Source organism: Lolium rigidum, chromosome 4 (assembly GCF_022539505.1).
Source record: "Lolium rigidum isolate FL_2022 chromosome 4, APGP_CSIRO_Lrig_0.1, whole genome shotgun sequence".
NCBI classification, from domain to species: domain Eukaryota; kingdom Viridiplantae; phylum Streptophyta; class Magnoliopsida; order Poales; family Poaceae; genus Lolium; species Lolium rigidum.
Genome location: NC_061511.1, coordinates 38,775,263 through 38,847,351, shown reverse-complemented (window position 1 = coordinate 38,847,351; position 72,089 = coordinate 38,775,263). Strand labels below are relative to the sequence as shown.

Sequence of the window (72,089 nt, the reverse complement as noted above, 5' to 3'; positions counted from 1 at the left end):
AGAATCTCCAGTGACACCTGAGCCGCAAACTCGTTCAGATTCTTTTTCGTGGCGCTCCTGTAATGTTTTTCAGAACTCGCTGTGTTGATAATGCGACAATCCTGAAGACTAAAATGAGTAGTAGTAGAAACTTTTATGGGAAATCAACCTCTGTGTGACTTGTTCATCAGACTTATATTCCTGTGTTTGTTTCCGTAGCTTTTAAGGTCTTTGGTTACTTTCTGTTACTGTATATCCCAACGATAAACAGGTTACTTTGAAAAATCAGGTAAATAAATCAACCAGATCCAAAACATAAGCTACATCTAACACCGCTAGTTGCTAAAAAAGCCACATCTAACACCACTGTCGGTGCTTTTACGATGAGGGGTTTTCAAATTATACCTAAATTTTATTGCGAGTGCTCAAATCCATCGAAGAGATCATCTTAAGCCTAAAAGTGTTCAATCCAACGGCATGTGACATGTAGTGTGGACGTAGTGGGCCACAAAATTTTGTTTAAAGTAGTGTGATTTTGTCATTTTTGCTACACTTAAAATATAAATAATTTTGGATTGTAAATTTACAAAGTAGTAGTGTACACCGTTGGCTACATGCTAATATGTTTTCAAATTTTTTTTCAACTTCTTCAAATGTAACTTGTTTTTTATCATCCCAAACGGACAACGGTCCGGTTTTATCCGTGCGGCTACCGCATACGAACCAAAACGGACAGTTTTGATGGCCGAAATGCTCCTCTCCGGTGGAGATGGCTTAAGGGCATGCTTGGAATGACGTTCCGAACCTACACCCTGAAATTTATTGTGACCTCTCTCGATCCGTATTTAGTATGTCTATTTCCGGCCAAGCAGCCCAATGCCCTATTTGTAAGCAAGGTTCACAAGATATTCGACATCTTAGAGCATGTCTAACAGGCCCCGTATTCCTATGCCCCGTATAACGCTCGCATTTCGCCCCGTATCGAAAAATTGCTAACGGAAGAGCCATTCCGTCTAGCAGAGCCAGTATTTCGCCCGTATTTTCAAAAATTAAAACCCCGGGAAGTTCATCTTCATTGATCATACTACGGATCATACATACATTGCGATCATACCTACATCTATTCGTCAAGGATGATGAATGGGACGAACGCGATGGACGCCGCCTCCTCCTGCGCCTCCCGCGCCTCGAATTCCCGGACGGCGGCGATGGCCGCCGCCTCCTCCTCTGCCTCCGCCCGAGCCTTGTCGGCGGCATCCTTCTCGGATGCGGCCACCGCCTGCAGGAAGGCTGCCTCCTCCTCTGCCGCCTCCGCTTCCTCCTCGGCGGCTCGCGGATCTCCTCCGCTTCCTCCGCCGCTGGTGCTGCCGATGCGCGCCGCCCATGCTGCCTTCGACGCGCGGTCACGCTCCCAGTCGGCGCGCCACTTCTCGAAGGCGACGCCGCTCATCGGCCTGAGCGGCGGGTCTTGTCGGTACCACCGCCCACCCGCGGCGAACTCCCGGAGCGAATCCGACACGTACAGCGCGTCGGCGTACCGGCACGCCACACGGCGACTCCCCTGGGTGGAGCGCTTGCACTGGCGCCGCCACGCCTCCTCAACGGTGTCCGGCGAGCCGGTACTGCGGCCGCGAGCGTACATGCCGAACAGCGGTCGAAATGCGGCGGTGGGGTGGGCGGAATTGCTCGCCGGAGCTAACTACGGAGGCGGCGGCGCACGGCGGAGCTAGGGCGCCCGATATAAGTAGGGGGTGGCGGGGCCGATTTCCTGGGCCCCGTATTCCGCCAAAACGGGCCGGCCCGAATACGGGGCCTGCTAGACGGCCCAAATCGCTCCTGCCCCGTATCCCGCCGGAATTTTACGGGGTGGGCGGATTATAAGGGGCCTGTTAGACATGCTCTTAGAGTATCTTCGGTCCCGTCCTTCATATAGCTTAAGACGGTTGGTTCAGGTGTATAAGGGCACCAACATGAACGGTTGTGGATTCGAAATCCACAAAGAAACACAACCAATGTAGAGCGATTCGGTGGGGAACTTGAGTGGGGGTGGGGGAGGGAGGGGGAAGAGGGAGAGAGAGGAGCGACTAGGGACGGAGATACTCCCTCCGTTCCATGAAACATGTTGAAGGTATGTTAAAATCTAAATGTGTATAGACATTAAATAATACTACCTCTGGACCGTTTTAATCGACGCGATCCCTTACCAAATTTCTGAAGGATGGTAGCCTAAAATGATACTCACCCGCGTCCATTTAATCCGAAACAGTGGGAGTAATAGATACATCTAAATCTTGACAAATCTTCGATATGTCTCGTGAGACGGAGGGGTATAGAAAAACGGAAACGACTAGCTTAGCAGTTTACCAAAGAAAGGTTACATGTTTCGTGAGGAAGAAGTGACATGGCAACCAGCTAGGCTAGTCGTTTTAAAAAAGGTGGACAGAAAGAAGAGGTTGTCAAACAAATTGTTAAAAGGTGTAGAAGATGTGACTTAAAAAAAAGTTTCCATCGGAAAAGATGGAGAAGAAGAGAGATCGAAACCTCTCATTCAATGGGAAGCCCACATCACGAGTTTTTGACGAAAGAGACCACCTGCGCGAGTGAATTGTCAAAAAGGACCACTTCCAAAAATTATTGTCAAAAAGGACCACCTGCGTCATGGCGGCACGCGTGCCAGGCGACACGTGTCGCCTGCCGCCACAGCCGGAGGCGGCAGGGCCTGCCGCCACAGCCAACGGCGGCATGTCCACATTGTCCTGATCTATGAATAGTAGCCCGTTTTAATTTTTTAAAAAATATCTCCAAAAATTCAAAAAAAATACCTACATGTAGCTAACTCTATGCACTACAATCGTGCAAAAATTCACTGTAAAATACGTTGTATTTTGGGCTCAGCAAAAAAGACAAATTCAACAAATTTTGTAGCTAATGTGCACTGTTCATCGATCAGGACACTATTCATTGATCATTGTGGACATGCCGCCATGGGCAACGGCGGCAGGCCCTGCCGCCTCCGCCTGTGGCGGCAGGTGACACGTGTCACCTGGCACGCGTGCCGCCACGACGTATGTGATCTTTTTTGACAATAATTTTCGAAGGTGGTCCTTTTTGACAATTCACTAGCGCAGGTGGTCTCTTTTGTCAAAAACTCCCACATCACAGCACGCTGCCAAGAGAATCAAAGCTGAGCACATGGATGAGCATCACTCCACTGGCCCCGAGTAACCCGGTGACAAGAGGCAGAGACCAGAACTACTCTGCTTTTCTGTGCACTGTGCAGAGCCAGAGAGAGAGAGGATGAATGGTGGCCATGAGGTGGTTTCCACACAAACGCTTTCAGCAGGCCTGATCTCTGCTGACCATGAAAGATACTGTAGCACACTCCCTTGCCCACTGTTTCACTCCACAGTCCACAGAAGAATCTGGGAGAAAGAGGGAGCCTGTACGGGTTTCTTGTCTTGACCTCGAACACTGTTGGAAGCCCTCTTCAATACTCAAATTGAATGAACTCATTCTGCACGAGTTCAAGTTTAATCTTGTATGATTCGACATGACTCAATCGTACAAATCAGACAGCACACACAATATATCTTTTAATCTAATAGGCCTGATTCTTTTTTTTTGTCACAAGTCTTTGTCCATTCGTGGCAAGTTCATAGGAAAAAATTCAAACAGAGGCCGAGCTACACGTAGCCTTTTATTTTTAAACAATTAGAATTTATATTCTAAAATTAAAAAATCCAAATCAATTTTTTTTAGACAGTCAATGATGTATACTACAATGGTGTAAATTTCTCAATACAAACAACTTTATATTCTAGACTACACAAAAATAACAAATTCTGACAAATTTTATAGCGAATAGTACACATTTTAAGACTAATTTTTTTTTCCAGATTCTGTCAATTCCGTGTAGCCTAGAATACAAATCAGTTTGCATTGAGATTTTGCACCATTGTAGCATACATCATTGGTTACCTCTAGAATTTAGTTTCAGATTTTTTTTAATTGAGTCTTTAAAAATAAAGAGGTACATGTATCTCAGCTTCCAAAACGCCACACTCCAAATTTGTACTACTACTTACTATCCTGCTAATTAGTTTGCGACATTTCTTTTATTTGATACTACCTTAAAATCACCCTCTCTGTTTGGCTCTGGTAAAAGTTTCTTTCCATCTTGACACTTTGTCTAAATTTATTTCCTTATATGATACTCTAGTTCATTTTGCGGACTATTAGTGTTAAATAAAAGTTGAAAAGACTCTTTTGCCCCTAATAAATAATGTGACACAAAATTTATCTATCAGTGAGCTCAGATATACCCGAAAACAGTATGACAACTCATGTCTTACAATTGAGCTTGCTTTTCATGCCTCCTGCTCACACGTATGTAATACAGGTCCAGCATGAAGCTTTTGGTTATGGAATTATGTTCCATGCCTATGTAATCACATGCAACCACTTCATTCAAAAACTATAACCAGATTTGTATGTTAAAAAATTTAAAAATGGGAAGAACCTCCATGTAATTTGATGCCATATCCCTACACACAGTTCAAATATACATAGAGAGTGCATAACATAGCATCTACAGACTACAGGTGCAATAAGCTGCAGGTTCACACACACACCACATAAAAGTTCACATTCACTACATACATCACTACTAGTCAATATTCAACACATTGAGAACAAGCAAGTGCGAGTATGCTTGCCCCCCTCTAGAGCGCTCCACGATAGCTGATCGGGCGAAGCAAGAAACGCGTCGGGGAAAAAACAAAGGAGAAGAAGTGCGGCGCAGAAGGAGTGACGCGTATGGGAATCTTTCGTCTGGAGCCCCGCGCCGGTGGGGCACGCCAGCCTCGCATGACGCATCCTTCTCTGCTCTCTTTGCACAATAATTGACTCTTCCGCTCGTCCAGTAGGTTCTTGCAATTCATCGGCCTGCTGCGCCGCCGCGCGCGCTCTCTCTCTCTTCGACGATATCACAGCCTCAAACTCGCCACCGCCACTGCCACCATCTTCATCTCTAGGCTTCGTGTGTCGCAATAACCCACCCAAAGGAGACCTAATAGGGGAAAAGGTTGGGAGATTTAGGGATAGTGGCGACGGAATTGGAAAACGGCGGCGACCTGCACCGCGCCCCTCCGGCAATGGTAACCTCCCGCTCACCTCTCTCCTCTGCTGCTCGTTCCCTGTTGGTGCTGCTGCAGTTCAATTGATTGATTTTGGACATTGATTATTGCCCTACCTTTCTTATTGCTTTTCATTTTAAGCAGCGATACCAACATCTTGGGGTTGCATAGTGTGTTGAAGTTAACCACATCTCTCCGGCGACCCTACCTCCTCCTCGCGTTGCTCGACATGACGGCGTCCAGTTGATGAGTTACCGATGGTAGCCCTGAGCTCATCCCCGTCCCGATGCCAGATCCCTCAGATCCCAGGATGTCCTGCTCCTCCTCCCTTGGGGCGGCGGCGATGCTCGGCCGATAGGAGGGGAGAGAAGGCGGTCCATTGTGCCCCTCTTCCCTAGGTTGCGCATGTCCTGTTCGATACTGCTGCCAGCGCGCCGAAGAGGAGAACAGTGGATGGCAGCACCTCGTTTCCTTGTACACCTAGGTAACCTCGCCCGCCTCCATCCTCCCTTGAAATTGGCCTTTTATCCTTACTCTCGTCAATATATCCTAGATCAAGATACTCAGGTCACAGAGATATATATCTTTGTTGAGATGTTGTATAATTATTTCTGAATTCTGAAGGTAATTAATAATGCCCGGCTTGATTCAAGAAATTGTTTAATCCAGGGGTACTTAGCATAAACTGAGCCAGTGGATCTCATTTCTATTTTGACGAGGCCTTTTTTTCTTGCTGTTTTAAGTGAACTGCTTTGATCCAAAGCTTGATTCACATGGCTTGGAAATGTAGTTAAGCTATGTTAATGATAATTTGGTCAAATAGTGGACAACTAGCTTAATTTGCTTCCTACAGTGAAGTAAATTTATGATCTTTGTCTGAGCCTGCAACGCTGAAACTTTTATACTACTAAAAATATCTAACCTGTTGTTCTTTTGCAGGTGACATGAAGTTTACCACCTTTAAGAAATGTCTTCTATAAATCTGTACGTCACCCACAAATATATTAGAGGGTGAAAGATTGATTATTGCTGGATATTATTTACTACATGAGAAAATTGAAGCTCCCATGTTCATCGCAACATACAACATGTCCGTTGCTAAATAATCCAGTTGGCATTGTTAGCTGATGTACCGCCCGTTCATGGCCAGCGGAGTTTCCAGTGCCAGACAGTGGTATCGTGTTGATTTTGAAATGGAATGGTTGGATTGGTTACTCTGCAAAATCTTTGTGGTTTAGTCAACTGAATTGTGGACTCTGGACTGCTCTGGTACTACTAATTAATTTTATGTTTCCCTTTTTACAGTAAATTTATACTGTTCGTTATAGACCTGATGTTGTTTTGGTTTCCATGCTCGGTATGTCCAATGCACTTAATTTTATACTGTTGTCCATTGATCTGGTTGTTGTTCTAGCTTCCATGGTCACTTGGTCTGTTATTCTTTGTAGCATTTCATTGATAACCTTTTTCTAACTATGACAACAAGAGCGGAATTTGTGCAGCTCTTCATCACGGTCAGATAGATTGTGGGTATAAATCATAATTACATGATGCTTTCAGGTTTTTCACCTGATCTTTCTTCATATGATGAACACCAGGTTATGAATGTTAAAATGCCTTTCTTGTTTAGGTTTGCGCACCCTATGTTTGCCCAGCAACAATTCCGATTGGATATGGTATTGCACAGTTAAGTGTACCCCGCTTATATAGGTAAATTCTATTACAAATGTGGCTCGTCAATGTTTTCTCATGCCTGAAAATCTTCCTAAAGAAACTCTTTTGGTGATGCTAGGAGTATCTTTTGCACGTTTGAATCATGGTTATTGCTTCACATATTGCACAGTGTTTGCTATCTGAGGGCCCATCGCAGTTGGACAACGTTACAATAATATCACCTTCGTTTGGAAGTCTTGTCGGTTTAGCAACTAAGGAATGGTGGATGGGGTGGAGTCATCTTTCATCCGGAACAAAGGTAAACATTCTGAAACGGTTTGTTATGTTCATGAATAGAAAGTGCCCACATCTTATACCTTTAAATAACAAGTATTCCGAGTGTTTTTGTTATGCGTCCGTGGATTATATGTGTATTTGTCTTTCCTTCGAGGAATTGTCTTGAAGTTGACGTATTATTATGTTTTTCATCATCTCGGTCTTGGATAGGTTAGACTGTTGCTCGGGTACGGGCAGCAGGGGAGCTTTATTGTTTATAGTCCCATGCATAATAAGTCTTATTTGCGCTTGCTAACTGAGTTTTAACATGGTGCTCTTTTATGTAGGGTTTCCCTTTGATCATTTTCTCACATCAAAGATTAATTCCTGTGCTCTGTGGATATGACAAATGAACGAATTGCTGTGGGTGAACTTACTATATCTCTCTTATCGACATCGGCAGAAACTTCTGTAACGGTGGTAAACTTAGTATTTTTCCTGCTTTCATTGATATGACCTTGATATTCTTCGTGCTATTTTCGTTAGTATTATGCGCGTGGACTTAAAAAGAAGAAGGTTTGATCTTTTCTCCTCCACTTAACAACATGTAATTATTCAAACAGTAGACAGGTACTATGTAACACCTGGACTCATGAAATAATCGTGCTTAATTTGGGAATTTTTTCTATCTGCTTGTTGAACCAGAGTCACAAAAATAGGGAGTGTTTTTGTGAAGTTTGAGCCGGAGCTTCTTTTTTTCGAAATAGAGATTTTCCCTGCCTCTCGCATCAAGTGATGCATGTGGCATTTTATTACCTCAACTGGACCTCCTGAGCTGGGTTATCTTAACTTAGTGCATTAATTCCTTGTTGTGGCATTAGTATTTCTCTAGCCTTACCAAGAGCATGACCTTGTTTTTAGTTGACAAAAGTGGCATGTACACATACAGGTTTGTCACGCTGTCAAGGCTATCACCATCTACCTTTGTAAATGTGCATGCATATTGATCCCGCTCGGACACTTTTATCCTTACTCTCGTCAATATATCCTAGATCAAGATACTCAGGTCACAGAGATATATATCTTTGTTGAGATGTTGTATAATTATTTCTGAATTCTGAAGGTAATTAATAATGCCCGGCTTGATTCAAGAAATTGTTTAATCCAGGGGTACTTAGCATAAACTGAGCCAGTGGATCTCATTTCTATTTTGACGAGGCCTTTTTCTCTCTGCTGTTTTAAGTGAACTGCTTTGATCCAAAGCTTGATTCACATGGCTTGGAAATGTAGTTAAGCTATGTTAATGATAATTTGGTCAAATAGTGGACAACTAGCTTAATTTGCTTCCTACGAGTGAAGTAAATTTATGATCTTTGTCCGAGCCTCGCAACGCTGAAACTTTTATACTACTAAAAATATCTAACTCTGTTGTTCTTTTGCAGGTGACATGAAGTTTACCACCTTTAAGAAATGTCTTCTATAAATCTGTACGTCACCCACAAATATATTAGAGGGTGAAAGATTGATTATTGCTGGATATTATTTACTACATGAGAAAATTGAAGCTCCCATGTTCATCGCAACATACAACATGTACCGTTGCTAAATAATCCGATTGGCATTGTTAGCCGATGTACCGCCCGTTCATGGCCAGCGGAGTTTCCGAGTGCCGGCATGGTGGTATCGTGTTGATTTTGAAATGGAATGGTTGGATTGGTTACTCCGCAAAATCTTTGTGGTTTAGTCAACTCGAATTGTGGACTCGGACTCGCTCCGGTACTACTAATTAATTTTATGTTTCCCTTTTAACAGTAAATTTATACTGTTCGTTATAGACCTGATGTTGTTTTGGTTTCCATGCTCGGTATGTCCAATGCACTGAATTTTATACTGTTGTCCATTGATCTGGTTGTTGTTCTAGCTTCCATGGTCACTTGGTCTGTTATTCTTTGTAGCATTTCATTGATAACCTTTTTCTAACTATGACAACAAGAGCGGAATTTGTGCAGCTCTTCATCACGGTCAGATAGATTGTGGGTATAAATCATAATTACATGATGCTTTCAGGTTTTTCACCTGATCTTTCTTCATATGATGAACACCAGGTTATGAATGTTAAAATGCCTTTCTTGTTTAGGTTTGCGCACCCTATGTTTGCCCAGCAACAATTCCGATTGGATATGGTATTGCACAGTTAAGTGTACCCCGCTTATATAGGTAAATTCTATTACAAATGTGGCTCGTCAATGTTTTCTCATGCCTGAAAATCTTCCTAAAGAAACTCTTTTGGTGATGCTAGGAGTATCTTTTGCACGTTTGAATCATGGTTATTGCTTCACATATTGCACAGTGTTTGCTATCTGAGGGCCCATCAGCAGTTGGACAACGTTACAATAATATCACCTTCGTTTGGAAGTCTTGTCAGTTTAGCAACTAAGGAATGGTGGATGGGGTGGAGTCATCTTTCATCCAGAACAAAGGTAAACATTCTGAAACGGTTTGTTATGTTCATGAATAGAAAGTGCCCACATCTTATACCTTTAAATAACAAGTATTCCAGTTGTTTTTGTTATGCGTCCGTGGATTATATGTGTATTTGTCTTTCCTTCGAGGAATTGTCTTGAAGTTGACGTATTATTATGTTTTTCATCATCTCGGTCTTGGATAGGTTAGACTGTTGCTCGAGTACGAGCAGCGAGGGAGCTTTATTGTTTATAGTCCCATGCATAATAAGTCTTATTTGCGCTTGCTAACTGAGTTTTAACATGGTGCTCTTTTATGTAGGGTTTCCCTTTGATCATTTTCTCACATCAAAGATTAATTCTTGTGCTCTGTGGATATGACAAATGAACGAATTGCTTGTGGGTGAACTTACTATATCTCTCTTATCGACATCGGCAGAAACTTCTGTAACGGTGGTAAACTTAGTATTTTTCCTGCTTTCATTGATATGACCTTGATATTCTTCGTGCTATTTTCGTTAGTATTATGCGCGTGGACTTAAAAAGAAGAAGGTTTGATCTTTTCTCCTCCACTTAACAACATGTAATTATTCAAACAGTAGACAGGTACTATGTAACACCTGGACTCATGAAATAATCGTGCTTAATTTGGGAATTTTTTCTATCTCGCTTGTTGAACCGAGTCACAAAAATAGGGAGTGTTTTTGTGAAGTTTGAGCCGGAGCTTCTTTTTTTCGAAATAGAGATTTTCCCTGCCTCTCGCATCAAGTGATGCATGTGGCATTTTATTACCTCAACTGGACCTCCTGAGCTGGGTTATCTTAACTTAGTGCATTAATTCCTTGTTGTGGCATTAGTATTTCTCTAGCCTTACCAAGAGCATGACCTTGTTTTTAGTTGACAAAAGTGGCATGTACACATACAGGTTTGTCACGCTGTCAAGGCTATCACCATCTACCTTTGTAAATGTGCATGCATATTGATCCTGTCGGACACTTTTATCCTTACTCTCGTCAATATATCCTAGATCAAGATACTCAGGTCACAGAGATATATATCTTTGTTGAGATGTTGTATAATTATTTCTGAATTCTGAAGGTAATTAATAATGCCCGGCTTGATTCAAGAAATTGTTTAATCCAGGGGTACTTAGCATAAACTGAGCCAGTGGATCTCATTTCTATTTTGACGAGGCCTTTTTTCTCTGCTGTTTTAAGTGAACTGCTTTGATCCAAAGCTTGATTCACATGGCTTGGAAATGTAGTTAAGCTATGTTAATGATAATTTGGTCAAATAGTGGACAACTAGCTTAATTTGCTTCCTACAGTGAAGTAAATTTATGATCTTTGTCTGAGCCTGCAACGCTGAAACTTTTATACTACTAAAAATATCTAACCTGTTGTTCTTTTGCAGGTGACATGAAGTTTACCACCTTTAAGAAATGTCTTCTATAAATCTGTACGTCACCCACAAATATATTAGAGGGTGAAAGATTGATTATTGCTGGATATTATTTACTACATGAGAAAATTGAAGCTCCCATGTTCATCGCAACATACAACATGTCTGTTGCTAAATAATCCAGTTGGCATTGTTAGCTGATGTACCGCCCGTTCATGGCCAGCGGAGTTTCCAGTGCCAGACAGTGGTATCGTGTTGATTTTGAAATGGAATGGTTGGATTGGTTACTCTGCAAAATCTTTGTGGTTTAGTCAACTGAATTGTGGACTCTGGACTGCTTCTGGTACTACTAATTAATTTTATGTTTCCCTTTTACGAGTAAATTTATACTGTTCGTTATAGACCTGATGTTGTTTTGGTTTCCATGCTCGGTATGTCCAATGCACTGAATTTTATACTGTTGTCCATTGATCTGGTTGTTGTTCTAGCTTCCATGGTCACTTGGTCTGTTATTCTTTGTAGCATTTCATTGATAACCTTTTTCTAACTATGACAACAAGAGCGGAATTTGTGCAGCTCTTCATCACTGGTCGGATAGATTGTGGGTATAAATCATAATTACATGATGCTTTCGGGTTTTTCACCTGATCTTTCTTCATATGATGAACACCAGGTTATGAATGTTAAAATGCCTTTCTTGTTTAGGTTTGCGCACCCTATGTTTGCCCAGCAACAATTCCGATTGGATATGGTATTGCACAGTTAAGTGTACCCCGCTTATATAGGTAAATTCTATTACAAATGTGGCTCGTCAATGTTTTCTCATGCCTGAAAATCTTCCTAAAGAAACTCTTTTGGTGATGCTAGGAGTATCTTTTGCACGTTTGAATCATGGTTATTGCTTCACATATTGCACAGTGTTTGCTATCTGAGGGCCCATCAGCAGTTGGACAACGTTACAATAATATCACCTTCGTTTGGAAGTCTTGTCAGTTTAGCAACTAAGGAATGGTGGATGGGGTGGAGTCATCTTTCATCCAGAACAAAGGTAAACATTCTGAAACGGTTTGTTATGTTCATGAATAGAAAGTGCCCACATCTTATACCTTTAAATAACAAGTATTCCAGTGTTTTTGTTATGCGTCTGTGGATTATATGTGTATTTGTCTTTCCTTCGAGGAATTGTCTTGAAGTTGACGTATTATTATGTTTTTCATCATCTCGGTCTTGGATAGGTTAGACTGTTGCTCAGGTACAGGCAGCAGGGGAGCTTTATTGTTTATAGTCCCATGCATAATAAGTCTTATTTGCGCTTGCTAACTGAGTTTTAACATGGTGCTCTTTTATGTAGGGTTTCCCTTTGATCATTTTCTCACATCAAAGATTAATTCCTGTGCTCTGTGGATATGACAAATGAACGAATTGCTGTGGGTGAACTTACTATATCTCTCTTATCGACATCGGCAGAAACTTCTGTAACGGTGGTAAACTTAGTATTTTTCCTGCTTTCATTGATATGACCTTGATATTCTTCGTGCTATTTTCGTTAGTATTATGCGCGTGGACTTAAAAAGAATACGCACTTTCATCATTTCTGAATCACCGTAAGTTACTGATACGATCATGTGTCAATCGTATTTTACTATATTTCTTCCATTGTATTCAAGATTATTAATTTCAACTTTTTATGTATGCATTTAGATTTATTGTGGAAAGGACTAGCCACATATTTATGTAAATTTTTACATGTTTTAATTATAAGCTTAGAAAGGCATATCATCAAATGCTGTTGTATTAAACATCACTAGACAAGTTATGGTAATCTGCACAATTGCATCTCTACCGTCATAATTTTTCTGGTATCCGGAGGTGTATGCTAGATTGGTTGCTGCACATCAGTAGGGAAATTCTTACTTATTTCTTATGTGTGTTCTTTGATCCCTACCACTAATATATGCTTTCTAAGATGTTGTATCTTTGAATCAACTCACTGTATAGTATATGTTTCTTCACTACTGTACACAATTATTGTGCTAGATATTGTTGTTCTGTTAGCACTGTAGCAACACTTCACGCCAGTTGTTTTTTGGAGAGAAATCCGTTAAAACGATTAATGATGATGAGACTTGGCATGAGCATTGTCCCGGTCAATACTTACAATTATGGAAATGCATCGGCAAGCATGTGAGTTCTCCCTGCCTGATTGCACTCACATTGTTTCACTTGCTGATTATAGAGCCTGCTACTTACGTATATTTAAGTTCCTTCCAGCTCCAGTTCTCTATCATGAGGTTACTTCACGTAACATAATATTTTTTTTCTACCTCGAGTACTTGTTGGTTAAAATAATAGCGGCTCGTGAAGTTAATTATATTTGTATTTCACGTCGAGGGGGACAGTTAATATAATTTTGTTTTGAGAGTGACAAGAGTTAACGAATCTTCGACACTTGTGGTTGCATTTTGTTGTGATGCAGTGTTGTAGCTAAATGATTTGTGTAGCCGATCTTGGGTTCAGATTTAGAAGAATCTCATTGATGTTGTGCCCTTCTGGTACCAATCCAATGATATGTGTTCACTGGATGATTGTTCTCACACGCTGAGCTATGCAAAACAGGGTCATGCTGCCAGAGACTCGGGTGTCTTTAATTTGTGCACACACATTGTTCAAAAACTTGGAATGAAAGCCAAAACAGGGTCATGCATATATACTATATAGTGAGGCACTAAGCAAAGGCGTTGCTGGCGTTTAATTATCAATACCTTCTGCAAGTCTTCCCTTTTGGTCCACACCCCTCTACGGCTCTACGTGCCAAAATAAGAGATGATCCAAGATTCAGGACTGGAAAGTTTAGCATGTTTTGATTTTCAAGTATTGATTAGTTGCAAATGTTTGGAAGTGATGTAACACACACTAGCTTATTATTGATAGCATGGTTTTAGCTGTATGGATCATTTTGAAATGATCTGGAACAGATGTATCATTTAGGAAGGAGGTTCATATCTTTTGGGAGGATTCATTTTACTTGCACGGTAATTCATGTTGCTGTGAACTTTTGTTTCTGTACATTTATTTAGGCATCTCATGAAGTAAGTATTCTTGCCAATGCATTGAGAGGATACATATTATCCAAGTTTCTCAATAATCAGACACTATATATAGTTAGGCATAGCTCATCCAGTGGGGTGAAGAGGAAGCCTGATATGACCGAGGAAAGTTCAGATTGGATTATAAGGAGTCATATAAGTTTTTGTCTTCCCGCAGCTCAGTGCATTACCCTCTTGCAGTTCAAACTAAAAATAACCCGTGTGGTGTCAGTTAAAGATGTCTCTGAGAGGTATTAATTCTGGATTGATGTGAGATAGTTGTGACGTATAATTGCAAGCTTAGCACGTATCCATCAAGTCTCTTTTAATTAACTCGAATTTAGTATAACTCTGTACTAACTTTGAGTCAATTAAAAAGAACCGGAGGAGGAGGGAGTATAAGTCATGCGCTTCATGGAATTTTATGTCACATCATGTTTCACCTGCTTGCTCTGAAACATCCATGTGTTGTGACCGGAGGAGAAGAGGATGTGGTGGATGCTCAGCAAAACTGAACGATGGAATAGTGTATAGAGGGAGCTAAAGAAGGAATAATGTGGAGACCGGAGAGGGAGGTAAAGGAGCAACAAAAGTGAAGAAAAACCAAGCTTTGGACAAGATTGGGCCGCCACTATACGGTGAGGAGGCGCCCCAAGGGGCGCCCCAACCACTAGTACGGGTTCATATTCATATGGTCAGGTCCACATACATCACATGAACATAGAACAAAAGTATGGGGCATGGTGTTTTGACTCATAGGTCTAAATGCACCTACGAAAAAATATTTTAAGTTTAATCAAATTTAAAAAAATTCTAAAAGAAGTCTTAGGTGTTCATCTGGGTATTCTATGTTCACTCACAAAGGTTTGTGGAAAAAAGACATTTTGGGTGATCTATGTAAAAAAGATAAAAACATGTCGCATGAAAAGCTATTTTAGATCATTGAAAATTGTCTTTTTAACATAGCCCATAGAAAATGTTATTTCTTTGCCAAACTTACTATGCGGACATATAATGTCAAGATGTACACCTATAAAATTTATTCAGAATTTTTGGATATTTTAATTTTTTTTTTAGATAACAGGTCCATCTGCACCTATTAGCCAAAGAGGATTTTCCAAAAGTACATCCAATAGTACCCACGACATGGAGAGAAGGCATGAGATTCACAAGCCGAGCCTTCTTGTGCAGTCATGTTTATTGTAGGGCTAGCATGGCTTTTTTTTTGCTTCTTGTGCCCATTGCTGGGTATTAGTGGCAACATAGGAATCATTTCTTGAACAGTAGAGGGGTCTCGAAGACCCTAGAGGAGTTATATTCGAACACGTGGTGGGTATAAATTTACAAAGAGGCCCTTTACATCATTTGCTCTAATGAACCTAATATTTGAAGATAAGGCCTCTCTTTTTTGTTGTAAAATACACCCTGAAAGAAGATAGGAAAACACAATCAAGGACAGCGGGCGCTCCACCACCAGACCTCCAGGCTTTCCGGCCGAGATCAAATAGGAGGTTTCTCGCATGCTCTTCTCAGGCGAGAGGATCCAGCCGCCGGCTACACCTAGCACACCGGGGACACACCACTTGGCTTCCTGAGTGTGGCGAGCTCCGGCGACGAATCCAAGGGGCCTCCGCATAGGAGGTTGATAACGGGCCGCCATTACGGCCGAAGATCATAGCGACTACGACGGCTGCCGTGTGTTCCGCGCAAGGAAAACTCCAAGGGCGCCACCTCCACATGGCCACCAGACCAGCACACACATGCTCCCATCCCTCGCCACCGGGGCCGGCCGAGAGGAGCAGCGGAGTTGGTTGGCCTCCATTGCAGAAGAGGCAGAGACGCTTATTGAAGGGGGGCCTCGCAGCTGCGGAGATCTTCACCGTCTCCCACCTTAGGAGCACAGGGAAGGTCCCCAGCGATGATTGCCTTGCGCCACGTCGAAGCGCCAGGGCAGAAGATGACACCCATCTGCCTCCAAATTCCGTCGAGCTAGCATCCGCCTCCCTCATCCCCTCGCCTCCATGGCCGGCCAGAGGAGGAAAACAGAGCAGCAGAGCAACTCGAATCTCGAAGCAGCGGGACCTAAGCTGGTGTAAGGGTATATTGCCCCTATGTGTGATTTTGGTAATTAATGACAACCCCTATGGACTAATGTTTTCATTGAGTTTATATGAAGGAATATTCCATAGGTACTACTTGTATTCCATGTGTTGGATTCAAGTATGGATGCCATGTAAATAAAGATACACCTTGTGTATTGGCATCAAGATCATCAATTTGAAGATATGTATGTGATATGATCAAGAAGAAGAAATGAAGATGGAGTTCTTATGTGGAACTCAATATTAGTCATGCTCTATCTTATGTGATAAGCAATGAATGATCAAGATCTTGAGAGCTTGATTTCAAGTGAAGAATTCTTTATACACCACAAGATATTATGATAGAGTATGAGAAGATACAAGGTTGAGTTGGGAAAGTTCAAGATGAGAATCTCAAGTGAATCACATGCTTGAAGCTTGCCATCCATCTGGTGATAATGGACATGTGAAGATGTGCATCAATGGAGCTTTCCCATCGTAGTGTATGGGGGAGCATTTGCTAGTCTTCACGAAGCAACAATGATCAAGTGAGGCATTCCGGCTTGAGTGGAGCTTGAAGAGTTATCATCAAGATCAAGTGATGTCTACGGGTGCTTCTATTCTTGTAGACAGTGTTGGGCCTCCAAGAGCAGAGGTTTGTAGAACAGCAACAAGTTTCCCTTAAGTGGATCACCCAAGGTTTATCGAACTCAGGGAGGAAGAGGTCAAAGATATCCCTCTCAAGCAACCACTGCAACCACAAAGCAAGAAGTCTCTTGTGTCCCCAACACACCTAATAGGTGCACTAGTTCGGCGAAGAGATAGTGAAATACAAGTGGTATGAATGAATATGAGCGGTAGTAACGGCGCCGAGAAAAGTGCTTGCTGGCGTGCGGTTGATGGTAGCAATATTGCAGGCGAGTATAAATGCGGTAAAACGAGTAAACAAGCAGCGATAGCGATATTTAGGAACAAGGCCTAGGGATCATACTTTCACTAGTGGACACTCTCAACATTTATCACATAACAGAATAAATAGATAGATGCTAGACTCTACACCCTCTTGTTGGATGATGAACACCACTAAGCTGTGTAGGATTACACGAACCCTCAATGCCGGAGTTAACAAGCTCCACAATATTCAATGTTCATATTTAAATAACCTTAGAGTGCATAACAGATCAACATAACCAAACCAAGTACTAACATAGCATGCACACTCGTCACCTTCACACTACGAAAGGAGGAATAGATCACATCAATACTATCATAGCAATAGTTAACTTCATAATCTACAAGAGATCACAATCATAGCCTACGCCAAGTACTACACGATGCACACACTTGTCACCATTACACCGTGCGAGGAGGAATAAACTACTTTAATAACATCACTAGAGTAGCACACAGATAAATTGTGATACAAAACACATTGCAATCATAAAGAGATATAAATAAGCACTTCACTATGCTATTCATAACGGTGAATAAGTATTCACGTGAAATATAGCCTAAGAGACCCACACGGTGCACACACTTGTCACCTTTACACACGTGGGACAAGGAGTCTCCGGAGATCACATAAGTAAAACCCACTTGACTAGCATAATGACATCTAGATTACAAGCATCATCATATGAATCTCAATCATGTAAGGCAGCTCATGAGATTATTGTATTGAAGCACATAGGAGAGAGATTAACCACATAGCTACCGGTACGGCCCCGAGCCTCGATGGAGAACTACTCCCTCCTCATGGGAGACAGACGAGCGTTGATGAAGATGGCGGTGATGTTGATGGAGAAGCCTTCCGGGGGCACTTCCCCGTCCCGGCGGCGTGCCGGAACAGAGACTCCTGTCCCCCAGATCTTGGCTTCGCGATGGCGGCGGCTCTGGAAGGTTTCTCGTACCGTGGCTTTTCCGTATCGAGGTTTTAGGTTAGGGACCTTTAAATAGGCGAAGAGGCGGAGTCGGAGGGTCGACGAGGCGGTGTCACAGTAGGGGGCGCGGGCCCAGCCCTGGCCGCGCCGCCCTATCATCTGGGCCCACCAGGGCTCCCCTCTGGTGGCTCTCGGGTGTTCTGGAAGCTTCGTGGAAAAATAGGATGCTTGGGCATTGATTTCGTCCGATTTCGAGAATATTTCCTTACTAGGATTTCTGAAACCAAAAACAGCGAAAACAGACAAGCGGCCCTTCGGCATCTCGTCAATAGGTTAGTTCCGGAAAACACATAAATATGACATAAAGTATGCATAAAACATGTAGATATCATCAATAATGTGGCATGGAACATAAGAAATTATCGATACGTCGTAGACGTATCAGCATCCCCAAGCTTAGTTCCTGCTCGTCCCGAGCAGGTAAACGATAACAAAGATAATTTCTGGAGTGACATGCCATCATAACCTTGATCATACTATTGTAAGCATATGTAATGAATGCAGCGATCAAAACAATGGTAATGACATGAGTAAACAAATGAATCATAAAGCAAAGACTTTTCATGAATAGTACTTCAAGACAAGCATCAATAAGTCTTGCATAAGAGTTAACTCATAAAGCAATAAATCAAAGTAAAGGTATTGAAGCAACACAAAGGAAGATTAAGTTTCAGCGGTTGCTTTCAACTTATAACATGTATATCTCATGGATAGTGTCAATGTAAAGTAATATAACAGGTGCAATATGCAAGTATGTAGAAATCAATGCACAGTTCACACAAGTGTTTGCTTCTTGAGGTGGAGAGAAATAGGTGAACTGACTCAACATAAAAGTAAAAGAAAGGCCCTTCGTAGAGGGAAGCAGGGATTAAATCATGTGCTAGAGCTTTTCAAGTTTTGAAATCATATAGAGAGCATAAAAGTAAAGTTTTGAGAGGTGTTTGTTGTTGTCAACGAATGGTAGCGGGTACTCTAACTACCTTATCAACCAGACTTTCAAGAGCGGCTCCCATGAAGAACGTTATCTCTACCAGCAAGGTAGATCATCCCTCTTCTCTTTTGTTTACACATGTACTTTAGTTTCATTATTTATGGATGACACTCCTCCCAACCTTTTCCTTACACAAGCCATGGCTAACCGAATCCTCGGGTGCCTTCCAACATTCACATACCATGGAGGAGTGTCTATTTGCAAAATTAAGTTGCTTACTGATGAATCGGAGCAAAACATGTGAAGAGAATTATTAATGCAAGTTAATTAATTGGGGCTGGGAACCCCATTGCCAGCTCTTTTTGCAAAATTATTGGATAAGCGGATGAAGCCACTAGTCCATTGTGAAAGTCTGTCAAAAGTAAATGACAAGATCGAAAGATAAACACCACATACTTCCTCATGAGCTATAAAACATTGACACAAATAAGAGATAATAGCTTTTGAATTGTTTAAAGGTAGCACATGAAGTATTTGCTTGGAATGGCGGAGAAATACCATGTAGTAGGTAGGTATGATGGACACAAATGGCATAGTGGTTGGCTCAAGGATTTTGGATGCATGAGAAGTATTCCCTCTCGATACAAGGTTTAGGCTAGCAAGGTTATTTGAAACAAACACAAGGATGAACCGGTGCAGCAAAACTCACATAAAAGACATATTGTAAACATTATAAGACTCTACACCGTCTTCCTTGTTGTTCAAAACTCAATACTAGAAATTATCTAGACTTTAAAGAGACCAAATATGCAAACCAAATTTTAGCAAGCTCTATGTATTTCTTCATTAATGGGTGCAAAGTATATGATGCAAGAGCTTAAACATGAGCACAACAATTGCCAAGTATCAAATTATTCAAGACATTTTATCAATTACTACATGTAGCATTTCCCGATTTCAACCATATAACAATTTAACGAAGCAGTTTCAACCTTCGCCATGAACATTGAAAGCTAAGAACACATGTGTTCATATGAACCAGCGGAGCGTGTCTCTCTCCCACACAAGCATGATGGATCAGATCTTATTCAAACACAAAACAAAAATAAAAGCACACAGACACTCCAAGTAAAGTACATAAGATGTGACTGAATAAAAATATAGTTTCAAGAGAAGAAACCTGATAAGTTATCGATGAAGAAGGGGATGCCTTGGGCATCCCCAAGCTTAGATGCTTGGGTCTTCTTGAAATATGCAGGGATGAACCACGGGGGCATCCCCAAGCTTAGACTTTTCACTCTTCTTGATCATAGTATATCATCCTCCTCTCTTGACCCTTGAAAACTTCCTCCACACCAAACTCGAAACAAACTCATTAGAGGGTTAGTGCATAATCAAAAATTCACATGTTCAGAGGTGAAACAATCATTCTTAACACTTCTGGACATTGCACAAAGCTACTGGAAGTTAATGGAACAAAGAAATCCATCCAACACAGCAAAAGCGGCAATGCGAAATAAAAGGCAGAATCTGTCAAAACAGAACAGTCCGTAAAGACGAATTTTAAAGTGGCACCAGACTTGCTCAGATGAAAATGCCCAAATTTAATGAAAGTTGCGTGCATATCTGAGGATCACGCACGTAAATTGGCAGATTTTTCTGAGTTACCTACAGAGAATTCTGCCCAGATTTGTGACAGACAGAAATCTGTTTCTGCGCAGTAATCCAAATCTAGTATCAACATTACTATCAAAGACTTTACTTGGCACAACAATGCAATAAAATAAAGATAAGGAGAGGTTGCTACAATAGTAACAACTTCCAAGACTCAAATATAAAACAAAGTACTGTAGTAAAAAAAAACACATGGGTTATCTCCCAAGAAGTGCTTTCTTTATAGCCATTAAGATGGGCTCAGCAATTTTAATGATGCACTCGCAAGAAAGAGGAGTTGAAGCAAAAGAGAGCATCAAAAAGAAAATTCAAAATACATTTAAGCCTAACATGCTTCCTATGCATAGGAATCTTGTAAATAAACGAGTTCATGAAGAGCAAAGTAACAAGCATAGAAAGATAAAACCAGTGTAACTTCAAAAATTTCAGCATATAGAGAGGTGTTTTAGTAACATGAAAATTTCTACAACCATATTTTCCTCTCTCATAATAACTTTCAGTAGCATCATGAGCAAACTCAACAATATAAGTATCACATAAAACATCTTTATTCACATGCATAAAAGTATCATTACCCTCCACATAAGCATAGTCAATTTTATTGGTAATAGTGGGAGCAAATTCAACAAAGTAGCTATCATTATTATTCTCATCATCAAATATAGGAGGCATATTGTAATCATAATCAAATTTATCCTCCATAACAGCCGGTACTAAAAGACTACTATCATTATAATCATCATAAATAGGAGGCAAAGTATCATCAAAGTAAATTTTCTCCTCAATGCTTGGGGGACTAAAAATATCATGCTCATCAAAGCCAGCTTCCCCAAGCTTAGAATTTTCCATATCATTAGCAACAATGGTGTTCAAAGCGTTCATACTAATATGTTCCATAGGTTTTTTAATTTTCGCAACAAACCATCCATGTCTTAAATCAGGAAATAGAATAAGAAGCTCATTGTTGTCTGATACGTCTCCGACGTATCGATAATTTCTTATGTTCCATGCCACATTATTGATGATATCTACATGTTTTATGCACACTTTATGTCATATTCGTGCATTTTACGGAACTAACCTATTAACAAGATGCCGAAGGGCCGATTCTTCGTTTTCTGCTGTTTTTGGTTTCAGAAATCCTAGTAAAGAAATATTCTCGGAATCGGACGAAATCAACGCCGAAGATCTTAGAATCCCCGGAAGCATCCGGAACACACGAGAGAGGCCGAGAGGGGGCCACAGGGCCCCGGATGATAGGGTGGCGCGGCCCACCCCACGGCCGCGCGGCCCTATGGTGTCGTCGCCCCTTCGACCTTCGACGCCGCCTCTTCGCCTATATAAAGCCCCTGGACCTAAAACCTCGATACGGAAAAGCCACGGTACGAGAAACCTTCCAGAGCCGCCGTCATCGCGAAGCCAAGATCTGGGGGACAGGAGTCTCTGTTCCGGCACGCCGCTGGGACGGGGAAGTGCCCCCGGAAGGCTTCTCCATCGACACCGCTGCCATCTCCACCGCCATTTTCATCACCGCTGCTGCTCCCATGAGGAGGGAGTAGTTCTCCATCGAGGCTCGGGGCTGTACCGGTAGCTATGTGGTTAATCTCTCTCCTATGTACTTCAATACAATGATCTCATGAGCTGCTTTACATGATTGAGATCCATATGATGAGCTTTGTATCGCTACTAGTTGTGTGCTACTCATGTGATGTTATTAAAGTAGTCTATTCCTCTCGCATGGTGTAAAGGTGACTAGTGTGTGCACCGTGTGGTTCTTGTCGTAGGCTATGATCATGATCTCTTGTAGATTGTGGAGTTAATTATCATTATGATAGTATTGATGTGATCTATTCCTCCTTCATAGTGTAATGTGGGCAGTGTGTGCACTATGTTAGTTCTTGGTTTATTTTGCAATGATCTATTATGCTCTAAGGTTATTTAAATATGAACATTGAATTGTGGAGCTTGTTAACTCCGGCATTGAGGGTTCGTGTAATCCTACGCAATGTGTTCATCATCCAACAAAAGAGTGTATGTAGCACATATGAGAAAGAGTTATTTATTATGCGATCAATGTTGAGAGTGTCCACTAGTGAAAGTGTAATCCCTAGGCCTTGTTCCTAAATATCGCTATCGCTGCTTGTTTACTGTTTCTTGTGTTACTACTGGCTGCGTTACTACTCGCTTGTTTCTTGTCCTGGGCAAAGCACTTTTCAGGTGCCGTTGCTCTTGCTACTATATATTCATACCACCTGTATTTCACTATCTCTTCGCCGAACTAGTGCACCTATTAGGTGTGTTGGGGACACAAGAGACTTCTTGCTTTGTGGTTGCGGGGTTGCATGAGAGGGATATCTTTGACCTCTTCCTCCCTGAGTTCGATAAACCTTGGGTGATCCACTTAAGGGAAAACTTGCTGCTGTTCTACAAACCTCTGCTCTTGGAGGCCCAACACTGTCTACAGGAAAAGGAGGGGGCGTAGACATCATTGTCCATTATGCCAAACTAGTGTAAACAAGAAACAAAAAGATGCAATTGCAGGATCTAAAGGAAATAGCTTCGAGCACACACACAACGGTAACAGAAAAGTACTTAGTTACCTGGGACCGGAGTATGAGTGCCTTTTACCTTTCCTCCCCGGCAACGGCGCCAGAAAAGTGTTTGATGTCTACGGGTGCTTCTATTCTTGTAGACAGTGTTGGGCCTCCAAGAGCAGAGGTTTGTAGAACAGCAGCAAGTTTCCCTTAAGTGGATCACCCAAGGTTTATCGAACTCGGGGAGGAAGAGGTCAAAGATATCCCTCTCAAGCAACCACTGCAACCACAAAGCAAGAAGTCTCTTGTGTCCCCAACACACCTAATAGGTGCACTAGTTCGGCGAAGAGATAGTGAAATACAAGTGGTATGAATGAATATGAGCAGTAGTAACGGCGCCGAGAAAAGTGCTTGTCAGGCGTGCGATTGATGGTAGCAATATTGCGAGGCGAGTATAAATGCGAGTAAAACGAGTAAACAAGCAGCGATAGCGATATTTAGGAACAAGGCCTAGGGATCATACTTTCACTAGTGGACACTCTCAACATTGATCACATAACAAAATAAATAGATAGATGCTAGACTCTACACCCTCTTGTTGGATGATGAACACCACTAACTGTGTAGGATTACACGAACCCTCAATGCCGGAGTTAACAAGCTCCACAATATTCAATGTTCATATTTAAATATCCTTAGAGTGCATAACAGATCAACATAACCAAACCAAGTACTAACATAGCATGCACTACTGTCACCTTCACACTACGAAAGGAGGAATAGATCACATCAATACTATCATAGCAATAGTTAACTTCATAATCTACAAGAGATCACAATCATAGCCTACGCCAAGTACTACACGATGCACACACTTGTCACCATTACACCGTGCGGGAGGAATAAACTACTTTAATAACATCACTAGAGTAGCACACAGATAAATTGTGATACAAAACACATTGCAATCATAAAGAGATATAAATAAGCACTTCACTATGCCATTCATAACGAGTGAATAAGTATTACGTGAAATATAGCCTAAGAGACCCACACGGTGCACACACTGTCACCTTTACACATGTGGGACAAGGAGTCTCCGGAGATCACATAAGTAAAACCCACTTGACTAGCATAATGACATCTAGATTACAAGCATCATCATATGAATCTCAATCATGTAAGGCAGCTCATGAGATTATTGTATTGAAGCACATATGAGAGAGATTAACCACATAGCTACCGGTACAGCCCCGAGCCTCGATGGAGAACTACTCCCTCCTCATGGGAGACAGCGGCGTTGATGAAGATGGCGGTGATGTTGATGGAGAAGCCTTCGGGGGCACTTCCCGTCCCGGCGGCGTGCGGAACGGAGACTCCTGTCCCCAGATCTTGGCTTCGCGATGGCGGCGGCTCTGGAAGGTTTCTCGTACCGTGGCTTTTCCGTATCGAGGTTTTAGGTTAGGGACCTTTAAATAGGCGAAGAGGCGGAGTCGGAGGGTCGACGAGGCGGTGTCACAGTAGGGGGGCGCGGCCCAGGCCCTGGCCACGCCGCCCTATCATCTGGGCCCACCAGGGCTCCCCTCTGGTGGCTCTCGGGTGTTCTGAAAGCTTCGTGGAAAAATAGGATGCTGGGCATTGATTTCGTCCGATTTCGAGAATATTTCCTTACTAGGATTTCTGAAACCAAAAACAGCGAGAAAACATCAAGCTGGCCCTTCGGCATCTCGTCAATAGGTTAGTTCCGGAAAACGCATAAATATGACATAAAGTATGCATAAAACATGTAGATATCATCAATAATGTGGCATGGAACATAAGAAATTATCGATACGTCGGAGACGTATCATCAAGCGGGATGCGCAAGGCAAAGGTATGGCCATGATAGGTTTTCCTTTTACCGGTCTCAAGGTGGTTGATGGGAGACCGGATTATAGGATAGATAGCCGCACTATTAAGAGGGGCTTTCGGTTGGGTAACTTGATCACATCGTCTTAGGGAGCTCAATCCTTTGCATACTTTGCATATCCCTATTGCTTTTTGGTGTTTCTCTGTGTGAGGTTCTTGATCTTGTTGCTAGATTTACAACAAGCCCAAGTTCACCGAAAACTGAGTTCGTATGACACCTCTATGGCATTTTCAAGGTTGAGTGATTTTACCGGTTATCCATGATATAAGGTTATACCTTTTTATACTCATGATAAAATCCCCTCCTACAGATTCTTGTGTTTTCACTTACTATAGAATAGCATTTGTTGTTATCTTTCAAACAAAATTGGTTTCATTCAATTCGGAGTTCGGGAGCATTTGTTATTAAAGAAAAAGGAGAAAAGACTAAAAAGAAAAAAGAGGGAGGAAGAGGCCAGCCGGCCTACCGGCCTGCCGGCCCAGCCACCGGCCCACCCGGTCCGCGCCGGGTCTGGAGCTGATGCCAGCCGGGCCACCTCCTGTGGGCCATCCGATCGGTGCCCCGGCTGGGCCGGACTGCTGGCCGGCCTCCTCAGCCCAGCATCCGGTCAGCCGGCCTGTGCACCGGCTGGGCCGTTTTTCCTGCGATTTTAAGTGTCCTTTTCCCCCCAACGGTTATTTCTTCTCCCTAGCTATAAATAGCTTTCTTCCACCTTGAGTTGAAGTAGTTCTTCCCCTTCTTCACCTGCATTGTTGCTATTTGAAGAACTTGCTTCCCCTCTTGATTCCTCCCATGATTCTTGCCCATTCTTGAGGATTTGAGAGAGGAGATCTAGATCTACAATCCCCACCAATCAATTTCTCCTCCAAGTGAGGGGAACCCATTGGATCTAGATCTTGGAGTCTTTTGTTGACTTTCCCCATTGTTCTTCCTCTCCAATCTCATCCTAGCATTCATTGCTTGGGTGGGATTTGAGTGTGAAGGACTTGAACACCTCTAATGTTCTTGCTTTGCATCATTGCATAGTATTGAGCTCTCCACCACGATTAGTTCGAGTGAGAGACCGTGAGCTTGTTACTCTTGGAGGAAGACCTTCAAGGAAGATTGTGAAGAGGCCCGGGCTTCTCCTTCGTGGAGTTTGTGAAGTGGTTGTGGAGCTTGCCATCTCTGGAGTGGAGGAAAAGCTAACCATAAGGAAAGGGCCATTATCCTTCGTGGGTCTGGCTCGGAGAATAGGGTGAGCCTTCGTGGCATTGGGGAATCCTTCGTGGGACCTCCACTCCTCCAAACGTGACGTACCTTCTTGCAAAGGAAGGCAACACGGGAATACATCCTCGTCTCCGCCTGCCTCAGTTATTTCTATACCCGAGCTCTCTTTCCTTGTGATAGCCATCGTGCTTGAAGTACATATATCTTGCTATCACTTGTGCTACATATATCTTGTGCCTATCTTGCTTAGCTCTAGTTGTTATTGTTACACTTAGTTGAGCTTAGTATATTTAGGGTTTGTGCTTGTAAACTAAACATTAGTTTAATTCCGCATTCTTACAAGACAAATCCGTAAGAAGTTTTTAAACGCCTATTCACCCCCCTCTATGCAACATCTCGTCCTTTCAGCTGGACCTTATTATTAGCGGAGATCCCTGAGGTGCGGGAGCTCACTGCTCCGGTCGCCGGAGCTCGACGGGGAAGAGCCACCTTCTCAGGATGCACCAGATCTGGTCCAATCGATCTCGTGCCCTACTCCAATCTACCGGCAAACCGCCGAAAAACCTAAAACTAATCCTACCAACTACTCCGGCGCCTCCCCTTTGCCATCTGCGGTCGGCGATGCCGCTGTAGAGGGCTCGGGGGCAGCCCTGTCTCTCACAGATGACTCTCAACTAGAGGGGAGAGGGAGAGGGAGAGGAGGGGAGATGGAGCCATAGGAATCATTTCAGCAACCTCTTTTTTTCTTCTTCTTTGTTCTTACCCTCACATGAACATTAGGTTTTTTTTAACTAGGCACATGAAGCTCGATGCAAATAGGCTTAGGTTGACTTGAGCTCTTGATCTGCACTCATGCATGCATGACATCATCAATTATAAATAGAAACAAGAGAAACCAATGCATACCATGTGAACTACAAAATGGAAACAATACCTCTTTGATCCTCCGCATTGAGAGTTGTTCCCTTTTCCCTTTTTTGCAATTCGAATTTTCCAAGCTTTGGATATTGTTCAACAAGAAAGCAATTAGAATACAAAACAAGTTTCAATTCAATATAATCTAAAAATAAGAAGTTGTTGTAATTACCTTTTTAATGATCCAACACTAGAGTTTACATGTTTTCCTTTTTCCGTAGTAGTTTCTAAGCTTGGGCTAAGGTGAGAAAAAAGCTACTTAGAATTCAAAATCAGTTTTCATGTAGCCATGAGTATAAATGTATAATTGCTAACCTTGGTGGAAAACACATCCTTGTTGGCGCTTCATCCATACAAGGCACAATGGTTGACTCATTTGCTTTTGTGGTCTTTATCTTTTTCTTTGGTGGTTCTCTACATGAGCAATAGGAATAGTAGCAAACATGTATAGTTCGTTACAAAATAAAAATACTACAAGAGTAAACCTATATTACCTAACGCGGGGCCTGCGCCGCCCGTGGCGACCGTGCCTGAGCTACCACCTGCATCCGCCCGGTCCATCGCCCTTACCTAACCCTGCCATCGACACTCCAAGCCCGTGCCACCCCTAGGGTTCAGTGTAAGCGGAGCTCGAGAAAGGGACAAGAGAGAAGAATTATGTAGAGTTTGATTAGGGGTGGTTTGACTGGTCAAGTTGGGGGTATTTTGGTCTACACAAAAAATATGACTCACGTAAAACATCACGCCATGGACGGTAACATCACTGGAGGAAAGAAATCAAATTTGGATGTCAAACTAGGATTTTTTTTCCCTATGGCCAAGTAGGGAAGCTTATTTTAAGTTAGTGTCAAATAGGATTTTTTTCGCTTAGTTTATTGTTGCAAAATGAGTGTGTTCACATTGTTTTTTACTTATTGGCTTGTTGCCACTTAATAACCTTAATGGCTAAGCTCTCTGGTCCTAGCACTGCATGCACATTGGATTTTCTTTGTTGCCACTTTTCCGGCTGGACTTGGCAAGTTCTTGGCTCCCAAGTTTTCCAAGAAAGTCCTTGGCTCCCAAGTTTTCCAGAAAAGGTATAATTGTCCAAAAGGCAGAAAGAAAAAGGCAAACAGAAAGGAGAATTTTAACGACTAAATAAGAGTACAATAATCGGTCAACGAGAACATCAAGCATGGCTAATCCATAACAACTTCCCGATTAAATATTCTGTCCATAATCTTTTTGTGCCAGAGTTCCGTACATGGCAACGTGATGCTGCTGCAGGTGCTGACAAAGGCCAGAAAATTAAGCTAGTGAAAGTGTTTTGCCTAATCCAAACTTCAGCCACATCAGGATAAGAGCAAAGGTATATGAATGAGATCGACACTATTATACAATAAAATTTCCAAAGCACATGGAGCCATTTCTTTGAATAAAATAAAATATAATATAGTAGTAAAGACGGATTTAGGACAGGTTGGATCATATCAAAGACAAATTCATTAGGATTATTGCAGATATACACAACTTGTTCATCTTTTCCTGAGGAAAACTAAACATTCTCACCAGCCCCATAAGTGCCTTTTTAATCAACTTTTTTTCTGCAAGACATCTCCCGAGGAATATTCCTCAGGCCAAAAAGGCAAGGAGGCCATTGGCAACCTTTACACATAAATAAATGTTGCGAGGAGGCTACTGGCAACCTTTATACATCAGAGAGACCATCAAGGAAGAGTGGAAGACTGACCTGCCCACCTCCCCTCTCTCTCTTCTGCTGCGTTGCTGTTGAAGACTTGAGGTGAACAGGAGGACGGTTTAGAGAGAGAAAGGGAGTACCGAGAAGTCGCTTAGAGAGAGAAAGAGGAGATGGAGGTGCAGGCTCACAATGGCTTCCTGCCGACCTGGAGGCAGCACCGGCTCCATGGCCACCCTCGCCACCAGCCCCCCGCAGGTAGGTCTCTGCTGCAAGAACTCGTGCCATGCTGTTCTTTTCACCTCTTGGTTCCCTGTTGATAGTTTCTTGCTACTTTTGCTTTTCTTGCCCAGTGATCTTTTCCTATCTTCTATGCGTTTTCAAAAGAAGTTCTTTTTTTTCGAGAATGTTTCAAAAGAAGTTTTAATCCTTGGCCGGCCAATGTTAGCTCTGTTTGGTTGGATCTTCGAAAAACTCTGTTTTGGTTCTTGGGGTGTTCTCTGCTCTCAAGTTTCGATTCCTTCTTTTAATCTCTGCCCTTGTTATTGGGTTCTCAGGACCGGCTTGCATTTCGATCTATTGCTAATAGGATCAAGAACTGTCTAGGATGTTTATGATGGATTCTTTTCTCTGGCTTCCATTAGAAGCAGGAGCAACAAAGGCAGTGTTTTCGTGTTTTCAGGAATACATCATATGCTATCTTGTGATGTACTCCGCCAGATCAGTTCCGCAGAGGGAAAAATTACTCAACAAAATTTATTTCTGAAGATTGTTAGCCTTTTGATTTTCGGGGGACAACTGAGGTTTGCAGTGTGAATCACATGACTGAGAGAGAATTTTGGTGTGGAAAATCTGGCTTATCTGCATATTGCCTGTCCAGTTGGCTCACAGCTTTTGTCACTGACTTCCCTTCTTTCTTCACAAAGCAAAAAAAATCCTACCATTAAAAATGCAGTTTGAAAAAGATGCAGCTGTGAACTTACTGATTTCTTCTTGTCAGAGTTACTGATCCATATATCTTTTGTAAACAAAATCCAGGAGACGATGAGTGGTGGGAGTACTTCCCTTGCCCCTACTGCTACATTGAGGTGGAGGTTCCTTTCCTCTGTGACCACCTCCATGAGGAGCACTGCTTTGACATGAAAAATGCTGTAAGGGAAAACATTCAGCAACATCTTCAGTTCTGAAAGCTGGCTATGATCGGTTTGATTCTGGTTCACTTTATTCCGCTTTGATGATATAATTGCTGTTCCTCAGGTGTGCCCGATCTGCGCCGACAATCTTGGGACCGACACAGCCGGGCATTTCAGGGATCAGCACTCACAGCTACTCAAGGTACGATGATTTCCATCAGTGTCATGAACATACATTGCAATTTGCAAACAACATTGCAGCTCACTGGCATTTGGTCGCAGAGGAGGAAGCCTTCTTCCAAGGCAAGAGGAGCAGCTGCTGCTGACAAGGAGACATGTGAAGAGGAGGATGACTCCTACTTCGAGACAACCTCGTACATCGTTGGCAATCCGGTCGCTGACCATTCCCCTGACCCTCTGCTCTCCCAGTTCATCTGCACTGTCGCGCCACCTCCCGTCGATACGGAGCCCGGCGATGCCAAGGAGGAGGATCATGTGCCGCCTTCCTTGTATGATCACAGGTGAGAATCGTGGAGACATTGCTGGAGCTTGAGGGCAAGCTATGATGACTAACTGCCCCCAATGCTGTTTTCTTCTTGCTTTAAGGGTGGATCCGGTTGTGATGGATGATGCATCAAGGCAGGATCTTGAGGAGAGGCTGCAAAGAGTCGAGTTCGTGAAGCAGATGCTGATGACGACGATAGCTCGAGAATGATTCTGCTCTACGGGGTTGATTTCAGCACTTGACTAGGACTGTTTTGGGATCTTGGAATGTAGAGTTATTATGTCATTTTCGTTGAACCTGACCTTCACACATGTAACACCTACAATCTTGGATAACTGAATGACCAATCTTAATCATATAAGCTAAGCTTTGGTTATCTCAATTACCACTGCCTGTTTTTACACCAAAAGTAATAGAAGAAAATATATTGTCTCAGGCTCCAACAGAAAAAAAAAATCCAAGAAGTTCATAACCCAATAAAATGCAGGAATAATAAACTCAATTCGACAAAAAAAAAGTTAACATACATTCAATATCAAAATTTGCCCCAGACGGGATATACAGGTATGTGTCCTTATAATTGTGCAACACACAGAACCGCGAGAACCTAGAGCGTTCAGGGTTAGCAAATGAATCTCTTGATTCCATGGAGACATCAGACGTCCAAAATCCCAGATCACACAGGTTTTTGCAGGCTGTACCATTGTATCTGCGCCTTAGGGCTCAGCCAACCACATGTCTGCAAACGGTAGCTCTTGATTGCAGTCTTCAAAATGGCATGGCTAACTGCCTGATTCTCATAAATATCCCTTGGTAATTTGTTCCTCTAGTTCATCGAAGTTCCAAGCGTCGTTGACAGAATAGTCACCTGTTGAGCAAGCATGAAAACAGTGACATATAAAAATGCATTTCATCGATTGATCTGAGCCAAAGAGCCATATGTGCTTCAGAATGTATGGACATAATCCTCATATATAACTTATCAATGCAACTAAGCTTTGGAGTAGATCTAATTGGCCATCACCCACTTACCAATTGAGTCTCTCCGCAGTGCAGTTAAATGAGCACAGCTGTGGGAAAATGCATATATTGGATTTAGTCATTGCAGTGTATCAGCAGAAAAGAAATGGAGATATTCAAGGACTGTAAATCTAATGCCAAACAGAACATCGCGATTACTCCAATTCTCATATGAAAGATAATGTGAATCATTGACTGCATTCAGGGAAAAACACAACGAAATAGACCCTCAGGATATCACGTCAAAGTGGAAACAGCTGCAAATACTCGTAGAACTTTTTCAACCAGACCAATGACATGCAGAACTGCAAATACTCGTAGAACATGAAATTCTATCCTCATTAGGGGAGAAAATAAAATATGCTGACCTAGTAAGATGCTACCAGCATTCAAGAGTATTTACGAAAACACGTCTAATAACACAATCTTCTTTCTGAGGAAATCAAGAGGCAAGTACGAAAGGCCCTTTTATTCGGTTAAATCATGTTATACAGTAAGGAAGATGTGCACACACAAAAATAAGCTACTGCAAGAATAATGGCTCAGACCTTCGAAGTGCTTTTCCCAAGTCTGCACAGAGGGACCGAATGTACGTTCCTTTCGAGCAAGTAACTCGAAATATCAAATTTTGCCTGTAGATATGCAAACAAAATTAATTTTTAAGGGAAGTCCAACATGATATGAGACACTGATATGATCTATATTATCCATTTGGAGCTCTTGGTAGAGGAAGGAAGGAAGAATACCTGTCTTCTAAACTGCGCTCAATATCAAACTTATATATGGATATACGTCTAGGTGAAAGCTCTACCGTTTCACCTCTCCTTGCTTTGTCATACATTTTTTCACCGCCAACCTAACACCGATGATCAATTGCAACAAAAACACAATTTATGACCTATTATATTATGGTTAGCAGGAAAACCCCATGTGCCAGCACATTGAAGACAGAAGAAACTCAAGTAATTTTGTTTAGGAATCATAGCTTACTATTATTTTACAAAATGTTAAATGATTATTCAGCATCCTCTTTCCAGGCCTAGAGTATGGAATATATTGACAGTTCATCACAAGTGTGCAAATGACTAGCCAAGGGCCAGAAACCATATCCAAGTACAACTTCATGTCATTATTTGCTGCAGCCACGGAATGATAAGCTGGCTAGGGCAAAAAAAAGACACATCCTATATTTCAATACCCTTCCTTCTTTTTTATAAAAATAGAATTGTATCTGTCTATAGATTTGTAGCTAGAGAGAAGTGTGGCATGTTGTGCAGATCATCCAAGTTTTCAAGACATTCATCCATCATAATAGAAAGTTAGGAAGTCCAAAACTAACAACAGCATCACATAAACTACAAGGAATAGACAATGGTTTCAGCATATACAAGTATACCATGTACCTTAATGGCAGAAAACATCGGAGGAACTTGCCATATTTCACCCATGAATGATGCTGCTGCCTTTCTAATATCTTCATCTTTGATGTGTTCCCATGATTCCCTCTGAATAACCTGGTCATAAATTGCATATTTCTAAGGTTAGGCATAATTGCCATATAGTACAAACTAAAACATGTGTGATTTAATTAAGTCAATATGTAGCTAGGATTGAGAGACAAAAAACAAATGGATATCCCCAAGTAAAAAGAGAGATGACATAATTCAACATTTATTAAGGTCTTATTGGCAACATATCATGTGCAAACCTTTAGGGAGAAATATTATAACCAGCATTCATTCAGCACCAAATAACATCAAAATGAACACAATTTATTATGTCGTCTATGAAGTGCTATAACACCCTTTGAAATATCAACACCAAACTCACGATGTGTTAAAAGAAACAAAAGAAAGATATGCTCACTGTCAATAGTAACATTATGTTTTTTCTCTTCGATTGGTCATCTGTCACAATTTTCATAGCTCTGTTACCAATATAGTATGAATTTGTACTCAAAGATTTACATGCAGAGTAAGTTGAGAAGTACATGTATATTTTTATGTAATTATTCATGTTGATTTGGTGCCTCAACTGACCGACTTCCATGATTACACCTTAAAACCTCATTTGTGTTGGTAACTTGGTCTTATAAACACAGTGTGATTTCTCAGACATTGTATATACCAAAGGATAGGACCAAGATCATCACAATTCAGAGGATACATAAATTCAAAGGATAGCCATTGAGAATGAGACATTGATCATATCAGTCAATAAGGTAATCAGATTTTTTCAGAAAATTTCATGCACATTTCATATTGGTGGTAACATTAAATGATCCTTCAGTTGAATAACTAATTATGCATCTAACAGGTAGGTATCCTATTATGCTTCCACATATAAAATAATTCAAAAGTAGATCCATTTGACAGATCCTTGATTAGAAGAATGTTCTGTATATCATTGAAAAGATAAGATATATACTGGTGAATCTGCATCCCAGGTAGATGTTGCTTCTCCAAGTCGGAAAACACCACTATAGCCTTTAACCATTCCTTGGTATCTTCAAAATCATGAAAATATTTGGTCAGGAAATAGGTTATAAGTTGGCAAATGCTAGTGCAGGAGAGACGACTGCACGTCTTTCAGAATGTGGATGATATTATTACAAGTCATAATAATCTAGAACGACATGAAACTGAAATAGGGTAACTGAAAGGAAGAATGTTCCAGTAACCATCACAATTTCCCCGAAATGTGAAGATAAAGCAGTACCTGTCAACAACTTTGGTTGCTTTGCCCACACAAACAATCAACAATCCTGTTGCCATAGGATCCAGAGTACCCGCATGCCCAACCTGCAATCATAGGTACCGTAAACTCATCTGCGGAGCAAAAACCACATTAATGCACCATGAAGACTAAGGGTCACCTTTTGCACTTTCACTAATCGCCGCAGTTTTCCACAAACAGTAAATGAAGTCCAACCTGAGTTAGTAGAAAGACAAATTCAGCTTACATCATTACCAGAAAAGGTGCGGTTATGATACCAACCATGTGTAAGGTATTCAGATTTCCTAACTCAAAATGGCAAATCTAAAGCCTAAACTACAGAAAGCATGAACTATAGATCATAACCACATTTCGGAACTGTTCATGAACCTGCAGTGGCACATCTACGTCTGAATTCAAATACACCAAATTCATCAAAATCCACCCATTCTGCACTATAGCCACCAATTCGAAGAAAGTTCCCGAGCAAGCGTTAGAGCACGCAATGCCAAAATTTTGGCATGGTGGTATGCATAATTGCGCTGATAATTAGCGTCATCTTTAGCACCTAACAAAATTGCTACTGCTATCCCACACACTACAATCTAGTACTGATGCAGGTATTACCGAATTGCCTTCCCATGAGATGCGACCATTAATCAAAGTGTAAGGAAACACATCATCACCTTTGGGCTTGTCGACGAGCACGACGGTCCCGGTTGGCCCGTCCCATCGAGGCGGCAGCTCCGTCCTCCTGCTCGCGAGGTGCGGCCGCGGCCAGTCATCTTCCCCTCCTGCACTCCGCTTCACCTGCCTTGGCTCGCCCCCTGACCCCGTCGTCTTCTTCTTGGCCGTCGAAGCGTCAGCTTCTCCAGCCGCAGGTCCTTTCTTCAAGGACTTGAAGAACTCCTCCACCTTCCTCTCCAGCACCTCCCCCTTGTCCTTCTTACAGACCTCCTCCACATCGGCTTCCTTCTCTTCCTCGAAGAAGACGAGCCCCTTGTCTTCAGCGTCGGCGCCGGAGGGCGGCGCGGCGTGGTCGGCGGCGACGAAGGCCTTGTCGAGGGACTGGTCCGGGAAGTACTTCTTCTCGAGGCGGTAGAGCATGCGGTAGTGTTTGTCCTTCTCCCAGGGCATGGCGAAGGCGTCGTGGAAGTAGAGCGCCTCCTCGCGCGCGTGCAGGCGCGGGAAGTCGACCACCTCCGGCCGCAGCTCCACCATCTCGGACGTGGTGGTCGGCTTGGTGCCCGTGGTGGCGTCCGGGTCCGGGAGCTGCCGGCTGCGGCGCTTCCGGAGGTACCGCCGCTGCGCGCGGTCTAGGGCGGGAGGTTGGTCCTCGGCGTCCTTGGCGGAGGGCGGCGGCGGTGGGCGGGGGACGGCGGCGGCGGCATCGGCGTCGGAGGGGGTGGATTTGGGGGTTTTGGCGGGGCGGTGGACGAGGAGGTCGTAGTAGAGTGGGTAGGGGGTCGCGGTGAGGGAGAGGAAGCGGCGGGGGAGGCGGAGCGGCGGCGCCGCCGGCGAGAGAAGCAGAGCCGCCGCCGCCGCCGCCGTGGCGACCGGTCGGGCGCTTCGAAGCATCTCGCCGTCAGACAGTTCCTGTCGTGCGGTTGCGCGACGGCGTTATCGCCGAGGGCCAGTGGCTCTGAGCTGCACCGTTCGATCTAGGATGGACGGTCCAGATGGACGCCAGGGCACGAGCTCCAAAACTATTTGTTTTCTTCATCAAATCAGCTGGAGGGCTGCCTTCAAATCAGATAGGATACCTCAACTAACAAACAACAAAAGATCAAACCGAAGGAAATATATAAATTAAATAAAAAATAGCAATTCACTCGGTCCAGATTAATTGGCGCAGGACTCAATTTTGCCTCAACCCAACCCTAGCCTAGCCTCCCGCACCCCCACACCCCAACCCTCCCGCCGCCGCCGCCGTCGGCAGCGCCGCCGGGGCAAAGTTCTCGGGGCGTGGCGGCGGCGGGGGGCCTCCCTCGTGACGCGTCGGGAACGGCGGCCAAGGAGTCTCTCACGCGGCGGCGGCCCTTCCGCCTCCCGGGGCGGCGGCGGTCGGACGAGGATGGAGGGGCGGCGGCGGTCCTCCCGGGGACGATCCAGCCGCGGGCTGCGGCCTCCCCGCCTCCCATCGGCGGCATGCCGGTGGTGGTGGCTGGTGGAGGCGGAACGCCTTTCCCCGCCTCTCCCCGGTGAGGGGCGATGATCTTGGGATTCTCCCGCGGTACGAGGACGCCCGGGGCAGCAGCCTTGGGTTCGATGGTGGAGGTGACCCTCTTCTTCGCCGGAGAGGATCGGCCTGCGGTTGGTGGTGGGGGATCTTTTGATCTATCACCGCGTTGCGGCGGCGAGATGGAGGAGCTTGGAAGCCGGCGATGGTGTCGCCGGTGGAGGGTTGGAGTGGCCAGCCCTGGATGGTCGCCGAAGTGGGGGTCCGACCTGAATAAAGGCGGCGGTCCTAGGGCCTCTCTTGCGTGAAGAGGAGGACCTACCGGAGGCTCTGTACTCGTGATCCGGCCGGAGTGTTGAGTTCCGGAAGGCTCCGCCGGCGAATGTAACGGTGCTTTTGCCCGGAGTTTGCTGGATCGGAGGTATTCGGTCGTGCGCACCCATGTTTTTATTTCGAACGATTAGTTCTGGAGGGAGCGGCGCGAAGCTCTTTTTCTGTGTTGACATCAAGTGACTATGGATCCATGATGAAAGTCGGAAGAAGAGAATTTCATGAAGGCCGGAGGGGAGGACTAGCTAAGGGAGGTTCAAGTCTCTACGCTGTTGAGAGACTTGCTTGGTGTTCCGGGCTTCACGGCAGCGGTATGAAAGTGGGGGAGACAACACAGGTGAAGTACAGAGTCCTACATTTCAGGGTGAAAATCCAAGGTCTGGCCTTAATTGGTTGTGCCTGGCAATGACCTTGGTGAAGGCATTGTTTTGAGAGCGGGGACTATCTTCAGGGTGAAAACCTAAGATCTTTGATCGGGCGACGACGGTGTTTGAGCACTGTTCCCTTCTTGGAGGCGTCGTTTTTGGAGAGTCGCTAATTCGAGGTGTTGTCTTGGCGGTGGATGTATTGCTGTTGTTAGGCCCGAGATACTGTAGCGGCACTTTTGTTTCTTAGTTTTCTTTTCTTGTTTTTTGGCTGTGTGCATCCGCAGTGCCATTAGGGTGGTGCGTTGTTGCAGAGGCTGGGTGTAATTGGTATCTTCTTGATATTAATATATTCCCTTTATCGAAAAAGATTAATTGGCGCAGCTAATAATACTATGTCCAACACAAACACGAGAATATAAATAATTTGATTCACCGGGTATTGCTGAGGTATGTATGACGGTGTACTAAGAGCATTTTTAGCGGACCCTGAATATCCCGAACCCAAATTTAATGCATCGGGTACCGATACACGCTTTTCGATGTTGGACGGGTGCCATATGGCTGTTTAATTTGTTTTGGTTGCCACAATTGGTAAGGCTGCTCATAGTGGGGTGTAACATAAGGTAGTGTCATGCATAAGTTACTAGTCCATGTTACTACCTTCATAGTGGAAAGTAACTTAGAGATGGTATCATGCAAAGTCTCATTTATTAGTTTGTAGACTCATTTTATCTTGGGGTGTGTGATGTTATGGTAACATAGCTAGTTACCACCTCCCTCTCTTTCTTCATTTATTGCTATGCCATGTCACCAAAACACCTTGAAATGTGTGATGTTACTACCTAAGTTACTCCCACTATGAGCAGTCTAAAGCACATGTTTTATACCAGCCAGATCCATGTGTTCTTAAAACATTATGATAAAAATCCGAGGCCTAGAAACTAGCGTGCACAATGTGTGAATTAACCAGACGCCAACCTCTTCCATCATAACCTGTTCCTAACCATGTGTCTCACACCTAAACGTCCCAATGCACTCCCTGAAAGGGCATCATCAGTTCCCTAGTAACAAACAAACAAAACGACCATGCTGTGAGCCCTCCATACGACTTGAGTCCATGCATGCAGACATCCATGATATATTCCCTCCTACCAATATTGTGAGAGCTAGCTAGTCTTTGCAACTTAGCTATCATGAGCCACCATTGGACAAAGGGTCCATTCAACGACACCGGTGACATCAACGTCCAAACTTTCTGCAACCATTTAGCTAGCTGACATTAAGAAGCCCAATCAGCACAATATAAAACAATGATCACACATCACAGAGAATGAAAGACATGAACTAATCACCACATGTAGATATGCATTCACGATTCAAATTTTTACAAAAGCAAGCACACTTGGTCTACATCATCTGCGAACCGTGGTAGACATTCAGGACCATATATGTATGTAGGATATTAAATGGAAATTTTATTCAGGGTAGGAGATTAAAGCTAGGATGGTACATCCATGAAGTTACATAACACGATTGACCCCACCAAGCTAGTGACTGTGGGCTACACTGAACTTAGACAAGGAGCTAAGCTCCGTTACAGAAGAAGGAAACGACAATACACTTACAGTAGATCATTAACCTCATACAGGACACGCAGAAGATTGACCCAACCAAGTGACTGTGAGCTGCACCGAACTAGAACAATGGGGTGAGCAGAGCTCCATCACGGAAGATGGGTACAATACGCTTAACCCCCTGTCACGACCTTGTTGCTCCCAGATACGGTATGGTAGCTCCCAGACACGGTATTGTTGCTCCCAGATACGGTATTGTGGTTCCCGGACACGGTACAGAAGCTCCCGGAAACATTGTTGTCGTGCCCGGAGACAACATTGTTGTTCTCGGAGACGACATGGTTGCTCCCGCGCACGATCTGGTTGCTCCCGGCCACGACATTGTCGCACCCTCTCACGACGGTGTTGTTGCTTCCGGACACGGTGTTGTTGCTCCCGCACATGACGACGTTGTCGTTGCCGGAGAGCACGTTGGTGTTCCCGGACACGACGGTGTTGTTGGTGCCGGTTATTGTGTTTGGTTCTTCGTCGAGGGCTCTTCGGAACAATGGCATGTTAGTGAAAGGGGTGGCGAGGCCCTCGAGTCGTATCTGCAAACTCTTGGGTACCTCGCCAACCAAGGAATTATCGGAGAGGTCCAAGAAGGAAAGGTGGTCAAGCTCGCCGATCCACGACGGGATGGTGCCGACCAGCCTGTTGTTCCGGAGGTTGAGCTCACGGAGAGATGACAGTGATGAGAGGGAAGGCGGCAGCGGCCCGGAGAAACCATTGGAGTGTGCGGCGAAATGCTCCAGCGAGGTGAGGTCGCTGAACACGTCCGGGAGGCTGCCGGAGAAGCGGTTGGCGGACAGGTCCAACGAGGTGAGGCACGTGAGCTCACGGACGCGTGGGCTCAGCTCGCCGTCGAGCTTGTTGGATGCCAGGGAGAGCTTACGTAGCCGAGCGAGGCCGAAGAGCTCGTCGGGGAGGGCTCCCACGAAAGAGTTGGAGTCGAGGAAGAGCTCCTCGAGTTGCGCGAGCTCCGCCAAGGATGCTCCTGGGATGAGCCCCGCAAGGCCGCGCTCGGGGAGCCACAGCGCCGTGACGCGGCCGGTTGCGGCGTCGCAGCCAACACCTTCCCAGCGGCAGCACGTGGCGCCGGACCACGCGGCGCGGAGGTGGACGCCACCGCCGGTAAGGTTCCCGGCGAAGCCCCGCAGCGCGTCGAGGTCATCGGGGTGGCACGGCGTCTCGCTGCTCGCCGCAGGCAAGAGGAACGCCACGAAGAGCAGCAGCAGGCAACATTTCGCCATGGATGCAGCTAGCTGTGGTATGCTGCAGCTCAGCAAGAGCCCTTTTGTTTTGGAATGCAAGTGATTCGCAAATGTTGGTTGTTGAAAATTGCATGGGTGGTGCATCCTATCTTATAGTGGCTGAGTACTAGAGTCCGCGGTGGTGCAGTACGAGTCCGCGGTGGTGCCAGTGTTGCTTGCTTGCGTGTGTTTGTAAGCATAAGTTTGTAAGCATAAGCAGTACTAGTCCGTGACTCAAATTTGGTTTTTGTTGGACAGAAATTCGTCGGTGCCATGGATTCAAGCTGCTGCCAACTCCTCAATTCAGAAATTCGTCGGTGCCATGGATATTCAGCTCTTATTGGGCTCCTCGTGTACTATTTTATGTACTCCCACAACCTGTACCAATTATCGTTTTTCGATAAAAAGCGTATATTAATATCGCACATATACCAATTACACCTTGCCTCTGCAACAACATCATGCTCTAATGGTATAAAAGGTGCACACTGCAAAAAAAAAAAAAATTACAAAAAAAAGTCCCGCTACAGAGATCGAAAACTTGAAACAGCAACACTGGCACCACCAAGACAACACCAGAAGATCAGCTTCTCCATAAGCGACGCCTCTAAGAAGGAAACAGTGAACAAACACTGTCGTCGCCCGATCATAGATCTTAGGTTTTCACCCTGAAGAAAGTCCTCACTCTCAAAGCAATGCATTCAACAAGAACATTGCCAGGCACAACCAATTAAGGTCAGACCCTGGATTTTCACCCTGAAAGATAAAATTCTGAACTTCTCTTGTACAGTCGCCCCCACATACAAGTCGATGTTTGAAGTCACGAAGCACCAAGCCAATTCCACCTCACCACGAAGATCCGATCACCATTGCTCTTCCACCGATCTCGGCTTTCATGACATTCTCCGCCAGGACCACGGAAAGAAAACGAGCTCCATGATATTAACAACCAACATAGCTTCAAAGCGCTCCCTCTGAAACCAAACGGTCAGATAAAAAAACATGAGTGCGCACGACCGAAAACACCCAATCCAGCAATCTTCAGGCATTAATCGCACAATGAATTCCGCCGCCAGGGCCTTCTGGAACATGACAATCCAGCCATCCCGGTGGGAAGAAGCTTCCGACCGATCTTCACTTGACTCGAGAGGAATCCGAGGACCACCATTATTCGCATAGACACGGCTCTGATATCCGAGGCCACTTATGCAAACCAAGTTGCATGTCAAGCATGCAACAAGTCTCATGTACGCGGGCCTGTAAAGTTAGTCTGGGCCACTTCATCCCACCATGCCACTAAGATATAAAGCACACGTAGAAGAAGCAAATAAAATGATCATCAACGCCCACATACATATGTGTTCTAACCGTACAAAGCATCTACGCATAGATACGGCTCTGATATCACTGATGGGTTCGTTGCACAGAAAACAAAAAATTCCTACGGCTGCAACCACAAACGCACCAAGATCATATCTAGGAGATGCTAGTAACGGGTAAACCGTGGTTGAGATTAACTCACCCTTGAAGACACAAAGTGTTAACGAGAACCGTTCTCGTGGTTGACGTAGAGGATCACCTGCCAATCTCATGATCGTGAAGAAGACAAGTGCTACAAAGGGTAGCACTTCCGTAGTCGGTCGCACGCACGGATTGACGACGACCTCCAATCCCTCGTTCTAGCTAGGCTGCGGAAGTAGTGGATCCACCGGGACATTCCAACAGCACTCTGGCGTAGTGGTGTTGGTGGAGAAACAATTTCAGCAGCGCTTCGCCAAAGCCATTGCTCGTTTGGTGGATCAGCAGGAAGAGGGAGAAGGGACCAGCCAAAGGGTCAAGTGATAAGAAACTATGGAAGAGGAGCTCCACCCATCTTATATAGGAGGAGGAGAGGGTACGTAGCAGCCTAGGGGGCGACAATAAGATTTCCCCCCACCTCTTCCATCATTATGTGGTGGACACTCCACTCATACCGACTCAAAAGTCCCATGATTGATTTAAAACTCCACTAAAAATGAAGGGGTTTTATCCCATAAATGAATAATTTTTTTAATTCTTTTACTTAATATTTGTTAATTCTTTTAATTAACAAGCAATAACACTCATCCCCTTTAACTATTCTGATATCCCGAAACAATTTCGTTGATTCTCGAAATAGTCCCTATGTTGTCCAAACTTTTCTCTGGTGTTCCGTATCCACTCAAAAAACGTCGAAGAACCTTAAGTGTGTCACCCTACGGTATGTGAATAATGTGGACATGATCGAGACACCTCTCCAATCAATAACCATCAGTGGGATCTGGAGATCCGTAATGACTTCCACACATTCCACGATGATTCTTGTGATCGTGTGAACCATAAACTTTGTAACAAATTCCTTTTATATCACGATATTTTACTTGTCCGGGATCCGATCATAAGTATCAACTATACTTAGTTCGATCCCATAACCAACAGGTACTCTTTACTCGTTCTGTGATATGACATTCTTGTGATCTAGTCACGTGCTTGCAAGCGGTGCCAATGTGATATCACCGAGAGGGCCCAGAGTATATATCTCCGTCTTCAGGATGGATAAATCCCATTCTTTATCCATGAGCCTCAACTAATACTACCATAGTACCCAAATCCACCTTTATAGTCACCCTGTTATGGTGTGACGTTTGATGTCAGCAAAGTACTCTTCCGGTGTTAGTGATTGACATGATCTCATGGTTTAAGGAATATAGCTACTTCGTATGTGTTTTATATAGCAATGCAAACTTAATGACTTGATCGTATTGCTATACCTTCTTGGGTATGTGTCCATCACATCATTCTTCTAATGGCGCGACCCCGTTATTAACAACATCCAATGTTCACGATCAGAAAACCTTGATCATCGTTTTATCAACGAGCTAGTTAAAAGAGAGGCTTCATTAGGAACTCTTGTTTGTTTATTAGATACACATGTATCAACTAGAAATAAACATCTATCATAAACATGGAACAAGATAATAACCACTTTATAATTGCCTCTCGGGTATATTCCTTTCAATCCATACTTGATTCCATCCTCTCATGGGCTAATATGAGATCATACTCTTGATGCATGCCTATGAAAAGATACCTAACCCACATAGACAACACAAATGCACATATGTAGTGGATTAGCTCTTGAAGCATAATTGACAAGGCTTGCCATCCACAAGATCACATGATCCAAAGTGGTATAATCATTATGCTCCATGTGTTGACCAACTTGAATTCAATATTTACTCTTAGTCTTGGTAAACCTTGTATCTCCTCATGCTCTATCAATAATATCTTGAGGTACATGGAGAACTCTTCATTTGATTGCATGCTCTAAACCTTAGTCAACCATAGCTCAACTCATGAGACTATCATGACACTGGCTTAGAGCCAATTCTTGAATTCTTCTTTTGAAAGCAAACTCTAAAGATTTTGATCACATAATATTCTTCTCTTCAAATCGATGATCATGATGCCACTACTCAAGGTATATCATTATCTTCATGGCATCCAACACATGGAGTACAAGAAATACCCGTGGATTATTCCTTCATACAAACTCAAAGAAAACATTAGTCCATAAGCATTTTCATTGATTACCAAAAACACACATAGGGGCAAAGTACCCTTACACCCGGCAAGGGGTCTCTCCTGAATAACCAACATAGCTCATCCAACACTTGGTGATAGAAAGCTGACTCCTAGAGGGAAGAAAGAACTCGCCACACATGCGGGACACCTGTCCCATGGATGGACGCGTGTTTGGCATGCGTACATGATCTTAGGCTATAAAAGGAGAACAAACACCCTGGAGAAGGGTTTTGGATTCCAATGATACCGAGGGCTATAGAGAGAGTCTTTTCACCACAACTCTACCGGTCCTCTAACGACTTTGACGGGCTCTCCCCGGCAAGCAGTTTGGCATTGTAATCCCTGAATAACTACATCAACAAGATCAAACACGCAGGATGTAGGGTCGCTAGAGTTTGCTAGCGGCCTAAACCTAGATAAATCCTCAATGTGTTTTGCGTGTTGTGTGAGATTGTTCGGATTTCCATGTAAGCCCACTCAAAACCTAAAGGGGGTGGTTAGCCGTACTATAAATACATGTGGCTAGCCCTATTGGGTCTGCGTGTTCCCTAACAAATACCATTCCTACCCTACGTTTCTGAGACTCCTTGGTCTCTACCAACAGTGAGACTCCATCGATCATCGCCCCCCTTGACACTGTTAGGGACGAACCACTTAACAACAGGAAGGCGCTGACTCTGACGCGAAGCTCAGTGAAGGGCCCCCGAACTGGAGGTTGATCAGAACACCACCATGGTGTATGGAAAAGCCTCCCTTGCGGCCGCCGTGGTGGCGAACATGTCCGCTTCGTGGTGAGCTCGACATTACAACAGAAACCTAATTCACCACATTGTAGAGCTTCACCGCCCAACAAGCCTTCACTTCAAGGTTGCTGGCCTTATATAGGGGACTCACCTCCAAGATGTACTTTATCTTGTTCCTCCACGGAAACACGATGGGGCACCTCGTCGGCGACCACCTAGTGCCACGCCTGAGCACCCCAGCGGGAGCACATCTACCACATTCATATTTGCGCACAACCGCGATCTCCTCTTTCTCCCCCTCACATCCACGGTCGGTGGGATGAAGCAGAAGAAGCGTTGCATCATCACCGATGAAGAGGTCGCAATCGGCAACTAACTTGGCCTTATTTGACGAGATCTCGGACTTGGATCTGCTCGCCGCCTGCTCTGACCGTCGGAGCACTCGCGAGCCAGATGCGCCTGGTCCGTCCAAAGGACATTGATGCCATACTCCAAACTACCAGAAAACCACCGGATCCCCTAGATCTACTAATTATAGGCCGACAACCCCTCTCCCTCTTTCCCCTCACTCCGACAGGCTAAGCCGCCGGAGGAGGAGATGGGAGATGCTTCGGAGCGTAGCAGGGGACTCTCAGACCCTAGATTTAGCAAGAGCGGAGAGGGAGATGAGACCCTCATCCAAGCGTCCTGCAGTTGCCCACTATTAGAGCTCATACTCCCTCCTTCCCAAAGTATGTTGCGTACAAATTTTGGTGAAAGTCAAAGTTAATAAAGTTTGGCCACATATAATATAACAATAAAAATATGAACATATATAATGTCAATTTAATATTGTTAGAATTCATAATGAAATATATTTTCATATTATATGCATTTTTTATCATTGATATTTATATTATTTTCACGCACAATTATGGGACGGGAGGAGTAGCTTGTGGGGCGCGTTTGGTAGCTCGCATGAGGTCTAGCCAGACCTGAAGCAAAAAATGGGCTGGCTGGTGGACGGTGACATGGTGAGGGTAGGTGAGAGGTGGTAATCCATGGTAGTAACAACCCTCGTTGGCGTCGTCGATATGGTGGTATTTCTGTGTGCCGTCGTGGTTGTGTCCGGCATCATGAACGGCGGTGTGGTGACGGTTTTGGTAGATGAGAGGTGATAGGTAATGTCACGATGCGGACAAGAGGTTAGGCTAAATCAAGACACGCGAGCAACTAAATAAAATGGTACCGGAGTACCGAGTGATACAACATATGCCACCAAACAAAATGTAGAATATGACCCGGAGCTCATTTTAGACAGGCTATGCCTCTCTCCTGGAGCGCAAGAAACGGTTCACCCTACCAAACGCACCCTTGGTTTTCCGACACATAGTCTATACCTTATCTAGTGACTACTACTAGTAGGTACACCCCTCATGCACAGATGCACTTCACCACGGGAGCTTTTCTTTTTTCTAGCTAGTACCCGACATGTAGTGAACATTAGCTAGCTAGCTAGTAGGTTGACAAGACGTCTTCCCACGTCGATTCGTGATGTGCTTGGTATTTTGGTCCCGTGAGAGAGATTCTTCAGCTTGTGGCATTGCATCGATCAAGTATCTTGTTCTCTCTTGCCGACATGTAGGAATCAACATGATTGGTTTATCAAGTACAGTAGAGTTTATGTCTTAGGCTGTCGTAGTCGTAGACAGTATAGTGTACTGGGGTGGGCAGATAGTTCATTTCGTTTCTACGACAATCGCTACCGGTTGAGCGAGTACATAAAATAGTACACGAGGAGCCCAATAAGAGTGGAATATCCTGTCTCAATCCTATTACTATGCCTAGGCATGGGCGACACGACTCGTCTCTGTGCTGCATACGGCCAGCCGGCAGTCTCTTCTCACGGGAGGGATTTCTGAATTGACAGCATCTTAAATGCATGCCACCGACGAATTTCTGTCTACTGATGACAACAAAAACCAAATTTGAGCCACGGACTAGTACTGCACTAGTAGAGAAAAGAGCTTCAGTCCCGGATGATAAGGGCCTTTGCAACCGGGACTAGTCATTCGGGACTAAAGTTCTTCCCTTTAGTTCCGGTTGACCCCGCCACGTGGGCGGCTGGTTTAGGGACAATTTATTTTTAATTTTTCTAATTTTTTTAATAATTTTTTTTGCCAAACCTAAAACCTGAAAATTTGAATATCTAAAACTTGGCTAACCTTTTATGGTTAAGTAATAGTAATCTTTATGCAGAATGTAATTATTAATTTAAAATTTTGAAAAATATAAAATCTTGAATTTCTAGCAAAAACTAAAATCTTCCTGCTTTTATATTTTCATTTGGATGCTAAAACCATGTGAATTCGGATGTAACTTTTTCCCACGATCATTTTGATATACTATACGTTTTTTTCCGACGTCGTATGCAACCACTGGTAGAAAAATGGCCTTTAGTCCCGGTTCATAACGGGCTTTAGTCCCGGTTGTTCAACCGGGACTAAAGAGTCGAGACTAAAGGCCCCCCCCCCCCCTTAGTCCCGGCGAACCGGGACTAAAGGTCCATCCACGTGGGCGGCTGGCGTGCGTCGGAGCGAAGGACCTTTAGTCCCGGTTTGTAACACGAACCGGGACTAAAGGCTATTTCGTTAATTTTTTTAAATTCATTTAGGTTTCTAATTATTTTTCACTCCCTCTTTTTTTTCTATTTTTTCAGAATTTCTATTATTTTAGTTATTTGCATAGTTTAGTGTCTAACTACAATTATCTCTAGTCAAATTACTTACTCGTGGTTAAATTTCCTGCTCGGTCACCCATCCTCCCACTACTCTAGCACTAGCACGCTTAACTTCCGAGTTCCATTCCGTCCCGATTCCAAGTGCTTCGCGCGCATGTATGTGATACTTGTATCATATCAATCTTATTAACATGTTGGTTGATGTCACATTTCTTTATTGTTTGAATTTCAAATAAATCTTTTAATAAACAAAAGTAATGATGTAATAATAATCTTGAATAAATAAATAAACATTAACTTTTTAATTTGTATTATTTCTATTTTTTAATATTTTAATTTTTTAAATATTTATTTTTTTGCCAAACCCAAAACCTAAAAATTTGAAAATCTAAAAATTGGGTAAAAGTAATAGTAATCTTTATGCACGATGCAATTATTAATTTTAATTTTTTGAAAAATTTTAAAAATATAAAATCCGTAATTTATAGCAAAAACAAAAATCTTCCTACTTTCATATTTTCATTTGGAATTTTGAGAATCTAAAAATTGGCTAACCGGATAAACCCCGGTGAATTCGGATATAACTTTTTCCCACGATCATTTTGATATATTATACGTTTTTTTCCGACGTCGTATGCAAAAGTTAATGCGGTTTTACCATTTTTCAAACCTTTTTTGCAAAAAAAGTGAAAATTCGAATTTCTTAATTTCACCGAATAGTGGTGTGCATAATATACAAGAATCTGAAAACATTTTATTTTTTGAATTTTCTATCATTTTATTTTGTATTTTACAAAGCAAAAAAATGCGATCCACGGGGAGGGGGGGGTGATGGGTGCGTGGGGAGTAAAAAACCCGGAAAAACCTTTAGTCCCGGTTGGGGACACCAACCGGGACTAAAGGGTAACCTTTAGTCCCGGTTGGCCTGGCCAACCGCGACTAAAGGTCCTCAGGCCTGGCCGAAGGCCTTTAGTCGCGGTTGGCCGGCCAACCGCGACTAAAGCCCCTCCCGTCCACCAGCTATCGACCGAGCCCGCTGGACCTAGACCTTCGGTCGCGTATTTTGGGGACTAAAGGGGGCGTATGGAAGCCTCTTTTTCTACTACTGAACCAGAAAAGCCGTTTTACCTTTTTCCAAAGTTTTTCTGCAAAAAAAAGTCGAAATTCAAATTTGTTAATTTTTCCTAATAGTAGGTTGCGTAACATACAAGAATCTCAAAAGATTTTATTTTTGAATTTTCTATCATTTTCTTTTATATTTTACAAAGCTAAAAAAGGCGATCGGGGGGGGGGGGGTGAAGGTGCGTGAGGAGCCAAAAAAAACCTAAAAAGCCTTTAGTCCCGGTTGTTAAGGGTAGACCTTTAGTACCGGTTGGTACTTTTGCCCCAGAGGTAGCCTGCCGCCACCCCCTTTAGTACCAACCGGACTAAAGGGTTCAAACGAACCGGAACTAAAGCCAACGCTGTTTGAACCAGGGCTAATGCCCCCATTGGTCCGAGTTCGTTTTTAAACCGGAACTAAAGCTCCTAGAGGCTTTGGAGCAAAGCCCTGTTTATTGTTACAACCACACGCAAGCAGCATGAGCCAACACTGCACCACGGACACTTGCGAATCACTTGCATTCCAAAACAAAAGGGCTCTTGCTGAGCTGCAGCATACCACAGCTAGCTGCATCCATGGCGAAATGTTGCCTGCTGCTGCTCTTCGTGGCGTTCCTCTTGCCTGCGGCGAGCAGCGAGACGCCGTGCCACCCCGATGACCTCGACGCGCTGCGGGGCTTCGCCGGGAACCTTACCGGCGGTGGCGTCCACCTCCGCGCCGCGTGGTCCGGCGCCACGTGCTGCCGCTGGGAAGGTGTGGGCTGCGACGCCGCAACCGGCCGCGTCACGGCGTTGTGGCTCCCCGAGCGCGGCCTTGCGGGGCGCATCCCAGGAGCATCCCTGGCGGAACTCGCGCAGCTCGAGGAGCTCTTCCTCGACTCCAACTCTTTCGTGGGAGCCCTCCCCGATGCACTCTTCGGCCTCGCTAGGCTACGGAAGCTCTCCCTCGCATCCAACAAGCTCGTCGGCGAGCTGAGCCCACGCGTCCGTGAGCTCACGCAACTCACCTCGCTAGACATCTCCGCCAACCGCTTCTCCGGCAGCCTCCCGGACGCGTTCAGCGGCCTCGCCTCGCTCGAGCATTTCGCCGCGCATTCCAACGGTTTCTCCGGGCCGCTGCCGCCTTCCCTCTCATCACTGCCATCTCTCCGCGAGCTCAACCTCCGGAACAACCACATGTCCGGTCCCGTTTCTCGTGTCGTCTTCTCCGGCATGCCACTCCTAGCTTCCCTCGACCTCTCCACAAACCACCTTGATGGGCCGCTCCCCACCAGCCTCGGCGGCTGCGGCGAGCTCCAGTCGCTCAACCTCGCCAACAACAGGCTGCAGGTCGGCACCATCCCGTCGTGGATTGGCGAGCTTGACCACCTTTCCTTCCTAGATCTCTCCGGTAACTCGTTGGTTGGCGAGGTACCCGAGAGTCTGCAGATACGACTCGAGGGCCTCGCCACCGCCGCTCGCTCATTTGCTACGCCTTTCACTGACATGCCATTATTGTATGTGGAGGAGCGTAACCGCAGAACCCTCGACGAAGAACCAAACACGATAACCGGCACCAACAACACCGTCGTGTCAGGAAACACCAACGTTCTCTCCGGGAACGACAACGTTGTCATGTGCGGGAGCAACAACACCGTGTCCGGAAGCAACAACACCATCGTGAGAGGGTGCGACAATGTTGTGGCCGGGAGCAACCAAATTGTACGTGGGAGCAACCATGTCGTCTCCGAGAACAACAATGTTGTCTCTGGGCACGACAATAATGTTTCCGGGAGCTTTTGTACCGTATCTGGGAACCACAATACGGTATCTGGGAGCAACAATACCGTGTCTGGGAGCTACCATACCGTATCGGGGAGCAACAAGGTCGTGACAGGAGGTTAACTTTCTGCAAGCGCTCTCACCCCGTTGTCCTAGTTCAATCTTCTATGTCCTGAATGAGGTTAATGATCTACTATAAGTGTATTGTCGTTTCCTTCTTCTGTAAGGGAGCTTAGCTCGTCTTGTCTAATTAAGTTCAGTGTAGCTAGCCCACAATATATCACTAGCTTGGTGGGGTCAATCGTGTTATGTAACTTCATGCATGGATGTAGCATCCTAGCTAGCTTTTCCTACTTTCAATAAAATTTCACTTTAGTATCTTACATACATGACGTCGTCCTGGATATCTACGACGGTTTGCAGCGTGTGAATGTATGTCTACATGTGGTGATTAGTTCATGCCTTCTATTCTCTCTGGTGTGTGATCGATGCTTAATTTATTGTGCTGATTGGGCTGTGTGGATCACATGGTGAATTATAACTTTTCAGTGTCAGCTAGCTACCTAAATGGTTGCAGAAAATTTGCTTAATTGCACGTGTGTCGTTGAGGAGAGCCTTTGTCCATGGGTGGCTGATAGCTAAGCTGCAAAGACTAGCTAGCTCTCACAATGTTGGTAGGAGGGAATATATTTCATGGATATATGCATGCATGGACCCAAGTCGTATATCGAGGGCTCACAGCGTGGTCGTTTTGTTTGTTTGTTACTATTTTAGGGAGTGCATTCGGACGTTTCAAACGAGAAGCTACTACTAAGAGCATCCCCACTCGTTGGCGCTCCCCACGCCCAAATCCGGCGAAATTTTCGTCCGGATTGGAGGAAAATTTGGCCTGGGGAGCGCCGAAGTTCCAGCCGTCCCCCCGGCAGGACACCCCCAACCTCAGCCATTTGACATATTTCAAACAAACTCGACATAAAATTTAACAAGTTTGGCGAACAAGAGTCAGAAAATTGCTGAAACAAATTCGGCGAAAATCAGTACAATGTTTAACAAGTGCTGAAACAAATGAAGCACACAATTTGACAAGTTTTGAAACAAATTAACAAAGACACACTAGTCGGCGTCGGCGTTGGCGTTGCCTCGGAGCGTCCATATGTGCTCCACCAGATCATCTTGCAGCTGTTGATGCATTGTAGAGTCTCGAATCTCCTGGCGCATAGCAATGAAGGCGGCCCATGATGGCGGGACCTGGTGATTAGGCTGTGCAAGAGGATCCTCTCTCTCATATGGTGCTTCTTGCTCAGCCAGAGGAACCGGATGTTTTCGCTCATTTTCAATAATCATATTGTGTAAGCACACACAACAGTTCATCACCTCCCACATCTGATCTTTGGACCAAGTCATAGCGGGGAACCGGACGACAGCAAATCTCTGCTGGAGGACACCAAATGCACGCTCGACATCTTTTCGGCAAGCTTCTTGTCTCTTGACAAACTCGCAAAGTTTGGGGGTGCTGGGTCTCGAGATAGTCTTCACAAATGTTGCCTACTTTGGATAGATACCGTCTGCAAGGTAGTATCCTTTGTTGTAGTGCCGACCATTGATCACAGGCCGGCGGAGGAGCCAGATAGGCCGTCGTCGAAAGACGGTGGAATATAGGCAGGTGGGGAAGGAGTTACGGTGGAATCTGGGCAACAAGCCGGCGGGGTGGTGCCGGCGGCGAGAGAGATACGAGGGGTAGGGGAGATTTTGAGCGAGGTGGCGGTGGGGTTCGTGTGTTGAGTCGCCGACAGATCGGGCCCTTCCCCGCTTTTCACTCGTCCAGACTCCCCGATAGAACCCCGGGGGACCGGGGTTGGCGTGGGTTCGCCGGATGGATTTAGGCCCGAATCCGGACGAAATCGAGGAACCGGGGGGCGACTGGGCCGAATTACGCCGTCCGGATGGGAAAATCGTCGCTCGGGGGCCTCGACGGGGAGACGAGTGGGGTGCTCTAAGGGCTCACCTACGAAGTTTGCTCTTATGTGAGTTAGAATTTATTACTCGAAGATTGACCATATTGTAGAGCGCCTCTCGGTCAGCTTGTTTCTGATAAAATCATAAATACAATCCTTTTGATCTCTCCATGTCGGCAAGAACCAAAATGTACTTGATGGGACTAGAAGAATCTCTATCATACATGCCAAGCACATCATGTGCACGCGGGAAGACATCTTGCCAGCCTATAACTATCTACTCCTAGTTTTGGACATAAGCTGCAGTTTCCCTCGTGAGCTGTGGAGACGAAGTACATGACGTGTACCTACTACGACTAGTCACTAGATAAGGTTTAAGTTAATGTGTGAGGAAACCAGGCTATGAGCTCTAGTAGTCACAACATAAGAGCATCCCAGCCGTTGGAGCTTCCAGGCCAAAATCCGGCGCTTTGTGGCCTGGGGAGGCCTATTTTCCCCGCGGCGAGTCCATGGTCGCCTGCTGACGCTCACCCACCGCGTGCATACTGACGGTGCAGTCGCCGGGAAGGGGAACCGTCGGAGTGGCCTCGACAAAAGCCCCCCCTCCGTTTTGTCCCGGCCCGCTTACCAGCCGGGACATAAAGTCCACCACGTGGCCGCCGCGGGGCGTGCAGGGGTCACCCCCTTTTGTCCTGGCTTGTAACACAGACCGGGACAAAAGGTTCTCTACGTGGCGCCCGCGGGACGCTGCTTCTTTAGGGTTTAAGGGGTGCAGCCACCCCCTGCCACCGCCCCCTTTTATTTCATTTTTTCATTTCAAAATAATTTTTATATATTTGTATGCTACTACAAGCTGTACACGTTCATGCATTATATATAGATCGAGCAAACAAATATTCGAAGCAAAAGTCTATTCGTAGATTCCCATTACATATATACATGGAGCTCACGACTACCGGGACTAGAGCTCGTCGTGTATTCAAACTATTACACAGGGATCAGAAGCGCCTATTTGTACTAAACAAGCCATTGTCGTCTATTATTTCTCTCATCAGAAGTCCCGCCAGTTCCTCCGCAATTCCTAGTACGTGTTGCTGTGGTTGGAGCGAATTCCGCATGAAGTCGACCTATATAGCAAAATGAGATGAATATGACTATATCTTGATAACGAAATATTGACGGTAATAAATTAAAGTTGTGAATGTATTGCTTACGTTGAATCTACGATCGTCCTTCTCAGTGGTTAACATGCGAATGGACTCGCAAACGTAGTATCCACATAGATTCGTCCCCTGTGGCTGCTGGGCGCACGATACAGGAATAAATATTAGCTTCTCTGAGAAGTTACTACCCTTAACCACCTTCTTGAAGCTTCTCCAAACCCTGCCAGGCAAAAGAATGATTGAATGAGTGGATAATTAATTGATATCTCACGAAAGAGATCGATATAGCGCGACAATGATTGGAATTACCTCTGGAGCAAGTCCTGCAAGTTGCTGAACCCTTCCAGACCTCTATTGAATGGGTCCCTTACTTCAACTATTCCCTTATCAGCTTGAATGTCTAGCAGAATCCAGTGGAAACTGCACATGTTTATACATACGTCATGAATTACACTTAATATCGAGTAAGAAAAATTGAATGTGTACAACAGAATAAGACTCTCGCCTGTAGTTGTAAGGAAACAATATTGAATCACAGAAATGTTGCTCCGTTAAAAACCTTAGCAGGTTTCCTCCCGTTTCTTGGATTTTATCCCTTACCGTGTCATGATGTACTTTATCTGGGTCAATAAACCCAATATTGTTTATATGCCTTCTTTTGCATTCCTCGATTTTCATTCTGCATAACAGAGTACAAAAAGATATAATGAGTATATGCAATGATTAGGAACAACTGAATGAACATGAACTTATATGAACTTATATGTAGTCAACAACTTACGGGCATTAGCAACTCATGAGAGATTTGTCGAGGGCTTCTAAGTTGAATAACTGTCAGAGTTCGCAGATCTCAATATGGAGATCCTCCCTTCGGAAGTAATATTATTCTGGGATATTCGCCAGATGGATTTTTGGTTCACCTTGCACGCATCAAGGTACCACTGATGCAAATTCCGCATATGCGTTGGCAGTTCTTCCAGCCTCTTTTTGCTGACCAAGTCGGCCCCGTAGACAAATTTAGGGGCTATATCAGCAAAGGGTAGTGCAGTATCTTGGGAACTCAACAATTCCTCCACAGTACAATTCATTTGAGCCGCTAGCTTCGCAGCTGCTTCCATATCGAAACCACCATGTCCCTGGTACACCAAGGGAACATCTAACACTTTGAGGGGTGGGATCGATTGTTTGGCCTGTTCTCCAAGCTGGGCAACGTCCTTTGTTTTTCTGCTTGCTGTCGCTTGCTGGGGCTTGAGGGATGCACTTTTTGTACTTGATTTCTTCCCGGCTGCACTTTAGTTGATGATTTGCACCCGCTAGCACTTTTCTTCTCTTTGCTCTTCTCAATTACCTTCGCAAGTGTGCGTGTATAGTCATCCTTCTTCTCGTGTAAGTCATATTGCGATGGTGTGTTAAGAAAATCGAGAGCATATTGTTTTTGCTTCTCGGTGTATGGCGCTGGGGGCTCGGATTTTTCCTTATGAAAATGTGCATGCAGTTCTCTCTATGCGATGGCTTCATTTTCCTCTTCAGTACGATCCTAAGCACGGGGGGGGGGGGGGGGGACATTTGGTACTCTTGGGAGGGGCGACAGTCGGCGGACAGGACTCTTGTCACGCTTCCGCTTAGTAGGGTGCCTGCCGAGTCTTAGTGAGCGCAGGCGGCGGCGAGGATGGCTGAGCCGGCGGTGGAGATTGAGATGGACTAGGGATGTAGTGGTCGTACTCATGGGGTGATGGTGACCCGCGATGACTCGGAGAAGGTGATGGTGACCTCAGACGACTCGTAGGGGGTACCCAACCTGGAAGCTTGATGTTTTTCTTCTCCCAAAGAATGATGTCACCTACTACTTCTCTGAGTGTACGCTGACCTTCACCTCCAGGGATTTGAAGCTCCAATGACTCAAACGATGGTACAATTGTATCCACCCCGACACGAGCATAGCCTGCTGGAATCTCATTGCCATGCCATAGTGCGGCTTACCTTCAAGTCCCAATGAAGGTAAAACAAAGACGACCGCCATCTGATGATAGAGATCACAACGTGTCTGCTCCATGATTCCATCCACGGGGTAGCCAGGACCGCCATCTATCATCCGTGGACCGTCAGGCGGAGCCTCCGAGTCAGCCACGCTGCTTCACCGCTGAGATGTGCCGTCGGTATTATCTAGCTGGCGCCGTTCTTTAAGTTCGTCAATCTCCTGCTGCTGCTGGTCAAGTCGGCGTTGGAACTGGGATAACCGGTCATTCTGCACCTCCTCCTGGCGTTGTCTTGCCCTCGCTCGGCTTCTATAAGTCTTCGTGTCGCTGGGAAACCCAATCGACCACGGATAACTAGGGCCGAGGCCTCTTGTTCGTCCTCCCTTTTCGGGATTCCCGAGGATCAACGTCAGCAGTTCATTCTCTCTATCGGGAACAAACTTCAATTTCCCCGATTTAATATCTGCCGTAACTTGAAGCCATTTTTCCCTGGGTACCTTAACCTTGCTGTTACTTTGAACAACGTTCCCTGTTCGCATGTCATACTCACACCCATGCGCAAGTAACCAATTTTGAGCCCTCAAGTCCCGGTTTTCTCGGATGGATTCTGGAGTGACCCCATTTTGCAGCATCTCAGTCTCTTGTTCAGCCCACTTAGGCATGGATTTTTTGTAGCCCCCTCGCCCCGTTTTATGGTGATATTCCTTTTCATCTGCATTCTTCTTGTTTTTCTTTGACAATGCCTCAGCATCCTCTGAGGTCTTGTACTCCACAAATGCATCCCAGTTATGCTCCTGCTTCGCTAGATAGCCTTCGAATTTTGGAGGTTTCTTGTCCTTCTTATATGTTGCCCATAATCGCTTCTTCCACTGCCGGAATAGTTCCCCCATCTTCATAAGATCCCACTTCTTCACTTTTCCCTCTGCTTGTCGATCTCAATCTGCGTTTCCAATTCTTGCAGGGTGAAATGTGCCATGAGGTCGTCAAAAAGATTGCCTTGGAACCTATCGACACCAAACTCATATTGGGGCACCTTCTTGCTCTTGTTCCATCCTCCAACACTAATCGGGATGCGATCCCTAACCATAATCCCGCACTGATTTCTAAATGTCGTTGCGGCATTTGCGGGTTCCATTGGTTCACCAGAAGGTGATATAACTGTAATTATGAAGTGGTCTTTTTTGCCCAACTTCTTTGCCGGGCCTCGTTTTCCAACTTATCTTAGGAGGCCTAAGAGAATAAACATTCATTAATTCATATACATGTACATATTGAATTCCATTAATGGCTCTACTGATCATATAAATGTATATATACCTCGCCATCACCGGAGCCCTCGACTTTTCCATCACCGGAGCCCTCGGCTTCTCCATCACCGGAGCCCTTAGCTTCTCCACCGCTGGAGCCCCCGGCTGGTCTCCTAAGATCAGGTCCCCACCATTCCCGAGCTGGTAGAACTCCGTCTGGGTGAACGTCTCCATCTGTCGAGGAATTAGATGAGTAAGTTAGAGAAGTGCAAGTGTTCAAACTTTTAATTCATTCCTAAGGAAGAGCATGAATTTAAGGTTTTGAAGAAGATCTCAAAGGTAAGAGTGTGAATATGTTTTCGTAACTATTCCTTTTATTGAATTTGAAACTAAGTTTTTCAGACGTCCATTCTAACTAGGGTCTCCTAAGGTCAAACAATGGCTCTGATACCAACTTGTCAACACCCGGATTTTTAAGTCCAGATGCCCATTATATCATACATCGCAATCCCAGGAAGATTGTTTTTGCGAGACATAATAGTTAAGTAGCATAGAGTCATCATTTATTACAACACATACTTGTCTTACAACCATGGATCCCATGATCCCATATTACACAAATAGATTGTTCAACACACAATAAGCGGCGGAAGCGAAGTAGTAGTGGACTAGCTATTCCACGAGGCAACGCTTGACGTTAGGTGTCCTAGTTATCGTAGACGTCCTGTTGTCCGTCATCCTGGTACTGTTGCTCCTCTTCATATTCTGGCATTTGAATAGCCAGGGACACAGCCATGAGTACTTTAAAGTACCCGCAAACTAATACTAATGTAAACACTTATCAATTGGAAATAAGGGGTGCTAAGCTCTAGGGTTATTTGCATAAAGCCAAGTTTAGTTCAATAACAAATAGTTAAGACTCTTCATTTGCTAGACTAACTCAAGTGGGAACATTAGTGTCATTCCCCCAATTCCTGCGGGATTCAGGTCAAATCACCCTTCAATTCAACACTCCTTTTTAAGACAAAAGTTATGATAACGGAACAGTATGGCCTTTCCAATCGTCCGTAACCGCGGACATAGCTATTCGAATAGGTTTAACACTCTGCAGAGGTTGTACTCTTGTGCCACAACTTTTGATTACATCCGTCGAGGATAACCCCGAATCATCGTAACTCAGTACACGGATCATCAACCTTAACCTTTCACTTATATACCCTAGTATAGGCACCTCTCCCCATGAGCTTGGCCTCCCGGTGAAAACAAACCGTCAACCCGGGAACTGCACAGGGCTTGGGTCGTACATTCACCTCATATTCACACCATTCCACTTTTAACAGAGGCAGCCTCGGCATAACCCCCATGATGCTTGTTTAGAGGGAACCCATACTAAGACACACAACTTTCTAGTTAAGCCCTACCCATAATCGGGTATTGTGGGGGTACTTGTGTACTTGGAAAGGTATCGCATTCAAACCCAATATCGAGTTTTGATCAAAAATCACCATCTTCTCCTAGTCATATTCACTTTCAAAATCTTTCAATGGAATGACTCACCATTCCAAGGTTTCAAATTCAATTCAAACTCACACGTTCCCATCTAGAGTAGTCAATTTTATTTGTTAGCACTAGCCACTAGTCCTGAGAAGTGCTACTTAACTCATAAGCTTCTTAGGCTAAGTTTGATACTCTTGTTCTACTCTATACTTAGACCAAAGTTAACTATAAAAGTAAGCTTTAAATAACCAAGTAAAAGCTTGTAAGAATCAAACTGGGGGTTGGATCCTTGAACAGAAAAATAAATGTAATGGTGCCTTGCTCCAGTAGAGCCTTGCACTTGGGAAGCTGGGCAAGAGTGTTAGCTTGCCTTGAGCAGGGTAGTGGTCAAAGTTTTCCTCCTCCTCCTGAGAGTAGGCTTCCTCCTCTTGACCTTCCTCGGTACTAGCATCTATACACGAATAAGGGGTATACAATCACCACACCAAACTTATATGCTAGGCTAAAACATACCAAAGGTTCACACAAACTTATTCTAACACCACATCATTCATGGCATGGTGAATTACTTGGGTTGTTCTTATTAATAGAAGAATAATTTCCTCTCATTATATTTATTAATTAGGTTTGCTATTTAAATCTTTAGAGAAAATAATTTCCTCTCATTAATTTCTATTAAGATTTAATCTCCTCAAATAATAATCAGGTATGAAATATAAGTTGACCAAGGTCAACATTTCATATCTATTAGAGGGGAGTATAATTTAAATGAGATGTACACCTCATACAATTTAAGAATAACTTGGCAATGATTTAAAATCACTAAGTAATGGCATAAGAGGTTCATTAGCTTAAGGTCATTACCTCTTATGGAATTACTTAGGATCAAGATTTAAATGAGAGAGTAGCTCTCATACTATTTATAGAATTTGAATTACAAGATTTAAATGCACTAGAAATGGCTCCATAGCCACTATTTTGATCTAGTCCATGATCATTCAAACAACTTGGCTATCTTTTTGCATAATCAAATAGAGTACATCAATTGTGATTTATGAGAGTTGGAATCAACTCAAAATCAATTATGGTTGAATTTTAAATAATGTTTCAATTGGTAAAAGTCCCTGCCTTGTTATTTTTATCATTTGAATTATACTTTGAATTTGGGGATGAGACCAGTGGCATTGTTTAGATCATTTCATGGGCTTTCCAGAGATATAAAGTTTGCTAATTTTGGTGCAGTAGATTTGAAACTATTCAGATTTGAAGTTGATCTCAGTATTGAATTTGAGCTAAAATAATTAAACCCAGTTTGAATTTCCGGGCCGCGCGGGAAAGCTAGGTGGGCTAAAACGGGCGAAAACTAACTGGGCCGGCCCAGCAGCGTGACTCGCACGCGCGGGCCGCCTGACATGGTGGGCTCCACCGGTCAGTGCTATTTTAAACGCCGAAGCGGTATGGGCTAGCGTGGGACGTAGGATTAGATTGGAGATCTACGGCTCACGATCGCCGTCTTCTCCGGCGAGAAGCCGAAGCTCTGGCGGCGAGCCTAGGGGATGGGAGAGCATACCACGGCTCCGGCGATCGACGGCGGGGTGCGCGGTGATGTTGACGAGGGTGAGGAAGCTCCTGGTACAAGCGGCGAGGCGTGGGGAGGCTCCAATCGGTGGCGAGGTTCTCCGGGCTCCGGCGGCTCCGATCTTCAAATTGCGGCGACTCCGATGATAATTGGATGAATATTGGTGCGAGGAGAAGCAGGGAAGGGAGGTGAGTCGAATGGTGTGAAGGGATGGTGCTGGGAGAGGCTCTATTTATAGTGTCATGGAGGTGCCGCGGGTGCTGAGAAGGGTCGTCCATGGCGCGGCGTCTCCGGCGCTCGAAGGGCCAAGGTAAGGACGGCGTCGTGTAGGCGGCAGCAGGGCGATGCTCAACTACTAGCTGGCGCGGCAAAAGTGTGAAGGGATGGCTCGGGCGCCTGCGGTGTCTGTCACGGGGCGTGCGGCCGAAAGTCGACGAGGACGACGGCGACGGTGCAGGCGCGTGCATTTGAGAACGTCTACGAGCTAGAGGGTGTCGAGGGGATGCTTCATGCAGGCGTAGAGATGCAGGAGAGGACGGACGCGATGGGGCGTCGCCACGCTCTGGCGCGTCCAGTGCGCGCTCACCGCGTGACTGGCATGGTGCACGGCGTGTCTGGGCGCGTCTCACCTGGCCAATGCCGTGCTCGCGCAAGCCAGGGCCGTGCAGGGTCAGGGTCCTTGTGATCTGTAGATGCTCCAGGACAAGGTGAGAGGGAGAGAGAGGGGCCAGAGAGAGAGTGGCCAAAGGTGGCCGGCATGGCAATGTTTGGCATAGTTTAGGGTTTTCTCCACGCTTTAATCGACCAAGCAAGGACAGGGCTGGATGCGGGGGATGCGAGAGGGGCGGTGATCATCCCGAGCTAAAGAGGTTTAGTCCAAAAACTAGTGTGTAAAAGGGTGTGTGTCAAATCTGAAATATTGCACGCAAGGTGTTCGATGAAATGGCCGCATGAACTTTTTCTTTGATTTTTGAAATTCTTTTTGGTGAATCTCCTTCATATAATTAAAGAAGTAGATTGGTGTTGGTGGTGGTCAATTTGGTGAAGATTTGCAAAAATCCAAAATGGGGATCATCTTCTCTTTGTTTCAAGGTCACATCTTGTCAACTCTATCCTGGTCAACCTGGTCAAAGTCAGCATTGGTGGTCAACAGCAAAGTTGTTCACCTTGACATGGTCTTGGATGAGGTGGCAAGTGTTGACCAAGTTTGGTTTAAGAAAAGCTAAAACCAGGGGTGCAAAGTGAGGGAGATGATGTAAAATGGCCAAATGACCATTATCACATGTGATGAAATTTTGATTTTTCTTTTGATTTGATTCTGGTTTCTTTGATGCATTTGTGTTTGTTTTTGATATACAAGTGTTTTACAAGCAATAGATCAAGCAATGGTGACCTTGGTTGATGATTTGCAAAAGTGGCTAAATGTGTATGAGAGGGAAAAATTGAATTCTTTTCCATTTATTTTATTTCCCTCTAATTAGGGTTTGATGATCTTAGTTTAGGGTTTGAGCACCTTAGAACAACAAGCAAACACTTATCATGGCAAATGCATACAAGAATGCATGATCAATTATGCATAGCACTATGTGAAGAAAAAGTTTTTGTTAACTCCAAAATTTGGGAATTTGAATTTCTTGTCTTTATTTAATTGGAAAACTTGGGATGTTACAAACCCTTCCCCCTTACAAAAGATCTCGTCCCGAGATCTTAAAGAAAAAAAATTAGGTACTAAAGAGATCTGGGTATTCAGTCTTCATGAAATCTTCTCGCTCCCAAGTGGCTTCTTCTTCGGTATGGTTACTCCATTGTATCTTCAGAAACTTAATACTCCTGGTGCGGGTGGTTCTGAAAGCTTCTTCCAAGATACGGATAGGTACTTCGCTGTAGGTAAAATCTGAGTTGATATCCACCGCTCGGTGATCGATGTTCTTGAAAACCTCAGTCTTCTCAGGTACTTCCAAGCACTTTCGGAGTAACGAGATGTGAAACACATTGTGTATCGCTGAAATTTCTTTCGGTAGCTCTAGTTGATAAGACACTTCTCCTCGGCGACTCAGGACTTGGAAGGGTCCGACATATCGGGGTGCAAGCTTTCCTCTTAATTGGAATCTCTGCATTCCTTTAAGGGGGGACACTTTGAGATACACGAAATCCCCGATCTCGAAGGTCATCTCTCGGCGTCTTTTGTCGGCGTAGCTCTTCTGTCTTGATTGGGCTGTCTTGAGGTATTCGCGGATCTTGTGAACCTTCTCTTCGACTTCTCGGAGAATATCTGGTCCAAAGACTTGACTCTCTCCGACTTCCGACCGGTTCGGAGGGGTACGGCACTTCCTTCCGTACGGGGCTTCAAAGGGGGCCATTTGCAAAGCGGCTTGATAGGCTGTTGTTGTACGAGAATTCTGCGTATGGCAAGCGGTCTTCCCACTTGGATCCATATTCCAGCACACGGGCTCTCAACATATCTTCCGATGATCCGATTGACTCGTTCAGTCTGTCCATCAATCTGCGGGTGATAGGCTGTGCTGAAATTCAGCCGGGTTCCTAGTCCTTCATGTACTTTCTGCCAAAATCTGGAGGTGAACTGCGATCCTCTATCGGACACTATGGACTTAGGGGTTCCGTGCAAGCTGACTATCCTTGAGATGTACAACTCTGCGAGTCTCGGTCCTTGATAGGTGGTCTTGACGGGGATGAAATGGGCGACTTTGGTCAATCTGTCGACCACTACCCAAATAGAATCATTTCCTTTACTAGATTTGGGAAGTCCGGTGATGAAGTCCATTCCTACAGAATCCCACTTCCATTCGGGAATCTGCAGGGGTTGCAGCAATCCCGCGGGTCGTTGATGTTCTGCTTTGACTCGTTGACAGATATCACACTTGGCGATGTAGCTTCCAATTTCTCTCTTCATTCCATGCCACCAAAATTGTTCTTTCAAATCTTGGTACATCTTGGTTCCTCCGGGATGAATGGAGTAAAGGGTGTCATGGGCTTCTTTCAGGATAACTTGCTTCAACTCAGAATCTGACGGCACACATAGGCGTCCGTTGTACCATAGCACTCCTTCTTCATCTTCGGTGAATCCAGGTGCCTTTCCCACAGCTATTTGGCTCTTGATCCCATTAATGCTAGCATTTCCCTTCTGGGCTTCTTTGATCTGACTAAACAAGGTAGGCTGGAGCTCGATGCTGGCTAGGAATCCTTCACTAACTAGCTCCAGTCTAAACTGCTCTAATTCTTGATGCAAACTAGGTTGCTCTTTTGCGATCATGGAGTTCAACTGACACGGCAGTCTACTCAGGGCATCCTCTACCACATTGGCCTTGCCGGGGTGGTAGTGAATTTCCATGTCATAATCCTTGATTAACTCTATCCATCTGCGCTACCTCATATTCAGCTCCTTTTGAGTGAAGATATACTTCAAGCTCTTATGATCCGAATAGATCTCGCATCGATTACCCATGAGGTAATGACGCAATACTTTCAGGGCTAAAACCACGGCTGCTAGCTCTAAGTCATGGGTTGGGTAATTCTGCTCATGTCGCTTCAGTTGTCTTGACAGGTATGATATCACTTTGCCTTCTTGCATCAACACACATCCAAGACCAATCTTGGAGGCATCACAATACACATCAAATGGCTTGGTGATGTCCGGCATGATCAATATTGGGGCTGAGGTCAGTCTGCTCTTGAGTTGTTGGAAACTCTCTTCACATTTAGTGGTCCAGTCAAACTTCTTATCCTTCTTCAGCAACTGAGTCATTGGCCTTGCGATGCTCGAGAATCCTTCAACAAACCGGCGGTAATATCCCGCCAATCCGAGAAACACACGGACTTCAGTCTGGGTGGTTGGGGCTTTCCATTCCTCAACGGTCTTGATTTTTGAGGGGTCAACGGCAATTCCTCCTGCAGACAAGATATGTCCCAGGAATCCTACTTCCTTCAACCAGAACTCACATTTGCTGAATTTGGCGTACAACTGATGCTCCCGAAGGGTATCTAGGACAACTTCCAAATGATGCTCATGTTCTTCTTCGGATTTGGAGTAGATAAGAATGTCGTCAATGAAGACAACGACAAATTTATCCAGGAAGTTCATAAAGATCATATTCATGAGATTCATGAAATAAGTGGGGGCATTGGTCAATCCAAATGACATGACATTGTACTCATACAATCCATATCTGGTGGTAAAGGCAGTTTTGGGGATATCGGTGGCACGAATCTTCAGTTGGTGGTAACCAGTCCTAAGATCAATCTTAGAGAACACTTTGGCACCGGTCAGCTGATCAAACAGATCTTCTATTTTTGGCAAGAGGTACTTGTTCTTGATGGTGACATCGTTAAGCTTACGGTAATCCGTACATAAACAAGTGGCACCATCCTTCTTGTCCACAAACAAAACTGGGGATCTCCAAGGCGACGCACTTGGTTGAATCAGACCTTTGAACAACATATCATCCAGTTGCTTCTTCAGTTCCACTAACTCTGCCGGGTTCATACTATAGGCTCTCTGGGCTATAGGTCCTGTTCCAGGGATTAACTCAATGATAAACTCGATATACCGATCTGGGGGCATACCGGTAGATCCTCAGGAAACACATCAGGGTATCGACAGACGACCCTGATCTGATCCAAGGTGGGTTTGACTAAACTCTGGTTGCAGGTAAACTTTCTGGGCAGTCTTTCAGATATGTGCTCTACTAACACTCCGGTGCTACTTGTCATGGTGATGGCCTTCTTGGCACAATCAATCAGTCCATGATGTTTCGACATCCAGTCCATGCCCAGTACTACTTCCAAACCTTTTGTTCCCAGAACAATCAAATTTGCATAAAAATCTATTTCTGTATTCGATAGGCACATCTTTGCAAATTTTTCTAGCTTTAGTTGTTGAACCAGGTATTTGAACTATCATGACATGCTTCAAACTGATGGGTTGAATCTTACTAGTGCATGCAAAATCTTCCGTAACAAACGAATGCGATGCTCCCGAATCAAACAACACTCTTGCAGGTATTGAGTTAACAGAGAACATACCCAGTACGACATCTGGGGCTTCCTGGGCTTCTTCCGCACTCATGTGAAAGAGGCGGCCGCTGCGGTTGTTCGGGTTGTTGGGGGTGAACTTCTTGCCGTTGGCGACACGGCGTTGCTGCTGAGCAGGTGCAGAGGTGTTGGAGGCAGTCTTGGCGAGTCTTTTGGGGCATTCATTGGAGTAGTGCCCCAACACTCCGCACTCGTAACAAGTAATGGTGGATTTGTCCTTGGGGGTGATAGGAACAGCGTTGCTCCCAGTCCTCAGAGCAGTATTGGAATTGTTGTTGTTGTGGTTGGGGGCTCTGGGCGGAGCACGGTTGAAGTTGTTGTTGTTGTAGTTGCTGTTGTTGTGGTGGCCTCCTGGCCTGGGGTTTCCTCCACTCCGGTTCTGATAACCCGGACGTGACATCTGCATCGGGGGCTTGTTGTTTCTTGGGGCAAACCCCCGCCCGAGTCAGGGCGAAACCTCGGGGGTATTGCTGGGTCCACTCTGGTGCATCATGCGGCGCTTGCGGTTCTCGTTGGCTTGGTTGAGTTTTCCCTCCATCTGGATGGCCGAGTCAACCAGGGCTTCAAGGTCAGCAAAAGGAATGTTGACCAAAACAGTCTGCATCTCATCATGCAGTCCGTTAAGGAATCTCTCTTTCCGCTTCTCGGTGGTATCCGTCTCATCCGGGGCGTACCTTGACAGAGTGAGGAATCTGTCGTGGTATTCTACCACGGTCAGTCTGCCTTGCTTGAGTTCCCTGAACTCGTCCCTCATCTTCTTGATCAGACCCGGGGGCACATGATACTTGCTGAACTTGAGCTTGAAATCTGCCCAACTCATCATTTGCCCCTCATTCAATGCACGGGCACTTGTCCACCAGGCTCGTGCAGGTCCTGCCAAATAGTGGGTGGCAAACAGCACCTTCTCATTGTCTTCGACTCCGGCAACTTCAAGATTGTTCTCCATGGTTTGGAGCCAGTCATCCGCATCAAGGGGCTCTTCCGTCTTACTAAACACAGGTGGGTTAGTGTTCTGGAAGTTCTTCAGTTTGGATCCCGGATGATCGTGGTTTCCATGGCCTTGGTTGCCCTGAGCAATTTGTTGTAGTGCGGCGATATTGGCTTGCCTTTCAGCTCTTTCAGCCTCTCTATCAGCCATCATCATTTGCAACATCTGCATCATCGCATCCTGATTGGTGCTGCGAGTTGGGGGTGCCATCTGAACATGGATATAGATCATGAGATGAGAGGGAAACTTCTATGGCTTATCTTGGGTAAAAGTTCACAAAGTTTAAACTTGGGTTCTTGACATGTTGAAATTAAACACCATCTTATTCATTCAAGTAGCACAGATTACAAACTAACACACCGGAGGGTTTGAAGAACCCTTTCACCATTCTACGATACAAGGGACCAATACAAATCATGCTACTCGAGTGCTTATGTGAGACTACTCTCCGTCAACGTTGATCAGGAAAGTGTTATACATCCCGGCTTCCAGGTGCTCCTGGCCATCCTCATAGGGGTGGAAGGCCAGGTCTTCGTCGTCTTCTTCTTCATAGTCATCGTCATTGCTTACATAGGAGTATCCATCTCCCTGGATGTCTTCTCCCTCGCCTTCTCCCTCCAGATCCTGAAGCTGTTCGGCCTGGGCTTCGACAGTCTCCTTCAGTGAGGCTATCTTGGCTCGGAGGCGAGAGATGGTGTAGTCCTTCTTCGCGTTCAGGCGGCGAAGAGTCCTGCGCTCCTTGGCGATGACCTTGATGATCTCGGCTTGGTGAGCCAGCTGGAGGTGGGTGTGGTTGGCGTATGCGCGAGAGTTGTCCAGCTCTGTTTGAGTCTCGCTCAGCATGAAGTCGAGGTGGTCCACATGGTGCCTCAGCTGGGGGTGAGACGGCAGGTTCAGGGGTACTCCAAGGGAGTTGTGCCTTGCGTAGTGAGCAAAGCGTTCCTCCTGAATGGCCATCGCATTCTGCCCACACAGACGTGTGAGCGCCTCCTGCAGACCACGAGCGAGTCCGTCAGCCCAGTTGTTCTCCCTGAAGGAGAACTGGATCCTCTAAGTCCTGGGGAACGTGAGCTTTCCGTGGAGGTCGGCCATGATGACCCACTGCAGCTGTCCTCCGGGCTGGTCGTTGACCTGACCCCCGAAGAACTCTGGGGGTGGGCGTCCAAGAAACTCCGACAGGGCAAAGAGATCCCTCTCGAAGATCAGGTCCCCACCATTCCCGAGCTGGTAGAACTCCGTCTGGGTGAACGTCTCCATCTGTCGAGGAATTAGATGAGTAAGTTAGAGAAGTGCAAGTGTTCAAACTTTTAATTCATTCCTAAGGAAGAGCATGAATTTAAGGTTTTGAAGAAGATCTCAAAGGTAAGAGTGTGAATATGTTTTCGTAACTATTCCTTTTATTGAATTTGAAACTAAGTTTTTCAGACGTCCATTCTAACTAGGGTCTCCTAAGGTCAAACAATGGCTCTGATACCAACTTGTCAACACCCGGATTTTTAAGTCCAGATGCCCATTATATCATACATCACAATCCCAGGAAGATTGTTTTTGCGAGACATAATAGTTAAGTAGCATAGAGTCATCATTTATTACAACACATACTTGTCTTACAACCATGGATCCCATGATCCCATATTACACAAATAGATTGTTCAACACACAATAAGCAGCGGAAGCGAAGTAGTAGTGGACTAGCTATTCCACAGGCAACGCTTGACGTTAGGTGTCCTAGTTATCGTAGACGTCCTGTTGTCCGTCATCCTGGTACTGTTGCTCCTCTTCATATTCTGGCATTTGAATAGCCAGGGACACAGCCATGAGTACTTTAAAGTACTCGCAAACTAATACTAATGTAAACACTTATCAATTGGAAATAAGGGGTGCTAAGCTCTAGGGTTATTTGCATAAAGCCAAGTTTAGTTCAATAACAAATAGTTAAGACTCTTCATTTGCTAGACTAACTCAAGTGGGAACATTAGTGTCATTCCCCCAATTCCTGCGGGATTCAGGTCAAATCACCCTTCAATTCAACACTCCTTTTTAAGACAAAAGTTCTGATAACGGAACAGTATGGCATTTCCAATCGTCCGTAACCGCGGACACAACTATTCGAATAGGTTTAACACTCTGCAGAGGTTGTACTCTTGTGCCACAACTTTTGATTACATCCGTCGAGGATAACCCCGAATCATCGTAACTCGATGACGCGGATCATCAACCTTAACCTTTCACTTATATACCCTAGTATAGGCACCTCTCCCCATGAGCTTGGCCTCCCGGTGAAAACAAACTGTCAACCCGGGAACTGCACAGGGCTTGGGTCATACATTCACCTCATATTCACACCATTCCACTTTTAACAGAGGCAGCCTCGGCATAACCCCCATGATGCTTGTTTAGAGGGAACCCATACTAAGACACACAACTTTCTAGTTAAGCCCTACCCATAATCAGGTATTGTGGGGGTACTTGTGTACTTGGAAAGGTATCGCATTCAAACCCAATATCAGTTTTGATCAAAAATCACCATCTTCTCCTAGTCATATTCACTTTCAAAATCTTTCAATGGAATGACTCACCATTCCAAGGTTTCAAATTCAATTCAAACTCACACGTTCCCATCTAGAGTAGTCAATATTATTTGTTAGCACTAGCCACTAGTCCTGAGGAGTGCTACTTAACTCATAAGCTTCTTAGGCTAAGTTTGATACTCTTGTTCTACTCTATACTTAGACCAAAGTTAACTATAAAAGTAAGCTTTAAATAACCAAGTAAAAGCTTGTAAGAATCAAACTGGGGGTTGGATCCTTGAACAGAAAAATAAATGTAATGGTGCCTTGCTCCAGTAGAGCCTTGCACTTGGGAACTGGGCAAGAGTGTTAGCTTGCCTTGAGCAGGGTAGTGGTCAAAGTTTTCCTCCTCCTCCTGAGAGTAGGCTTCCTCCTCTTGACCTTCCTCGGTACTAGCGTCTATACACGAATAAGGGGTATACAATCACCACACCAAACTTATATGCTAGGCTAAAACACACCAAAGGTTCACACAAACTTATTCTAACACCACATCATTCATGGCATGGTGAATTACTTGGGTTGTTCTTATTAATAGAAGAATAATTTCCTCTCATTATATTTATTAATTAGGTTTGCTATTTAAATCTTTAGAGAAAATAATTTCCTCTCATTAATTTCTATTAAGATTTAATCTCCTCAAATAATAATCAGGTATGAAATATAAGTTGACTAAGGTCAACATTTCATATCTATTAGAGGGGAGTATAATTTAAATGAGATGTACACCTCATACAATTTAAGAATAACTTGGCAATGATTTAAAATCACTAAGTAATGGCATAATAGGTTCATTAGCTTAAGGTCATTACCTCTTATGGAATTACTTAGGATCAAGATTTAAATGAGAGAGTAGCTCTCATACTATTTATAGAATTTGAATTACAAGATTTAAATGCACTAGAAATGGCTCCATAGCCACTATTTTGATCTAGTCCATGATCATTCAAACAACTTGGCTATCTTTTTGCATAATCAAATAGAGTACATCAATTGTGATTTATGCGAGTTGGAATCAACTCAAAATCAATTATGGTTGAATTTTAAATAATGTTTCAATTGGTAAAAGTCCCTGCCTTGTTATTTTTATCATTTGAATTATACTTTGAATTTGGGGATGAGACCGAGTGGCATTGTTTAGATCATTTCATGGGCTTTCCAGAGATATAAAGTTTGCTAATTTTGGTGCAGTAGATTTGAAACTATTCAGATTTGAAGTTGATCTCAGTATTGAATTTGAGCTAAAATAATTAAACCCAGTTTGAATTTCCGGGCCGCGCGGGAAAGCTAGGTGGGCTAAAACGGGCGAAAACTAACTGGGCCGGCCCAGCAGCGTGACTCGCACGCGTGGGCCGCCTGACATGGTGGGCTCCACCGGTCAGTGCTGTTTTAAACGCCGAAGCGGTATGGGCTAGCGTGGGACATAGGATTAGATTGGAGATCTACGGCTCACGATCGCCGTCTTCTCCGGCGAGAAGCCGAAGCTCTGGCGGCGAGCCTAGGGGGTGGGAGAGCATACCACGGCTCCGGCGATCGACGGCGGGGTGCGCGGTGATGTTGACGAGGGTGAGGAAGCTCCTGGTACAAGCGGCGAGGCGTGGGGAGGCTCCAATCGACGGCGAGGTTCTCCGGGCTCCGGCGGCTCCGATCTTCAAATTGCGGCGACTCCGGCGATAATTGGATGAACTATTGGTGCGAGGAGAAGCAGGGAAGGGAGGTGAGTCGAATGGTGTGAAGGGATGGTGCTGGGAGAGGCTCTATTTATAGTGTCATGGAGGTGCCGCGGGTGCTGAGAAGGGTCGTCCATGGCGCGGCGTCTCCGGCGCTCGAAGGGGCAAGGTAAGGACGGCGTCGTGTAGGCGGCAGCAGGGCGATGCTCAACTACTAGCTGGCGCGGCAAAAGCGTGAAGGGATGGCTCGGGCGCCTGCGGTGTCTGTCACGGGGCGTGCGGCCGAAAGTCGACGAGGACGACGGCGACGGTGCAGGCGCGTGCATTTGAGAACGTCTACGAGCTAGAGGGTGTCGAGGGGATGCTTCATGCAGGCGTAGAGATGCAGGAGAGGACGGACGCGATGGGGCGTCGCCACGCTCTGGCGCGCTCACCGCGTGACTGGCATGGTGCACGGCGTGTCTGGGCGCGTCTCACCTGGCCAATGCCGTGCTCGCGCAAGCCAGGGCCGTGCAGGGTCAGGGTCCTTGTGATCTGTAGATGCTCCAGGACAAGGTGAGAGGGAGAGAGAGGGGCCAGAGAGAGAGTGGCCAAAGGTGGCCGGCATGGCAATGTTTGGCATAGTTTAGGGTTTTCTCCACGCTTTAATCGACCAAGCAAGGACAGGGCTGGATGCAGGGGATGCAGAGGGGCAGTGATCGTCCCAGAGCTAAAGAGGTTTAGTCCAAAAACTAGTGTGTAAAAGGGTGTGTGTCAAATCTGAAATATTGCCTGCAAGGTGTTCGATGAAATGGCCGCATGAACTTTTTCTTTGATTTTTGAAATTCTTTTTGGTGAATCTCCTTCATATAATTAAAGAAGTAGATTGGTGTTGGTGGTGGTCAATTTGGTGAAGATTTGCAAAAATCCAAAATGGGGATCATCTTCTCTTTGTTTCAAGGTCACATCTTGTCAACTCTGTCCTGGTCAACCTGGTCAAAGTCAGCATTGGTGGTCAACAGCAAAGTTGTTCACCTTGACATGGTCTTGGATGAGGTGGCAAGTGTTGACCAAGTTTGGTTTAAGAAAAGCTAAAACCAGGGGTGCAAAGTGGGGGAGATGATGTAAAATGGCCAAATGACCATTATCACATGTGATGAAATTTTGATTTTTCTTTTGATTTGATTCTGGTTTCTTTGATGCATTTGTGTTTGTTCTTGATATACAAGTGTTTTACAAGCAATAGATCAAGCAATGGTGACCTTGGTTGATGATTTGCAAAAGTGGCTAAATGTGTATGAGAGGGAAAAATTGAATTCTTTTCCATTTATTTTATTTCCCTCTAATTAGGGTTTGATGATCTTGGTTTAGGGTTTGAGCACCTTAGAACAACAAGCAAACACTTATCATGGCAAATGCATACAAGAATGCATGATCAATTATGCATAGCACTATGTGAAGAAAAAGTTTTTGTTAAGTCCAAAATTTGGGAATTTGAATTTCTTGTCTTTATTTAATTGGAAAACTTGGGATGTTACATTCACCGCCATGAGCTTCCCGTTGTGTCCCATAAAAATGTTGAAACAGTCTGTGATGCCTGTCAGCAGGGAAAGAGTCACCAGCTTTCTTTTCCTGAGTCGAATCGTGTAGTAAAAACTCCACTTGAGCTTATTTTTTCTGATGTGTGGGGTCCTGCCCAAACATCTTTCAGTGGCCATAATTACTATGTCAGTTTTATTGATGCTTATAGTCGGTTTACTTGGCTTTATCTTCTTAAGCGTAAATCTGATGTGTTTGATGTTTTTCTTCAATTTCAAGCACATGTTGAGCGTCTCCTTAAGCATAAGATTATTCATGTTTAGTCTGATTGGGGGTGAGTATCGCAACCTCAATTCTTTCTTTAATAAGCTTGGGATTTCACACCGTGTAGCTTGTCCTCATACACATCAGCAGAATGGCGCAGCCGAATGTAAGCACCGTCATGTTGTAGAGACTGGCCTGACTTTGCTAGCTCATGACTCCGCTCCTTTTCGTTTCTGGAGTGATGCATTCTTCACAGCCCGTTTCTTGATCAATAGGCTTCCTACACGACTCCTCCAGATGAAAACTCCATTAGAACTCTTGCTCAATGAAACTCCCGATTATACTTTTCTGAAGGTTTTTGGATGTGCGTGTTGGCCTCACCTTCGGCCCTATAATAAACATAAACTTGATTTTCGGTCTAAGAAGTGTGTCTTTCTTGTGTATAGTGCTCTCCATAAAGGGTAAAAATGCCTTCATGTTCCGTCTAACCGTGTCTATATCTCTCGTGACGTCGTGTTTGATGAGAATGTGTTTCCTTTTTCTGCACTTCCGACCACCACCACCACATCTGATACACATGTGCATTCATATTTACCGTTGCTTGACCAGTTTGTAGATGCTGCACACTCTCCTGCTTTGCTGCCTAATCATGCTGCAGGTACCGGCAGAGGAGCGCGTCTATAGCTTCTCGAGGATTCTCCCTCGTTGAT

The 72,089-nt window shown here is 44.6% G+C and overlaps 4 protein-coding genes and 1 pseudogene across 4 annotated transcripts in view; 3 read left to right on the top strand and 2 right to left on the bottom strand.

Annotated features, from left to right (window-relative positions):
- The window catches only part of LOC124649546 (transcription initiation factor IIA subunit 2), a 2,924-nt gene extending 2,727 nt beyond the window's left edge, over positions 1 to 197 (top strand). The window contains exon 3 of the mRNA XM_047189156.1: positions 1 to 197. This exon is cut by the window's left edge and continues 262 nt beyond it. The gene's annotated coding sequence lies outside the window, so the exon portion shown is untranslated.
- A 28,836-nt stretch (positions 198 to 29,033) lies between these two features.
- Positions 29,034 to 30,894, top strand: LOC124708859 (annotated as a pseudogene).
- A 112-nt stretch (positions 30,895 to 31,006) lies between these two features.
- On the bottom strand, positions 31,007 to 35,492 carry LOC124708857 (tRNA pseudouridine synthase B-like). The gene is made up of 9 exons (XM_047240499.1): positions 34,920 to 35,492; positions 34,394 to 34,449; positions 34,237 to 34,319; positions 33,946 to 34,024; positions 32,922 to 33,032; positions 32,265 to 32,374; positions 32,067 to 32,150; positions 31,531 to 31,568; positions 31,007 to 31,366 (listed from the first exon to the last, which is right to left on the bottom strand). The coding sequence occupies exons 1-9, from the start codon at positions 35,452 to 35,454 to the stop codon at positions 31,296 to 31,298; spliced, it is 1,167 nt and encodes a 388-aa protein (XP_047096455.1). The 5' UTR covers positions 35,455 to 35,492; the 3' UTR covers positions 31,007 to 31,295.
- Positions 35,493 to 38,857: 3,365 nt separating this feature from the next.
- Positions 38,858 to 39,976, bottom strand: LOC124708871 (phytosulfokine receptor 2-like). The gene has a single exon (XM_047240509.1). The coding sequence runs from the start codon at positions 39,974 to 39,976 to the stop codon at positions 38,858 to 38,860; it is 1,119 nt and encodes a 372-aa protein (XP_047096465.1).
- An 8,742-nt stretch (positions 39,977 to 48,718) lies between these two features.
- LOC124708793 (DNA damage-repair/toleration protein DRT100-like) lies at positions 48,719 to 50,026 on the top strand. Its single transcript, XM_047240456.1, has one exon. The coding sequence runs from the start codon at positions 48,719 to 48,721 to the stop codon at positions 50,024 to 50,026; it is 1,308 nt and encodes a 435-aa protein (XP_047096412.1).
- The last annotated feature ends 22,063 nt before the right edge of the window (positions 50,027 to 72,089 follow it).

What these genes read in the sequence shown, in the direction of transcription:
- LOC124708857 (XM_047240499.1), bottom strand. Translation starts at nt 35,454, where the DNA reads ATGGTGGAGCTGCGGCCGGAGGTGGTCGACTTCCCGCGCCTGCACGCG. An exon ending in GCTCGTCGACAAGCCCAAAG is followed by an intron (nt 34,450 to 34,919) that starts GTGATGATGTGT and finishes CTACTAACTCAG; the next exon opens with GTTGGACTTCATTTACTGTT. An exon ending in GAGCGCAGTTTAGAAGACAG is followed by an intron (nt 32,151 to 32,264) that starts GTATTCTTCCTT and finishes GCATATCTACAG; the next exon opens with GCAAAATTTGATATTTCGAG.
- LOC124708871 (XM_047240509.1), bottom strand. Translation starts at nt 39,976, where the DNA reads ATGGCGAAATGTTGCCTGCTGCTGCTCTTCGTGGCGTTCCTCTTGCCT.
- LOC124708793 (XM_047240456.1), top strand. Translation starts at nt 48,719, where the DNA reads ATGGCGAAATGTTGCCTGCTGCTGCTCTTCGTGGCGTTCCTCTTGCCT.